This window comes from Heterodontus francisci, unplaced genomic scaffold, assembly GCF_036365525.1.
Source record: "Heterodontus francisci isolate sHetFra1 unplaced genomic scaffold, sHetFra1.hap1 HAP1_SCAFFOLD_537, whole genome shotgun sequence".
NCBI classification, from domain to species: domain Eukaryota; kingdom Metazoa; phylum Chordata; class Chondrichthyes; order Heterodontiformes; family Heterodontidae; genus Heterodontus; species Heterodontus francisci.
In genome coordinates this window covers 913,829-985,917 of record NW_027140574.1, presented here as the reverse complement: position 1 = coordinate 985,917, position 72,089 = coordinate 913,829, and positions in this window count along the sequence as shown.

The window sequence follows — 72,089 nt, the reverse complement described above, 5'->3', positions numbered from 1 at the left end:
GAAAATAGGAACAGGAGTAGGCCATTCGGCCTTTCCAGCCTGCTCCACCATTCATTATGATCATGCCTTGATCATCCAACTCAGTAGTCTGCTCCCGCTGTCGCCCCATCCCCTTTGATCCCTTTAGACCCAAGGGCTATATCTAACTCCTTCTTGAAAGCAAACAATGTTTTGGCCTCAACTGCTTTCTGTTGTAGTGAATTCCATAGGCTCACTACTCTCTGGGTGAAGAAAGTTATCCTCATTTCAGTGCTCTAAGGTTTATCCCGTATAGATAGAATATGACCCTTGGTTCTGGACCCCCCACCATCGGGAACCTCCGTATTGCATCTACCTTGTCAAGCCCTGTTAGAATTTTAGAGGTTTCTATGAGCCCCAGCCTGCTCACTAGTCTGAACTCCAGCGAATATAATTCTAACAGACTCAATCTCCACTCATACGTCAGTCCCGCCATCCCATGAATCAGTCCTGGTTCAGCTTTTTCAGTTTTAAAATGTGGAATCTCAAGTTTTTCTTTTTAACGAAACTCTTGTTCCAATTAGATATTGTCTCTCCTAGTCCTGTAACAAAATGCGTCACCTCACAGTTGCCAGTATTATATTCCACCTGCCACTTGTTGTCCATTTTGTCGCCTATCTGTGTCCTGTTGCAGGCGGTTTCAGTCATCGTCACTGTTTGCCATTCTTCCAAGCTTGATATCATCACAAAATATTGAAATTCGACTCTGTATTCCAAGATACAAGCCATTGCTACATAACAAACAAAGCAGTGGTCGCAGCACTAACACTTGTGAAAAACCCACTGTCGAACATCCTCAAATCTGAAAAACAACCATTTATCACGATTCGCAGTTATCTGTCCTTAAGCCAATATTTGATCCAGTTGGACACTGACCCTCCAATTCCAATTGACTCAATTTTATTATCCAACCTATTATGGGGTCCTTTTTCAACGCTTTCTTAAAATCCATGTATGGAAAGTCCAATGCATTTCATTCATCAGCCTTCTATTTTACTTCATGAACATTTTCAGTTAGCATAGTAATGCATGATCTGCATTTAACAAATCCCTCTGACTATCCTTAATTAATCAAACCTCTCCAAGTGACTGCTCATTCCACCCTTCCCTCACCCCTCCCCCCCCACCCCCCACGCATTCCCCCTGGCCCCGATGTTTGACACACCAAAGATGTTAAACTCACTGGCCTGCAGTTGCGTTTTCTGTCAATTTATCTGGGAGATGATTGTGGCCATCCATGAGGTGAGGCGATTACATCATTTTCACAGTCAGCAGAGAGAGGCAGGATGAGAGTTCCTGTAGCTTTGTCGTGATAGCGGGATTCCTGATGGTGCAGGTGATTCTGGGCGCCTTCCTATCAACGGGGAGCGAAACAGGACCTGAAAGAACTCTCACTCCATTAATGTACGTTGGTGTGTGAGCATGCCAGTGTGTGAGCACATCCCGATTAGACCCCGCGACTGTGTCACATTTCTCTGGTGTCTGGGGCACCATCGATGGGCTTGGCCCAGGCCTGGTGTAGTACTAGCAGTGGCCTTCGCTCTCTGACAGGCCATAGCTACCACAGTTCACTTACCTGGTGTCTGGGACTCCAGAGATGGACCTGCTTACAGCCCTGGAATAGTTCCAACAGGGGCCGCTGCTCCATCGACCCGATCAAGTGTTGTCACCACACTTACCTGGGGTATGGAGCTGCAGCACTCGTCTTTGTCCCAAATCTGGTGTGTTACTGGCAGTTCCACTGCTCCCGGTGGTGTTTCCATTTCTAATGAGCTACTGGCCCTCTGATTGTCCAGCAGCTTTGGCAAGCGGTATCCCCATCTTAAAAGGTATGGGGACCTTAGCATCGGGTAGTCAATTGCCCGAGCATCACTGAATTAGTGGGGTCTACGGATTGCCTAGGCGAGGTTCCCCTCACCTTCGCCACCCCCACTGGGTCCAGTAAATGTGGTTCCCTGTCCCCATTATAAATCCCTGTCACTGGTACAATAATTAGATCCATCACTGTATGCAGTAACGAACTTTAAAAATTCACCACAATCTCTTTCAAACTGTTGTTTTTACTCCGAGGCTGATAAATTCCCTTGTTTGCATTTAACTTAGTGACGATTGAGATTATTTGTTTCCTTGATTTTTCAGTGGACTCATTTCCAATTATTGTTTTGAAATAATTGAATTCCGTGTTGCCTGTCACAGGCGAGGGAATCTCTCTCTCAGTCCAACATTTAACTTTCTATACAAGAGCAAAGTGCTGCAGATGCTGGAAATCTGAAATAAAATAGAAAATGCTGCAGATATTCAGAGGGCCTGGCAGCATCTGTGGAGAGAGAAACAGAGTTAATGTTTCAGGGCAGTGACCCTTCATGAGAAATGGAAGAGATTAAAGATGGAATTTTTTTTTAACCTTGTCCGGGAAAGGAGATAAGGGGAGGATTATGATTAACATTCAGTTTAGCTATTTTTTTGTTATTTAATCTCTCCTGCCTACCACCCTATCACAGACCTTCCCATTTGTTCTTTCAGGTCCAATCATTTCAATACATCACTGGATACAGGAACATATTTGCAAAGCTCAATACTTCTTCAATCCAACTGGTAACTTTGCTCCCATTCTGATGTCTAATTTCCCAGTTTATTTCCCTTCCTCACAGTTAACTTGCTGACGATTGGGCTCCTGTCTCGGGGAAAGTGTGGTCTCTCCAAATGTGTCACTCGCTACCTGGTGGCCATGGCAGTGGCGGATCTAGTGGTTATTATCCTCGACCTGATATTGAGGCATATTCCTATTGTTTATCGTGAACAGTTTCAGTTCCTGCGGTATTCCATCCCTGTGTGTAATATCCACGCCATCCTGCTTTATGCAGCCACAGACTGTTCTGTCTGGTTCACCGTCACTTTCACCTTTGATCGATTTGTGGCCATTTGCTGCCAGAAGCTGAAAAGTAAATATTGCAGCAAGAAAACGGCGGCTGTGGTTCTGGGAACAGTGACTGTGCTGAGCTGTTTAAAGAACATCTTCTGGTATTTTATGTTAACAGGTTGGTATTGGCTGCTGAACCTCCACTGGTTTTGTGTTGTGGAAGGTCATATTCAAATATCTCTTGTCTGGGGAACAATCGAGTTCCTCCATCATATTCTAACTCCATGCGTTCCATTTGTGGTGATTCTGCTTCTCAATGCTTTCACCATCAGACACATTTTAGTGAGCAGCAGAGGACGCAGGAGACTCCGGGCTCACAGCAGTGGGGAGAGTTGCAGAGACCCAGAGATGGAGAGCCGTAGGAAATCCATCATTTTACTGTTAGTTATCTCGACCAATTTCATTCTGCTATGGGCAGTGTTTATGGTGTATTCGGTATGGTGGCGGATGTGGTATTTGGGGTATGAATCTGTATTTCTACCTGGTTTTTTGCAGGAACTGGGCTTCATGTTGCAGCTCCTGAGTAACTGCACAAACACTGCGATTTATGCCGTGACCCAGACTCAGTTCTGAGAGCAGTTGAAAAATGTGCTGCAAAATCCCTTTACTCCAATTATTAAATTCATTCAAAGATGAGAGGAACTGAATCACTGACTATTTACAACAGCCATGGAGGTGCGGGCGGGGCTATAATGTCGCTATGGTGACAGAGCGGGTCGAGACCTATCTCGGGAGCGCTGGAGCGGGGGCGGGGCCCGTCGCCAGGCAGCCAGAGCAGGGGCGGGGCCAGTCGCTATGGTAGAGCAGGGCGGGGCCTAACAGCATGGAGACAGAGCGGCTCCGGGTCCTGTCCATATTGTGTAGAGTAGGGGCCGGAGTCAGAGCGGGACGAGTCCTGTGGTGGCTCAGCGGGGTGCGAGTCCTGACGGTGTGATGATGGAGCGGGCGGGGTCCAGTCACGATACTGACTCAGTGTGGGGCGGGATTTTCGTTACTGTGACATTACGGGGCATCAATTGACGCTATAGTGAGATCGGGGCGGGGTCTGTCGCAATGGTGGCAAAGCGAAGGCGGGGCATGTTACGATGTTGCCAAAGCGGGACTGGGCTTGCTGCCAAAATGACAGAGCGGGGTCAAGGACAGTCCTATTGTGACAGCGTACAGCCATGTTATGATGGTTAAAGAGCAGCAGCTGGGCCTGTCGCTATGATGACGTGCCGTATGACGGAGCCTGTTCCTCATTATGACGGGGGAGCGATGCAGAGTGTATTCCCCAGCGTGGCGGAGGAGTGGCGTCAAAGCGAGTTCCGATGGTGGTGGGGGGGTGGGAGTGGTGGTGGGCGGAGCCTGTATTCATGGTTTGGGGCCTGGGGGCGAGGCCTGCTACAACGGTGACAGGGGAGTTGCAGCCAGAATTCTCCAAAATCAATTATAATCTTCATAATTCTGAGAATCGTTAATAATGGTTTCTAACCATTAATACTCCTTTCAAACACTTTACACCCATTCATTATCCTCTATAATACTTCATGACCACTCATGATGCATTATAATACTTTCCAGCCCTTTAACGCACATCGTTATCCTCCATATCCCTTTTTAACTGTTTATAATTCCTTACAATTATTTATAAATCTTTATAATCCTTTATGATCGAGTATAGAAATTTATAATGTTTCGGAATCCTCCATGATGCTTTTTAACTGTTTATAATTCCTTACAATTATTTATAAAGCTTTATAATCCTTTATGATCGAGTATAGAAATTTATAATGTTTCAGAATCCTCCATGATGCTTTTTAACTGTTTATAATTCTGTATAATAATTTATAAACTTTATAACTGTTTCTGATTTCGCACAACCCTGTGCAATCCTTTGAAAAAAATATATTTTCTTACTCTTTATAACCCTTTATTATCATTTATGAAGCGTTATACTATATTAATAACCCCGAAACATCTCATACATTCACTGCCATGGAAAGGCAGCATTTAAAATGACCACCGTGGATTGCTCTCATTGTTAGATCACTTAAAATGGCCGCAGTGCTTGTCACTTTAAATGGCCCCAGTGCATGCCACTTCAATGGGCCACACAACATGTGACATGATTTTCAGAAGGCTTTTGATAAGGCTTCACCGAAGGGTTTGGTGTAAAAAAATTAAAGTACATAGGATTGGGGGTAATATGCAGGCATGTAGTGAGAAATGGCTGACAGACATGGAACAGAGTGCAGAAATAAACGGGTCTTTTACACGGCGGCAGGCAGTGACTGGTGGGGTACTGCAGGGAGCAGTAATGAGCCCCAGCTATTCGCAAAATATATTAATGACTTAGGTAAGGGAACTAAATGTAATATTTCCAAGTTTGCAGACGACACAAAGCTGGGGGTGGTGGTGGTGATGTGAGATGTGAGGAGGATACAGAGAGGGTCCAATGTGATTTGGACAAGTTGGGTGAGTGGACAAATGCACGGCAAATGCAGTACAACGTTGATAAATGTGACGTTATCCACTTTGATTGTAAAAAGAGAAAATGAAGATTGTGAAGTGGGAGGTGCAACGAGATCTGGATGTCTTTGTACACTAGTCATTGAAAGCAAGCAAACAGGTGCAGCAATCAAATAGGAAAGCGAATGGTTTGTTGGCCTTCATTGCAGGAGGATTTGAATACAGGAGCAAGGATGTCTTACTGCATTTATGCAGTGCCTTGTTGAGACCATAGCTGGAGAATTGGATACAGTTTTGTGCTCATTTTCTGAGGAAGAATGTTATTACTAGAGAGGGGGTGCAACGAAAATTTGCTCGGCCGTTTCTTGGGCCAACAGTTGAGAAGAGGGGTCTCAGAGAAACCTATAAAATGCTAACAGGCCTAGACAGGTGAGATGCAAGGAGGATGTTCCCTATAGCTGGACAGTCCAGAACCATGGGTCACTGTCTCAGGATATGGGATCATGCAATTTAGAACGCAGATGAGGAGAAATGTCTTCACTCAGAGGGTGGTGAACCAATAAAATAGTCTACTGCAGAAGGCAGTGGAAGCCAAGTCATTAAATATATTCAAGAAGGAGATATATATACTTAAAATGACCACAATTCACGTCACTTAAAATGACCACAGTGCCTGTCACTTAAAATGGCCGAAAAGAATGTTACTTGCAATGATCATACTGCATATCAATTTCAATGCCCACATGGCATACCACATATAATGTCCGAACTTCTTGGCACTTAAAATGGCCACAATACATGTTCCTTCAAATCGGCACACGGATGTCAATTAAAATAGCAGCATTGCATGTCAGTCAAAACGACTGCAATGCATATCGCTTAAGATGGCGACCGCGTCTGTCACATAAAATGGTGGCATAGCATGTCACATAAAATCTTGGTAGTGCATGTCACTGTAAATCTGTAAATGGCCGCACTGCATAGCACTTAAAATGCAGCCATAGCATGCTATTTAAAATAGCCACACGGCATGGCACTTAAAATGGTAGCACTACACATCTCTTAAAATGGCCGCAGTGCATTTCATTGAAAATGACAGCTGTGTATGTCACTTGAAATGGCCGCAGTCCATGTCATATAAAATGGACACAGTTCAAGTCACTTTAACTGGTCGCAGTATACATCACTTAAAATAGCCACATGGTATGGCTCTTAAAATGGCCGAAGAACATATCAATTAAAATGGTCGCTCTGTAGTCGATTAAATTACATTGCATACCGCTTAAATTGGTCATGGTGCATATCACATAAAATTACTGCAGTGCATATCACTTAAAAAGTCGGCAGTGCATGTCAATTAAAACGGCGACACTGCATGTCAGTTTGACTGGCCGCACTGCATTTCCCTTAAAATGGCCTCATGTTAATTTACTTAAAATGGTCTCAAGGCCTGTCATTTGAAATGGCCAAATGGCATGCTACTTGTAATGGTTACAGTAGATATCACTTAAATTAGCGACAATTAATGTAATTGATGCACTGTATATCACTTAAAATGTTCACAGCGCATGTCATTTCAAACGGTCACATGGCATATCACTTAAAATGGTTTCAGTGCATGAAATTACAAATGGCTACATGGCGGGCTGGATTCTAAGAGTCCACGGTTCAAGTTGGCAGCGGACGTAAAAAAATGCACTTGACCGCAGGAGCACCAAGTCATGGCGCTGCCACAATTGCAAATGCAGTGACTCATTTTCGTTGGTGTGGCGCAATCAGATGGAGAGAGTAAGGTCTCACAATGTCATGAACGGTATCAGGTGATGAATGGAAAGGAGTTTGCGCCATATTTCAAGGGCATTCCACCCTGCATCAGTTGCAATGCTGCATTTTTAGACGTCTCTGTGGAGATTTATATAGCAGATTAAAAACAACCGTCAACAGGTGCATCCCTGCTGCCAACCATGTGCCATCCCAGGTAGACCCTCAGTTCAGCGATGCCTCCCTTCTCATTCTGCTCCAGACTGTGTGGACAAGGCAGGAGGTTTTTTCCCCAGCGAGAAAGCCTGGATGATGATTGCAGAGGAGGTACGCTCCCATGGGATCACCCATCGTGACTGGAACCAGAGAATGAACGATCACATTTGCTCGGCAAAGGTAAGTGACACTTTTCTGGGGGGCCCATCATAAAATGGCACGTTGGTGTCACTCCCATGTCAAACACAGGGATGTTGGGTGGGTATGATTGATGCCACATGGGGGTCTACATGTGTGAAAGACTCAATCCCTCATATGCACCCCAGAGCACTGCATCTACATGACAGGCTGAGTCAGTCTGACACGCTGACTGGAACCCACCTTTCGTTGTCGCGCTCCTATTGTGCCCAGCGTCATGTAGTTATATGCCAATTTTTAACACCTACATCCTTGCTGTTCCACGGAAAGAGAGCGTACAAAGTGAGGGTGTCATCCACGACTGGAGGACAGGTAACGGGCATTTATCCACTGACCCAAACTGAAGAACAGGTCCTCGAAATTCGTGGAGGGCATGTAGGATGGACCATGTCAGTAGTGTTGCTTAGCTTCTATGGCATTAATCTCTTTACCAAACGCAAAGATGATTCGAAACATTTCCTTTGTTGACATAACTCTGTAATTTTACTGATAGGTATACCAGTGAATCTAAAACTGTACTCTTCACATTGTTTCCTGCAGGGCGACACTATGAGGAGGCCCCAGAAGGCACCTCTGGGGAGGAGATGCCCTCATAGGAATCAGCGTCCCATGACACTCCCAAAGCTTCCACCAGCGTAGAGACACTCACCTCAGTGGGCATGCACTGGGCTCTGGAGTCAGGGTCACAAGCCTGTGACAGCACCACGCATGCAACCGAGAAGCTAGCTGAGGCTGAGACAGCCGAGGCCTCTGATGGTTGTAGGACTGTGGCAGCCATGCACATGCTGAGCCCAAGGTTGATGATGACCCTCTGTGTCGACAGCACAGGGCATGATGGAGTTTCAGATAGCGGTATAACAACATCTGGTGGAAATGCCATCGACCATGCGCAGCCATGAGCGGACTATTGGTGAGTGCATCAAAGCCAGGACAGCTGCCATGACCCGCGCAATTCAGCAGTGGCTGGGCGAGAGAGGGACCAGGTGCCTAGACATTATCTCTGCTCCTGGTCCTTTTCAGGACAGCAGTGAAGTTACCACGAGCCTTCAAAGGGAGGAGGAGAGCCAGTTGTGGCTTCATGGGCCCCCCTCTCAGGGCGGTTCTAATGTGGACACCGGTCCCTCAGCCTCATAGCTAGTGAGTGCAGCTTCAGCTGCCTCGACGTGTGAGGAGATCCCTGTGCTGGTGCAGGGGGCCGTCAGGCAGCCAAGGCCCTCCAGGCCTCGTGCACAGAAAGGCAACTGCCCAAGTCATGCAAAGCCAAAGGGAAATTTGATCAGCAGCCTGCCATCAGTCAAGCTGCTAGCGTACAGGATGCACAGATGAATACCACCCACAAGCGCCTAAAAATGCATGACGTTTATGGGTTATCACGGGTGCAACGTCTATGTTTAACTCATCATTAAATGTGTTTCTGTAACAGCTCTCTCCTTATTACTGTGTTAATGACGTACGACAGCATGTGCCGACTCTTTCTCCTCCCATGACATCATTTCCCTGGAGCAATGCCAATGTCTGGAACAACATCATCGCTGTGCCAGTATGCATGATGAACACACTGCACGGGTGTAGTGACATGGGCAACGGCTCAGTGCTCTGCTGCCAGTAATAGTGCTGTTAAAGATATCACAGATACAGGAGACTGTTTACCAGATACTTCAAAGTGATGTGTGAGATGGGGAGCATCTGCACACCTGATGGATTATGGAAGCGTTCTTTGCTCGCCCGGTCTGTAATGCCGCCATTATCCTAGCCCTCCTATGTGCATATGCTGCTGCACCTCCTCTGTGTCGTCATCATGTGAGCATGACTCCTTCTCGTGACTCTAAGTTTACTGCAAGAACTCCCCCCCTCTGGATTGAAAAGTAGTGAGTAGCACATCACACAGCAACGATGCGTGCTACCCTTTCTATTGAATATCTATTGAGGCCCCATATGGCCTGTGTCGGCAGCAGAAACTCATCTTGAGCAGGACAATGGCCTTCTCGATGGTAGCTCGTGTCGAGCCCTGGCAGATGTTAGTATGTCACCTCTGCATCGCTGGCGGTGTTTCTCACTGGTTTGAGGAGCTATGTCTGCAAGGGGTCGCCCTGCTCCCCAAGCCGCCACCCTCGGTCTTGAGATGGTGCAGTGAAAGCTGTGGCACCTGGGCACGACGCAACACGAATGAATCATGGCAGCTGTCTGGAAAGCGGTCACACATTTATATCAAGCGTTTACTCTGGTCACATACTAGCTGCATGTTAAGTGAATATATGCCCATTCCATTCAGAAAAAAGCGCCTGGTTGTCCGACTAGAGCCTCGATGGCCACAGGTGTGCAGTCGGTGAACTCTTGCACCTTGGGGACTCGCACGATGGCCCCAAATCTGACAGCCCCTTGGACCTGAATCTCAGGGTCTGTCCTGAAGCACAGCAGTCAATGGCTCTCTCGTATTAGGCGTCGCTGACCTCCCTAATACAGCTGTGCACTGGTGACTTCCACACAGTTTGCCAGTGGGACCCTGGAATGATATGGAGTTGCAGAACGTAAGAGACATCGTGACTATGAGGACCACATGCATGCGATTTCCATCAATCCCCATCATCTGCAGCTGATCATTCAGTAGTGTACAAAGATGTGTCACCGCGAATCTGGACATCTGCAGCCGCCTCTAACACTGATGCTCTGACATGTGCAGGTATGTCATGTGTTGCCTGTAGAGCCGCTGTCTTCTCTGACATCGAATGCATCTTGGTGACTGCTGCTGCTCTCTTCCAAGAGCTTTCACGTGGACCGAGCCTGCCTGTTAGTTCGACCTCTGGCAGATATAGCTTTTCATTGAATTTGAATCAGGAGATACAGGATGAACCAGCCCCATATGAACGCTGCAGGTGAACTCGGTGCATTCAGTAGATCAATGGCACTGATCGAGGAGACAGTGATATACATTGTTGCTTAGGCTGCGTTCTCCATCACCTATACAGTATGATATGATATCACCCATAGGAACATGGCATGTCAGCAGGGCAGCAGGAACACTGTCATGTTACTGTAGATGTGAGGATGCAACCAACCACCGCATGACATTTGACCCAAGATCATCACACAGGAGAGATTTTTGAGCCAGCATGTAGAAAGTCCGACAAGAGAAGAGGCAGTACTGGACCTCATCCTACTGAATGAAGCCAGACAAGTGGTAGAAGTGTAGGTGGGGGAGCATTTCGGGATAGTAAATGACAGTGTGACTTAAGGTAGTCATGGAAAAGGAAAAAGAGGGTCCTGAATTAAAAGTATTGGGCTGGTGGAATTTCAATAAGATAAATCAGGATACGGCCAAAGTGGACTGGGAGCAGCTACTTGGAGGAAAGTCTACATCAGACCAGTGGCAGTCATTCAAAAAGGAAATAGTGAGAGTTCAGGGCCAGCATGTACCCGTAAATATGAATGGTAGGGCCACACCTGGATTTCAAGTGATAGAGAGGATTGGATAGGGGGAAAAAGGAGGGTTATGACAGACTCAGAGCGCTGAAAACAGTGGAGGCCCGAGAGGAGTATAGAAAATGTAGGGGGTCATTTTAGAAAGTATTTAGGAGAGCGAAGAGGACATACAAAAAAAACACTGGTGGGAAAGATAGAGGAGACTCCCAAGGCATTTTATAATTACCCGAAGAGCTAGAGAATAACCAGGTAAAGAGAAGGGCCCGCCGGAATCAAGGTGGCTATTTATGTGTGGAGCTGGAGGACATAGGCGAGGTTTTAATTGATTACTTTTCATCGGTGTTCACTGTTGAGAAGGACAATGGCGGTGTAGAAATCAGGGAGGGGTATTGTGATATACTTGAACAAATTAGCATCGAAAGGGAGGAAGTATTAGCTGTTTCGCGGGCTTAAAAGTGGATAAATCCGCAGGCCCAGACGAGATGTATCCCAGTCTGTTATTTGAAGTAAGGGAGGAGACAGCAGGGGCTCTGACACAATTTTTCACATCCTCTCTGGCCACAGGAGAGATACCAGAGTACTGGAGGACAGCGAATGTGGTACCATCATTCAAGAAGGGTAGCAGGTAATTATAGACCAGTGAATCTAACATCAGTGGTAGGGAAACTATTGGACAACTTTCCGAGGGGTAGGATTAATCTCCACTTGGAGAGGCAGGGATCAATCAGAGATAATCAGTATGGCTGTGCCAGGGAGAGATCACATCTAAGCAACTTATTGAATTTTTTGAGGAGGTGACTCGATGTATAGATGAGGGTAAAGCAGTTGATGTACTCTAATAGACTTCAGTAAGGCTTTTGACAAGGTCCCGCATGGGGATTGGTCAAGAAAGCGAGAACCCATGGGATCCAGGACAATTTGTAAAACTGGAAACAGAAATTGGTTTAGTGGCAGGAGACAGAGGGTGATGGTCAGAAGCTGATTTTGCGAGTGGAAACCTGTCACTAGTGTTGTACCGCAGGGATCGGTGCTGGGGCCCTTGCTGTTGCAGTGTACATCAATGATTTAAACGTAAATATTATAGTTATGATCGGTAAGTTCGCAGATGACACAAAAATTGGTGGTGTTGTAAATAGTGAAGAGGAAAACTTTACATTACAGGACGATATAGATGGGCTGGTAAGATGGGTGGAGCAGTGGCAGATGCAATTTAATCCTGAGAATTGTGAGGTGATGCATTTTGGGAGGACTAATGGTAAGAGAATATACAATTGGTGGTAACACCCTAGTAAGTACAGAGGGTCAGAGGACCTTGGTGTACTTGCCCATAGATCACTGAAGGCAGCTGCACAGGTGGATACGTTAGTTCGGAAGGTATCTGGGCTTCTTGCATTTATTCGTCGTGGTATAGAATATAAGAGCAGGGACGTTATGGTGGACCTGTGTAAACTGCTAATTAGGCCACAGCTGGAGTATTATGTACAGTTCTGGCCACAACACTATAGGAAGGATGTGATTGCACTGGAGAGGGTGCAGAGCAGATTTACCAGGATGATGCCTAAGCTGGAACATTCTGCTATGAAGAGAAACTGGATAGGCTAGGGTTGTTTTGCTTCGAGCAGAGAAGGCTGAGGGGGGACCTGATTGAGGTATGGAGGGCGGCACAGTGGCGCAGTGGTTAGCACCGCAAGTCTCACACTCCAGGGATCCGGGTTCAATTCTGGGTACTTCCTGTGTGGAGTTTGCAAGTTTTCCCTGCGGCCGCGTTAGTTTTCGCTGCGTGCTCCGGTTTCCTCCCACCACCAAAGACTTGCAGGTGATAAGTAAATTGGCCATTTTAAATTGTCCCTAGCATAGGTAGGTGGTGGGGAATATGGGATTATTGCTGGGTTGGCATGAATGTGTGGTTCCTTGTCGGCCGGTTTCAGTGCTGTAACTCTAAATAAAATAAAATTATGAGGAGCATTGATAGGATAGGTAGGAAGAAACGTGTTTCCTCAGTGGAAAGGTCAATAACCAGGGGGCATATATTTAAGACAAGGGGCAGGAGGTTTAGACGGGATTTGAGGTGGAAAATATCACCCAAAAGGTGGTTGGAATCCAGATCGCACTGCTTGAAGAGGTGGTAGAGGCAGGAACGCTCACAACATTTAAGATGTATTTAGATGAACACTTGAAAGGCAATAGCATACAAGGATACAAGCCAAGTGCTGGAAAATGCAATGAGAATAGAAAGGATTTTGATGGTCCTGTTTCTGTGCTGTATAACTCGATGACTCAATTATCGCTCACACTGAAGGAGTAATGTAGTGCTACTTAACCACATTCCCACCAAACAATGTTGCTGAAAGCAGGGCCAACTCCTTTCACCGCCACTCCTCATGCTTGCGTGCGCAGACTCCTCCCCTTTATGACAGAAGGACACGGGGTCCATCCCTGATCTCGTGCAGAGTAACGTCCCATTTATTGGAGACACACACCCACCTCCCCGATCTCACGCAGAGTGAGGTCCCGCCCATCGGAGATCCCCACCCATTTCCCTGATCTCATTCAAAGTAAGGTCGCAGTCATTGGAGAGCCCCACCCACCTCCTTGATCTCACACAGAGTAAGACCCCACTCATCAGGGACACCCGACACCTCCCTGATCTCACACAGAGTAAGGTCCCATTCATTGTCGATCCCCACCCACTCCCTGATCTCACGCGGAGTAAATCCCATTCATTGGAGACCCCCACCTCCCTCCATGATCTCATGCAGAGTTAGGTCCCATTCATCGGAGACGCCCACCCACCCTTCGCCGGCTCCGAGGACAGATGTTTTGTTGTGGCCAGCTTTTCACAAACATAAACGTGATGGAACGTGAGTGCCGCACGTCTGAATTCAGATTGGAACCTGCTTCCTAGACCGCTGCGGCCTGCATGGTAATTGCCAGTTAGCATATTGCATTGTAGGTCCCTTCGCCGAATGGCGAGGCGACCGCCATGAGGCCTCGCTGCTGCCACCGAGATCAGCATGGGCCTATGTGCATTGATCAGTGCAGGTAGGTTTCAGTAGACTGTTGTAGAGAACTCCTTAGCAGATATTTCAACTAGTAAGTCAAGGAATGGAGCTCATTGCACTGATTTGAGAAATCTGCTAAGTGGTTCTTCATCATGGTCTGCTGCAAAGCTACCATCACTGGTTAATACAGGCTTCGGGATTCTTACAGTTCCACATGCTATAAGATTGGCCTTATCAGCAGCCCGCTGAATAGAGCCTGAGCATTTTCCTCACTATGCAAGCTTGGTGCTGAAATAGGGCGACTAAAAGATATCCTGCATGACAATGGCTACCCTAATCAGATCATTTTTCACTGTGTGGCTAAGGCCGTAATTTGCGGCTCTGGAAATTACCCGGTCTATCTCAAATTACTGCGGAAGTGTGATGTGCCCCAAAAATTTGAGCAACAGGTTAAGCTGGCTGTTTCACGCTGCTACTATGCAGGACCAACACTTGTGGTGTTCGTTGCTAACAGGATGCTGGCATCAAGCCCAAAAGACGTCCTCCCTATCACACAACTGAGAAATGTGTTATCCGAATTTCAATTCCAGTGCGATGTTAGGTACGTAGGCCGTATTTCCCAAGCAATGGTGCATTATATCAATCAACGTGTCCCTTCTGCTCTTTGCAATGGGCAAGGTGTAGACCGCACTCAACCAGCCTGTGATTGTAAATTTAGCTAGAGTTTAGACATGCCTTAATGACCACCTTGCAGGTTTCATTACATTCCTTTCCCCTTTATCAGTTCAGTTACACCACATTGCTGAATCAGCTCATCCTACTTCCCTCCTGTGGACATTATTTGCCACTTTTCGCCACGCACACTACTTTCCCCACATACCAGGTTACACAGAGGTCATAGGTTGGGTGGTGCTCGCCTTCAACTGATAAGGGAGATGGAGAAAAGAAAATTCAGTTGCGAGCCAGACCCAACCCGGTGCCATCAATAGAAGAAAGACACTGATAAATCCAAGGGGGGAATTCAGGAGAAACTTCTTTACCCAGACAGTGGGGAGAATGTTGAACAGGGAATGAGTGAGGAGAACAGTTTAGATGCTTTTAAGGAGCAGATAAACATTCATGAGTGAGTGAGCAATAGAAGGATATAGAGGTAGGATGAGATGAAGTAGAGTGGGATGAAGACCGTTTGGAAAATAAATACCAGCGCCCGGCAGTTGGTTCGAATGTTCTGTTTCTGTGCTGTAAATTCCATGCAATTATTTGTAGACCAACACTTTCCTCTTTCAAGATCACAGCATGTGCTCCATTGTTGCAGAGACAGTCAGAAGCTGAGTGCACAGACACACTCTGTGATACCCAAACACTGTTACATTGATGCAAATATGAATTTCTGTAAATGCCAAAGGATGTTGGACAGACATATTAACAATCACTGTTCCTCTTCGCTCACCTGCTATAGTGACCATCACAGATTCAATGAACTGGGATGCTAACCGCCTTCCATAGATGAAGGTTGTATACGTGAATTTGTACCGCCCTGCTTGGTTTGTGCTGGTCACTGGGAATATTCCAATGTTATCCTTTGTGATGAATTGAGGATAGTACTGGCTTTGGCTCTCTCTGTAAAAGTGGAAGGTTTTCCCGCAATCATCTCCAGTCACGGTGCAGATCATGGTGACATTCTCCACTGCTACTGGAGTGATGGTGACATACTGCACTACAGTCGATTGATCAAGAGATACCCCTGGCGCTGATGGCCGATCTGTTGGAGAACAATTGGACAGGACAGTTAGAAATGGATCTGTGGAATCTGTGCTCCCTTTCTCCAGGAAGTTACAAGCCTTCACAGCTTATGCTCTTTTTGCAGGTACTCACAATAAATTCAATGGATGGTTAAATGGAGTGGAGCATTAAATGTGTAATGGGCCTGGACCCAGACCAGTCCCATTCCATCAGGGCGAATTCACTTGCAAAATGTTCTCTGACTTGCTCTGAATTTGAGCTTGTTTGACGTCGCAATATTGTGAGACAACAATCCCCTTAGGTGGTCTAATGGTTTCGCATCTCATTTCCCAAATTAGGAATAACACTTCCACTGAAGTCTATACCAGGAAAATGGGGCGGGGGGTGTTATATGGTGGATTTCAATCCCTCCTGTTTTACCCTCCAGAATATCTACCCCATATAGTGTATTGGACATTAATGCACAGAAAATGTAAATGAAGTACATGCTTCCACCAGAATATTCGGGATGATATTTGCCTTGGACTGGAGTGGAAAATGGGAGATAGTGTATTTGTTGTCTACTTTACACACAGTGGGAAGGAATATTTGGCAGTGGCTAAGATGGGCGGGCGATTCATCAGCATCGAATTTCCACTACCGAGGATCCGTTTCACTCCATGGAGAGCCCACATGGGCTTCATGGGCTGAATGGCTATATTGCTGACTCTATGACTGTGTGGCTCACTCCCATATTATTCATGTCATGTGTCGAGATCGATCCGGAATTGATGCCCTTAGAGTGAAAGGTATTGAACCTTACCCACGACTGTTACCTTCACAGTATCACTTCTCTCTGAGGTGAGCTCCCGCGCTGACACTGTCTTTCTGTACACACAGGAATAATCTACTGACCCTGTGCCCAATAGATTTGTGACAGTAAAGGTGACTGTGTATTGCCTTGAACTTGCAGACTGGGTTTTGATTGGTTAATCTTGGCCTCCTCTGTACAAACAGAAACTGCTGCCAGAATACGGATACGGTGCTTCACAAGTAATCATGACCCGTTCATCTCTCAGAAATACATGATCCTCACGGTTAACATACATTGATGGATTTCTGGGGTAATCTATAGGGATAGGAAGGAAGCACATTCATGTCAAACCCACCTATACACATACTGGGCTCCATGTAACTGAATATAGAAAGCGGTAACAAGCTTATATCTGGTGGGCCTCACATTTTATGTCCGAGTCAATTTTCCCTCTCAGGGATTTGAATATTAGGTAATTCTTGCAATGGGCGACCGAGCTGAAACTGCCCGTTTTGGGCCACTGCCCTGGATGTATTTCTAGCCCATAAGGTCCTGGCGCTACATCAGTACCGTGTGGAGTTTTGTTAAGCAAATGTATAAAGGGAACTGGGGGAAAAGTGGGCATGTTTTGTTATGGCAGAAATCAGCCATGATCTCATTCAATGGCAAAACATGCTCTATATTCCTATGATCATAATATTACATGTAGGACAGTGAGCAAAGACTTTACATCCGGAGCACCAGAATGCGAAGGCGTGGACGTCATGCGACAACTATGCAAAGCCTTCGTGAGACCACACAAGGAGTTACTGTGAACAGTTTTGGGTACCACACCTTAGCAGGGAGAGATTCATAGATTCATGGAGTCGTACAGCATAGAAGCAGGCCCGTTGGCCCACTGCATCCATGCCGACCATAATGCCGATCTATACTAATCCGACCTGCCTGCATTCATTCATTATCCCTCTATGCCTTGCTCATTCAAGTCCCTGTCCAGATGCCTCTTAAATGATGCAACTGTTACTGCCTCCACCACCTCCTCAGCCAACTCATTCCAGATACCCACTATTCTTTGTGTGAAAAAGTTACCCCTTAGATCCCCTTTAAAACTCCTCCCTCTCACCTTAAATCTATGCCCTCGACGTTTATTCACCCCTAGCATGGGAAACAAACATCTACCCTACCTATGCCTCTCATAATTTTATATACCTCTATCATGTCCCCTTTCAGCCTTCTTCGCTCCAGGGAAAACAGACCCATCCTATTCAATCTCTCTTTCTAACTCAAGCCCTCCAAACTAGGCAACATCCTTGTGCATCTTTTCTGCACCGTCTCGAGTTTAATCACATATTTCCTGTAGTGCGGCGACCAGAACTGAACACAGAACTCCAAATGCGGCCTAGCCAACGTTATGTCCAAATGTAACATGACATCCCAACTCTTGTAATCAATGCTTTGGCCGATGAAGGCAAGCATGCCATATGCCTTCTTCACCACCCTGTCTACCTGTGTTGCCACTTTTAGGGAACTGTGTACCTGCACCCCAAGGTCTCTCTGCTCAACAACACTCCCCAGGGCCCTGCCACGCACTGTAAATTTCTTGCCCTGGTTTAACTTCCCAAAATGCATCACTTCACACTTGTCTGCGTTAAATTCCATTTGCAACGCCCTTGCCCACTTTCCCAATTGGTCTACATCCTGTTGTAACCTTAGACAACCTTCTTCACTGTCCACTATACCACCAATGTTGGTGTCATCTGCAAACTTACTAATCATGCCCGTTGCATTCACATCCAAGTCATTAATATATATGACAAACAACAGAGGGCCAAGCACCGATCCCTGTGGCACACCACTGGTCAACGGCCTCCAATCTGAAAAACAACCCTCCACTACCACCATCTGCCTCCTATCACCAAGTTAATTTTATATCTAATTGTTTAGCTCACCCTGGATCCCATGTGTTCGAATCGTCTGGACCAGCCTACCATGCGGGACCTTGTCAAAGGCCTTGCTAAAGTCCATGTAGACAATGTGCATCACCCTGCCCTCGTCAATCCTCTTGGCCACCTCCTCGAAAAACTCAATCAAATTCGTGCGACATGATTTCCCACACACAAAGCCATGCTCACATTCCCTAATCAGACCATGCCTTTCCAGATGCATATAAATCCTGTCTCCCAGAATCCCTTCCAATAACTTTCCCACCCTGATGTAAGGTTCACCGGCCTGTAGTTCCCTGGCTTATCCCTGCTGCCCTTCTTCAATAAAGGCAAAGCACTAGCTATCCTCCAGTCTTCTGGTACCTCACTCGTGGATAATGATGATACAAAACTCTCTGCCAGGGCCCCAGCTACCTCCCCCCTTGCTTCCCATAGCATTTAGGGTACACTTGGGCAGGCCCTGGGGATTTATCCACCTTAATGAGCTTGAGAACATCCAACACCTGCTCCTTTATAATGTTGATATGCTCCAGGGTATTGGTGTTCCTTCCGATGAACTCACGAGCTTCCATGACCTTCTCCACGGTAAATACGGACGAAATATATTCATTTAAGACCTAGCCCATTTCCCGTGGCTCCACACACAGATTGCCACACTGATCCTTAAGGGGACCTAATCTTTCGCTAGCTACCCTTTTACTCTTAAAATGCTTATAGAATCTTTTAGGATTCTCCTGTATCTTATCTGCCAGGAAAATCTCATGGCCCATTTGAGTCCTCCTAATTTCCTTCTAATTTGTACTCCTACATCCCCTATACTCCTCGAGGGACTCGCACGTCCCAGTTGCCTACACCTGACCTATGCCTCCTTCTTTGTCCTGACCAGGCCCTCAATATTCCTCGTCAACCAAGGTTCCCTAAACTTGCCAGCCTTGCCGTTCCATCTAGCAGGAACATGCCGTCCCTGAACTATTCCTATCTCACTTTTAAAAGATTCCCACTTGACAGACGTCCCTTTACCTGTAAACAGCCTCTCCCATTCAACGTTTGAGAGTTACTGTCTGATGCCATCGAAATTAGCCTTCCCCCAATTTAGGACTTCAACCTGCGGACCAGTTCTATCCTTTTTCATAACTATCTTGAAGCTAAAAGAGTTATGGTCATTGGTTCCACAGTGCTCCCCCACTGACACATCAACCACCTGACAAGCCTCATTTGCGAAGAGGAGTTCGAGTGGAGCCCCTTCTCCAGTACGGCTATCCACATACTGCTTCAGAAAACTATCCTGGACACACTTAACAAATTCTTCCCCATCTGATCCCTTGGCACTGAGGCAGTCCCAGTCAATATTAGGGCAGTTAAAACCACCTACTATTACAACCCCATAATACCTACACCGATCCGTGATTTCCCTACATATATGCTCTTCCACTTCCCTCTGACTATTGGGGGGGGGGGGGGGGCGAGAGTATAATCCCATCAAAGTGATTACTCCTTTTTTATTTCTAAGTTCTACCCATATGGCCTCGCTGGACGTTCCTCCTGGAATATCCTCTCTAAGTACTGACATGATGTCCTCCCTACTCAATCGTTCAACTCCCCCTCCTCTCTTACTTCCACCTCTGTCACCTTGGAAGCATCGGTATCCCGGAACATTGAGCTGACAGCCCTGCCCCTCCCTCAGCCACGTTTCTGTAATAGCTATAATATCAAAAACCCATGTACCGATCCATGCTTTGAGTTCATCTGCCTTAACTGTAAGTCTTCTTGCATTAAGGTAACTGCAGTTTAGCCTACCAGACCTTACAGGTTCCCAGTCCTGCCCCTGCCCCTTCCCGGCCTGCCTACTGGGCTTGCTTGCTTTAACGTCTACATTTGTCTCAACTGTCTCATCTGAGAGACTACGACTTTGGGTCCCACCCCATTGCAAGACCAGTTTAAACCCTCCTGAGTAGTATTAGCAAACCTCCCCGCAAGGCTATTGGTTCCCCTGGAGTTTAGGTGCAACCCGTCCTTCTTGTACAGGTCACCTTTACACCCGAAGAGATCCCAATGAACTAAGTCGCTGAAGCCCTCCCGCCTACACCAGCTCTTGAGCCATGGATTCATTTGCCTAATCCTCTATTCCTACCCTCACGAGCTCGTGGCCAGGAGTAATCCTGAGATTGCAACACTAGAGGTCCTGCTTTTCAATCTTCTGCCTATCTCCCTGCATTCACTTGGCAGGACCTCATCTCTCATCCTGCCTATGTCGTGATTACGAATATGGACCGCGACCTCTGGCTGATCACCCTCCTCTTTAAGAACGTCCTGCAGCCGCTCCGAGACATCCTTGACCCTCGCACCAGAGGGTCAACATACCACCTTGTAGTCTCGTTTGTAACCACAGAAACGCCTATCTGCACCCCGTATGATAGAATCCACTAGCACAATAGTTCTTCCACCTCTATTCCACCCCTGCTGTGCAGCAAAGCTCTGCGTGGTGCCACGAACTTAGCTGTTGTTCCTTTCCCCTGGGAGGTTATCCCCGCAACATTATCCAAAGCGGTATCTCTGTTTGAGAGGGAGATGGCCACAAGGGACTCCTGCACTACCTGTCTGCGCCTACTACTCCGTCTGGCGGTTACCCGTCTCTTTTCTGCCTGTGCAGCCATCACCTGCGGTGTGACCACCTCACTAAACGTGCTATCTGCGACGTCCTCAGCATCGCGGATGCTCCATAGTGAACCCACCCGCAGCTGCAGCATTGTTATGCGGGTAGCCAGTAGCTGCAGCTGGATACACTTCCTGCACACATGGTCACCAGAGACACTGGAAGCGTCTCTGATTTCCCATCTAGTGCAGGAGGTGCATGTCACTGGATTGAGCTCTCCCGCCATGACTTACCCTTAGGTTAATTAGTTACTCCCTTAATTAAAATATACTAATTATACTAGGGGCCTTGTTCTATCCACTTCAATCTACAGTCCTTAAAAAAACACTTTAGTAGTACTCACCTTATCATCAGAGACTTTTTCCAACAAAAAAAAAACAACTTTCCCCTCACTTTTTTGATGTTCGAACAGTTTCTGCTCACCAACCAATCACCTTGCAACTCTCCTCTGACGTCACTCTTTGCCTTCGTTTTTCAAAACTTGGGCGTGCTGAAAGATGTCTGACTGCTCTCCGCTCCCGGAAGATAAGAGTAACAATATGTTAATGGTGTGTTGAAGGACAAGGCATTAGTACAGACAGGGTGTTAACAGACTGAAAATTGAAAAGCAGCAAGTACAAACATGAAAGAAAAACGTTTCTCCCTGTCATGTCTGTCTCTCTCCATCTCTTTCTCTCTCTGCCTCTTCCCCTCTCTTGCCACTGTCTCTCCCACACCCTCTCCCCCTCTCGCTCTCCCTCTTTTTACATCTGTCCATGACCCAATCTGTGTCTCTCTTTCTCCATTTCTCCCTCCCTCTGTCCCTCGACAGCAATGCTTTGAGCCATTTCTTGGTTAATTTTGAATTTGTACACTCTTGTGCTTCTTTGGAATGTCACTGCAGTTTGAAAATATCAAACACTGGTCCAACCCTCAGCCCGAAAGCACTCACACTAAACCACCAATACCGGAGTCCGCAAACAATGGGGATTATTACTGAGGTTCTCTCAAGGTCTAATTTCACGATCTCTTCTGCATCAATGTCTTTCATTTCGTCCCTCCCTCCATTTCTCCATTTATATTCATTTCCCTCTCTCCTCTTTCCTTCATCTCCCTCCACTTTATACATTGAGGAGGAGCTCACTCCATTTTATACATTGAGAGAGTCCTCCCTCCAATTTATATGCAGAGGTGGAACGCCTTCCATTTTATACAGCTATCACTGTGGGAGGAGAATACCTGCTCCCAGGCAATAATTAGGCCTCTGGATACTTGACCAGTGATATTATCACTATGGAACTGCCTCAACAATGGATGTGGACAGTATCAGTCGCCGAATATCACTCACAGTAGTTTCTAGGCAGTAACCCTGAACATGGTCCTGAATCAGATCCTCAAAGATCACATTTCAACTGGGAAAAAGCAGAGACAGAGGGAAACGAGATCGCTTTTGTCCCTGGATTCAGTGTCTACTGCAGACAGATCATTTACATTGACAATTGAAACGCCAGTAATGAACAAAATCAATACAATAATATGGAAAATGTAAATGACGCCACTCATAATTGTTGCATCCGTCCAGCATGCGTATAATTTCAGGTTTATTCCGAGAGAGGTCTTACTCATAAAATGTCATTGACAGTGAAATGATTGCATTTTATCCACCGCATTATTTACATCAGTGTCAAAGCTGCTGATGTAATGTGTTTGTTCAGGTGCGTGAAACTAATAGAAATGATCAGGGGTATAACCGTGTCGGTGGAGACCTACCCCCTGTGCAAATCAGGACCCATTAGAATGGATCAGCTCAGAGTGCCTGCTGGAGCTGTGGATTCCAGGCCAACAGAAGAATCTGCTTCTCACAGAAATGGGATATCCAGTAATCTATCAGATCGAAGACATTTATTATCCTGCACTTGCGGCAATTGGAGTTCCTGGTAAGCAGGTATCTCAGCTGTTGATGGTGTAAATCCTTGTTAGCTGTGCTGCTGTACTTGGATTTACTTGCCACTGTGTGTGTTACATAGCCATTTGTTCTATTCCAGCAATTTAGTGACGGAATATCCACATTATCTTTTCTTTCAGTCTTGCAGAGTTGCGTTATGTCTTGAATGGTATTGGTTTCAATAAACATGGCATTGTTACTGGATTATTCTGTATATTGACTGCATTCAAATCAAGCGTCCCGATTAGGGTCAAGAAACAGACCAACAGGAGCTTTTAACAGTTTCATGATGTCGATCTACCCTGTCGATGGCCTGTTCCTGTGCTGTAATTATCTTTGTTCTTTTAGGCGGCATGTTTAGAGAGAGGATCTGGATCGGCGCAGGCTTGGAGGGCCGAAGGGCCTGTTCCTGTGCTGTAATTATCTTTGTTCTTTGTTCTTTGTACCCGGTCCTGGAACATTTTTATGAACGTTTTTTTTCACTGATTGATAATGAGACATCTCACAGTCTCAGTGTTACAAGGGGACAGCACAATGTCCTCCCTCCACAGTAAGATGGCTCTGTTCAACTGGGAGTGCAATGTATTTATTGGCTTTCACTATTATCAAATATTATTTCATACTGTCTGTGTCTGACGCTTCTTCAGAGATCAAGTAATCAGGTGCAGACTTGGCTTTTCTGTAGATACATTAAATTATTCACAGAGCTTTCACCATTGAACAAGCTGACTCTGAGAATAGAATCATTGGACCTGTGCTGGTGGAAAGAACACAGGCGCAGAATATTAGTAATACATTGTTTGTGAAAGGTAGCATTAAATAACAGTTTTCAGGTGTGAGTACTTGAGCCTCTGTGTTCATTTCTATTCGGTTCTCATTTTGTTTTGGAGAAAGTTCCTGTTCCTTACTCAGCGACTGAATAAATAGAATCAGTTCTTCGCTGATGGTAATTCATTATTTAAAAACTGAACCTTAAAGTCTCTCTGACTGCTGAATTCAATAAAGAACAAGTTTGATATCAGAAATATGTTTAAATTTATCTTTAATTGCCTATCCAAACTGAATATGTTGACTATATTGTACAAACAATGAACTGTTCTCCAACACCAATAACCACAGGGATTATTGTTTGAATGTATTAATTGAGCTGTATTACTGGGATCGATAGATTAGATTTCCTCTAACACTCTGCTGCAGTCTCTCCCTGTGAATCTCAGCCTCTCCTCTCACTGTATTGAATCCTCAGTCTCCTCATCCATTGCTTCAGTTTATCGACTGTCACAAACCATCTGCTCCAGTCTCCCCTCCTGCTTCAACATGTCCTTTTCCTTATCTCACTCCAAATCTCACTCACTGGCTCCACCTCCAGATGCCTCGTCCAACCTGATAGGAATACAGGAACACTGGAACAGGAGGCTGCCATTCAGCCCATCGAATCTTCTCCACCATTCTAGATCCTGGCTGATACTTAAACACATCGCTGCAGTTTTCAGCCTTTTCCCTTTTGGTAACATTCCCTGTCGGTTCCCTCAACCCAGCGAAACAAACCAGCTACACATCCCGCTCTCCCCAAATCTTCCCAACCAACTGTCTGGAGACACATTCCAAATTAACCCATTGGATTCCATCTCTGTAAAACCCCTTCTCATTTCCCCACCGGCACTGCATCCACACTCAGTACTTCCAGTAGATCAGGTGCTGACTTTATTCACTTTCTGTATCAATTTCCCAATTCATTATTAATAATTGTGTTTTCAAACATTTCACTGTGTCAAAGCACTGCGCAGGTCAATGAATCAGTTTTCACTGCTCGATGCAGCAAATCAGCTGGAAATTTCAGCCCAGATCCTGTCTATCTCCAGGTCTGATCAGTAATTTCTCTGCTTCCTTTTCTCTCTCTTCCAGTTAACTTGGTGGCGATTGCGATCCTGTCCCGAGGAAAGTGCGGTCTTGCCAAATGTATCACTGTCTACCTGGTGGGAATGGCAGTGTCTGATCTTCTGGTCGTTATATTGTACTGGATTGTTTCAATTTATTTCCCAGGTTCGTTACTGATAATTACCCCAGTGTGTTCTCTCATTCTCGTTCGGTTTTCTGCAGCCACAGTTGTTTCTGTCTGGCTCACAGTCACTTTCACCTTTGATCGATTTGTGGCCATTTGTTGTGAGAAGCTGAAAACAAAATACTGCAGCGTGCAAACGGCAGCTGTGGTTTCTAGGAATCGAGAGAGTGCTGGGCTGTTTAGAGTCTCTCCCCTGGTACTTTACACAGGAACAACTTTACATTATTGATAATGTTCCCATGGGTTGTGTTAATAAACTGAGTGTCTTTACTTCTCCCATATGGGGGAGCATTTGAATTGTTTGACCTCACTTTAACCCTTTGTGTCCAGGTATTTCTGATTTTGCTGCTCAATGTTCTGACTATCAGACGGATTTTATTCTCCGGTAAAGTCCGCAGAGGATTCCAGGGAAACAGCAATGGAGAGAATCACAAGGACCTAGAGATGGAGAATTGCAGGAAATCAATCATTTTACTCTTAAGTATATCCGGCAGTTTTATAATGCGATGGATGACTCGAGCTGTGTTCATGATTTATAGGCGTATTGCGGATATTCAGTGTTATTCCTCCTACACTGACCCTCCCTTTATCACAGATCAAACATCAAAGATGCAGCAGATTCTCAGTTCCTGCGCCAACACATGGATTTACACTGTGACCGAGAGTAAATTCAGACAAGAGCTGAAGAAGGCGCTGAAATATCCTCTCAATCTCATTGTTAAATCAGTGAAATCATAAAAAGAGCTGAAGGGTTTCAAACACTGGAACTAAATCTCATTCGCCCCGCACCCCCCCCCCCCCCCACCACCACCCGCTTTCTCTGGCCGCTCGCTCCACCGCCACCCCCACCCGCCTTTGTGATTATTTAACCGGCGCCATCTTTAGTCCTGCAGCTGGCTGAACGTGTCAACCTTGACGTTTAAGTGGAACAGGCTACATTTACGCATATACAGCGCTACCTCGTGATGGGATGTCAACAAATGAAGCTTGTGGACAAAGCTGCAAATCACAGTGATTGAGGAGGTGACAGGGGGCAGAAACTGAAGTGAGACAGGGACACCAGCAGATGGATATGGTGACAGGGGACAGTAACGGCAGTGAGACAGGGACTCCATCAGTTGGAGAATATGAGAGGGGGACAGGAAATGTAGTGAGCCAGGGAAACCAGTAGATGGAGATAGTGAGAGGGGGCAGGAACTGCAGTGAGACAGGGACACCAGCAGGTGCAGATGGTGAGAGGGGGAAAGTAACTGCAGTGAGACAGGGACACTAGCAGATGGAGATGGTGAGAGGGGATGAAACTGCAGTGAACCAGGGGCACAAGCAGATGGAGATCGTGAGAGGGGCAGAAACTGCAGTGAGACAGGGACACCAGCAGATGGAGATGGTGAGAGGGGCCAGTAAGTGCAGTGAGACAGGGACACCAGCAGATGGAGATGGTGAGAGGGGGGCACTAACTGCACGACTGAGACACCAGCAGATAGAGATGGTGAGAGCGGGGCAGTACCTGCACTGAGATGGAGAAACCAGCAGTGTCTGAGTGATGCTGAGCCATTGCTGATGGGAGATTCCATGCTACTGATAGTTTGAAATTTTCCACAAGTCTGAGGAATTTACTTTGTGTAAACTTGATTTGCTGAAGAAAATAATTTCAATACAATTTGTGTTAAATGGCCATTTTACTACAATGTAAGCACTTGTAGCATTAAAATGGTTCCAGTTTGGAAAAAGTATTTTGAGTTAATTAAGGTAATGGATAAATAAAACAACAGCATCAAATAAAACTGCAACAATCAATTATAAATAAAAACTCTCTACATATATTGTGCTGATTTGTTCATCACTAACGTTGTGACATCTCTCTCTCACTTCACTTCACTTTCTATGCTGGTATCTTCTCTGCTATAATTCAGAGTAATTGCAGTTTTCATCCAATTGTCTTTTGAAAGTTAATATTGAATGTGCTTTCAGAAACTAGTCAGACAGTGAATTCCAGACCATAACAACTCCTGCCTGTTTGTTTCACCCTCTGCTAGTGTAAACAGTCTCTCATCATTTCTCCAAACAGAAGGAAACATTTTGAATACAATTAATTTCTCCGGGACAGCAACTGCAGAGGAGCTGGAATCTCCTGAATGTGGACAAGTGATGAACAAAAATCATCTCTGAATCCCCCAGGAGAGCTGAGGAAAGAAACAGTCTGCAAGCAAAGGGAAACAAGTGACACTTTATTGCAGCAGCAAAAACTCTTTGTCAGAATGTGGAGGTCGTTATCGCTGAGCTTTATATATATTGGAGGTGAAACGTGCAAGATTTTTCATAAAATTTGCGTTAAATGGTCATTTCCCCGCTTGTAAACACGTGTAACATCAAACTGTTAAATGTTAAGAAGGTTTAATCGATTTATTACAGGCTAATGCATACATACAGCAGCATCAAAGAAAGTACAATATTTGACAAATATAACTGCAAATATGGGTCAGAACTGTTGTGTGAAATGTCACCAGTGGTAAAAGTACTCGGCTGCATCATTCACCTGGCTCCAGTTTCAGACTTTGTCACACAGTGGAATTGAAAACCCGAATAAAAACCTCCTTTGTATATAGCAGTCATACAGGCCTCTCCAGTAAAATAAAAAATTCTTCGCCAGAATTTCAAGGTAACTGCAGTGAGCCATTTTCAGTCATTATCTGATCTTCCTGTTAACTGGATGTGAAAAGTGAAAGACATTTAATACAATCTGTGTTCAATGGTCATCATTAGTTAGCACTGCAGCCTTGCAGCTCCAGCGACCCGGGTTCAATTCTGGGTACTGCCTGTGTGGAGTTTGCAAGTTCTCCCTGTGTCTGCGTGGGTTTCCTCCGGGTGCTCTGGTTTCCGCCCACATGCCAAAGACTTGCAGGTTGATAGGTAAATTGGCCATTATAAATTGCCCCTAGTGCAGGTAGGTGGGTAGGGAAAGATGGGAACTGATGGGGATGTGGTAGCAATATGGGATTAGTGTCGGATTAGTATAGATGGGTGGCTGATGCTCGGCACAGACTCAGTGGGTCGAAGGGCCTGTTTCAGTGCTGTATCTCTAAACTAAAATAAACTAAACTAAACAAACCTGCCCCTCCAGGTTTCAAATTACAGCAGCCTTTCTGCACTGTTAATGAGGTTTTGGTGCAGGGAGAGAGACAGGCAGACATGTTTCTGTCTGGACTGGTCCATTTGAGATACGGCTGGAATATCCCTCCCTCCCCATTCCCTGTTTACACAGAAACTGACCTTGGAATGTTCCGTACCTGGGAGGCAGTGTCCAGATAGAGGTAGCTGAGAGCTGGTTGGATGAGCTGTATTTTGGGTGGACTGGCTGTTTGAGTGGCAGGTTCTGGGATATATTAGGACAACATCAGCCTCCATTCCTTCTTTCCATGTGGCTGTTGTGTGAAGGTGAGTTTTTGTGTCTCAGTCTCTGTGTCTCTGTGCCCAGGTGAATTGGAGCTGATTACAATGTGCGTGTGAGAGACAGTCCATTCTGAATCCCCCTCTCTCTCTGTTTCGGTCCTGACCCTTTTCTAATGTTTGTCAAATTTTGATAATATTTTTTCAACAACAGTAAATGTCCCTGCGGTTTGGAAATATGAACCACTGATCCAACAGTTGCGTCGAAAACACTCACACTAAACCCCCCAACGTTTCCTTTCAAATTTAGTTCTTGCGCACAGCCGGTTTTTAATTTTATCACTTTTCAATCGTTATTACATGTAAAGTTTCCCCATAATCTCACCCTGCCTCTCCCTCAGTCTCTGTGTCACCCTCTGTCTTTCTCTCTCCTTCTCTCTGTCTGCCTCTCTCTGGATAGCAATGCTTCAAGCCATTCCGTGGTCTATGTTGAATCTGTAACGCTGGCACATGTTGGGAATGTCACTGCAGTTTGAAAATATCAAACACTGAGCTAACACACAGACCTAAAACACTCGTACTAAATCCCCAATGCCGCACTGGTCAGACAAAGGCGATTATGACTGGGGTTCTGTCAAGTTATCATTTCACTATCTGTTTTGTCTCTCACTGTCATTCATTTCGTCCCTCTCTCCATTTCTCCATTTGTTTACATTTCTCTCTCTCCGTTACCCTTACTCTCCCTCCACCTTATACAGAGAGAATGAGCTCTCTCTACTTTTCCAAAGAGAGGGAGCTCTCTCCACTTTCGACATAGAGGGGGAGCTCCCTCCTCTTTTTACATAGAGAGGGAACTCTCGCCACGTTATACATTGATAGGGAGCTCCCTCCACTTTATACATAGAGAGGGAGGTCACTTCACTTTCTCCACATAGAGGGAGCTTCCTGCACTTTATAATTAGAGAGGGTGCTCCCTCCACTTTATATGTAGAGAGGAACCTCCCTCCAACTTATACATAGAGAGCAAACCCCCTCCACTTTGAACATACAGAGTGGACTCCCTCCACTTTATACATAGAGAGGGAGCTCCCTCTACTTTATTCACAGAGAGGGAGCTCTCTCCACCTTATCCACAGAGAGGGAGCTCCCTCCACTTTATACTTCGAGAGGGTGCATCCGTCCACTTTATCCGTAGAGAGGCAACTCCCGCCAATTTATACACAGAGAGGGAGCCCCCTCCAATTTATACACAGAGTGGGAGCTCCCTCCACTTTATACATACAGAGGGTGTTCGCTCCACTTTATACATAGACAGTGTTCTCCCTCCACTTTAAACGTACAGAGGGGACTCCCTCCACCTTATATGCAGAGAAGGTGCTCCCTCCACTTTATACATGGACGGGGAGCTCCGTCCAGTTTATACGTTGAGGGGGAGCTCCCTCCACTTTGTACATAGAGAGGGTGCTCCCTATACTTTATACATACAGAGGGAGCTCCCTCCACTTTAATACATAGAGAGGGTGTTCCCTCCACTTTATACGTACAGAGGGAGCTCCGTCACGTTTATACATTGAGGGGGAGCTCCCACTATTTTATACGTCGAGTGGGAGCTCTCACCACTTTATACATAGCGAGGAATCTCCCTCCATTTTATACAGCTGCCATGATGGTATTTGAACCCCTTTCCCCAGGCCATTAGTTTGGGCCTCTGGATTACTTGACTAGTGATATTATCACGATGCGACTGCCTCCCTAACGGATATGTACAGTGTCTGTCTCTTAATATCACTCACAGTAGTTTTTAGGCTGTAACCCTGGACATGGTCCCGAATCGGAGACTCAAAGCTTACATTTTGACTGGAAAAAGGCAGGAACAGAGTGGAATGGGATTGCTTTTGTCCCTGGATTCAGTAGCCAGTGAACCCAGTAATATGGAAAATGTAAATGACACCAGTCATACTTGTCGCATCCGTCCAGTATGAGTACAGATTGTAGGTTTATTCCGAGAGAGGTCTCACTAAAAAAAAAAGTCATTGACATTGAAATTATTGTGTTTTATCCACCACATTATTTCCATCAGAGTCACAGCTGCTGATGTAATGTGTTTGTGTCAAGTGAGTATAACTAATAGCAATGATCAGGGGTATAACCATGAAAGTGGAGACTTATCTCCTGTATAAATCAGGACCCATTGGAATGAATCAGCTCAGAGTGCCAGCTGGAGCTATGGATTCCAGGCTAACAGAAGCTTCTGCTTCACACAGAAATGGGATACACAGTAATCTATCAGATACAAGACGTTTACTATCCGGCACTTGCAGCAATTGGAGTTCTTGGTAAGGCAGTATCTCAGCTGTTAATGTTGAAAGTCGATGTCAACTGTGCTGCTGTACTGAGTATTATTTCACAATGTGTGTGTTACACAGCTGCCTTTTCTTTACCAGCAATTTACTGATGGAATCTCCTCATTGTCTACACTTCCATTCTTGTAGTAGCTGCATTATGTATATTATGGTTTTGTGTTTTTTTATTTAGAGATACAGCACTGAAACAGGCCCTTCGGCCCACCGTGTCTGTGCCGATCAACAACCACCCATTTATACGAACCCTACAGTACGCCCATATTTCCTATCACTCCCTACACTAGGGGAAATTTACGACGGCCAATTTACCTATCACCTGCAAGTCTTTGGATGTGGGAGGAAACCTGAGCACCCGGTGAAATCCTACGCGGACACAGGGAGAACTGGAAACTCCACACAGGCAGTACCCAGAATGGAATCCAGGTCCCTGGAGGCTGCGGTGCTAACCATTGTGCCACTGTGCCGCCCAAAGTAACCGTGGCATTATTACTGGATTATTCTGTGTATTGAATGTATTTGAATGAGATGTTTTAGTTAGGATCAAGAATCAGAGCATTACAAGCTGTTGACAGTTAGCTGATGTGGATCTGACATGTACTGGAATATTTTTATGATGCCTTTTTCAGTGATTTGTAATGATACATCTCACGGTCTCGGTGTTACAATGGGACAGCACAATGCCCTCCCACCCCAATAACATGGCTCAGTTTAACTGGGATTTCAATGTATTTATTGGTTATCACAGTTATGAAATATTATTTCTCCATGTCTGTGTCTGACGCTGCTCTAGAGGTCTGGCTACTGAACTGAGTTTGCTGCTGACACTTTCACATCTCCTTCTCTGATTCACTGTAGAGCCTACACTGTCACTGGCCTACATTGTAAAATAGAAAGTATTGATGTGATGTTTTATTGGCTTTCACTCTATCAGTTGGAATCAGTTGGAGTCTTTCCATTTATCTGTAAATTATCAGCTGCAGCGCTGATGTTGATGTTTTATTAATTAAACAATCCCACATTCTAACGGATTACTTTATAATTCCAGGAGAAGAAATTTCAATGATCGTGAGGTTTATCTGGAAGAAGCTTTCGATCCTGTTTATTCCATGCATTGTAGATGAAGTGAAGAGTGTAGGTGAACAGGTGGAGGTTTGGGTGTTCTGTAGATACATTAAATTATTCACAGAGGTTTCACCACTGAACAAACTGATTCTGAGAATAGAATCATTGAACCTGGGGCTGGTGAACAGAACACAGGTGCAGAATATTAGGAATAAATCGTACGTCAACAGTAGCATGAAGTATCAGTTTGCGGGTGCGAATACTCCAGAGAAATACGGAAGGAGAAAAGGAGCAGGGAGAACGAAACCGAGGGAAAGAGATAATCAGAAGTAAAGAGAAAGAGAGAAAAGCGGCAGTGTGAATAATTCACTGTCATAAAGTGCTGGAATTTCCAGAACAATTAGTGAAAGAAACTGTGAGTTGAAGTTGTCTGTTGTCAGATTGTGTTCATTTTTCTGTTGGACTTGATCCTCTGTGTTCATTTCTGTCAGGTCCTCATTTTGTTTTGCAGAATGTTCCTATTCCTTACTTAGTGACTGATTAAACAGAATGGAATCAGTTCTTCACTGATGGTAATTCATGACTTAAATACTGCAATTTAAAAATTCTGTGACTGCTGAATTCAATAAAGAGCGCGTTTGATGTCAGAAATGTATTTAACTTTGTATTTAATAGCCTGTACTAACAAAATATTTTGACTAAATTCTATGAACAATGAACTGTTCTCCAAATCCAATAACCACAGGGATTATTGTTTGAATGTATTAATTGAGTTGTATTACTGGGATCTATGGATTAGATTTCCTCTAACACTCTGCTGCAGTCTCTCCCTGTGAATCTCAGCCTCTCCTCTCACTGTATTGAATCCATTGCTTCAGTTTATCCACTTTGGCAAACCATCTACTCCAGTCTCCCCTCCTGCTCCAACTTGTCGTTATCCTTCTCTCCCTCCCAGTCTCACTCACTGGCTCTACTTCCAACTACCTCGTCCAAACTGATAGGAATACAGGAAAATATGAGCAGGAGGAGGCCATTCAGCCCCTCGAGCCTGCTCCGACATTCGAGATCATGGCTTTGTCAAACTCAGCGCTGCAGTTTTCAGCCTTTTGCCATTTGGTAACAGTCCCTGTCGGTTCCCTGAACCCAGAGCAACTAGCCATCTACAAATACCACTCTCCACAAACCTTCCGAATCAACAGTCTGGAGGCAAATTCCCAGTCAGCCCATTGGATTCCATCTATGCAAAAGCCCTTCTCATTTTCCCACTGACACTGCATCCTCACTCAGTACTTCCAGTCGATCCAGTGTTGACTTTATTCACTTTCTGTATCAATTTCCCAAATCATTATTAATAATCGTGTTTTCAATCATTTCACTGTGGCAAAGCACTGCCCAGGTCAATGAATCAGTTTTCACTGCCCGATGCAGCAACAAAGCTGGAAATTTCATCCCAGATCCTGTCAAACTGCTGATTTGTCTCCAGGTCTGATCAGTAATTTCTCTGCTTCATTTTCTCTCTCTTCCAGTTACCTTGGAGGCGATTGTGATCCTGTCCCGAGGAAAGTGCGATTTCGCCAAATGTATCACCGTCTACCTGGTGGGAATGGCAGTGTCTGATCTCCTGGTCGTTTTCACTGATCCCATATTGACTTGGATTGTTTCAATTTATTTCCCAGATTCATTCCTGAGAATTACTCCTGTGTGTTCTCTCATTATCGTTCTGCTTTCTGCATCCACAGTTGTTTCTGTCTGGCTCACAGTCACTTTCACCTTTGATCGATTTGTGGCCATTTGTTGTGAGAAGCTGAGAACAAAATATTGCGGTGAGAAAACGGAGGCGTGTGGTTGCTGGAACAGTGAGTGTGCTGGGCTGTTTAGAGGCTCTCCCCTGGTACTTTACACTGGAAAAAGATTACATTATTGATAATATTCCCATGGGTTGTGTTAAAAGACTGAGTTCCATACGTCCCCCACATGGGGGCATTTGAATTGTTTGATCTCATTTTAACCCCTTATGTCTCGGTCTTTCTGCTTTTGCTGCTCAATGTTCTGACTGTTAGACGGATTTTATTCTTCAGTAAAGTCCGCCGGCGATTCCGGCGCCTAAGCCATGGAGAAAATCACAAGGAACCAGAGATGGAGAATCGCAGGAAATCAATTATTTTACTCTTCAGTTATCTGGCAGTTTTTTGCTGTGATGGATGCTCTGGTTGTGTTTATCATTTACAGGTGAATTGCAATTGCAGATATTAAGGATTATTTCTCCTACAGTGACCCTCTCCTTATCACACATTGCACACTAAAGACGCTGCAGCTTCTCAGTTCCTGCACCAACACATATATTTACACTGTGACCCAGACTAAATTCAGACAGGAGCTGAAGAAGGCGGTGAAATACTCTCTCAATCTCATTGTTAAACTAGTGAAATCATAGAAAGAGCTTAAGGATTTCAAACACTGTAATGGTGAGAGGGGCCATTAACTGTAGTGAGACAGGGGCACCAGCAGATAGAGATGGTGAGAGGGGGGAAGTCACTTCAGCAAGACAGGGGGACCAGCAGATGGAGATGGTGAGCGGGGGAGAGTAACTACAGTGAGACAGGGCACCAGCAGATGGAGATGCTGAGAGGACTCATTAACTGCAGTGAGACAGGGACACCAGTAGATGGAGATGGTGAGAGGGGGCAGTAACTGCGATGGCACAGGGAGGGCTTGAGCTACTTGAATCATTGGGATCTCTTCTGGTGCACAGGTGTCCTGCACAAGAAGGGGGGGTTGCATCTAAACTGGAGTGGGCCAGTACCCTTGTGGGGAGGTTTGCCTTTTCTGCTCGGGAGGGATGAAACTCGTCTTGCAGGGGGTGGGACCCAATGTAGTCTTCTCTGTAATGAGATAGTTCGGGTAAATGCAGAAGTTAAAGCAAGCAATTCCAGTAGGCAGGCCGGGCAGGGGCAGGACAGGGGGCATGGAAGGTCTTGTACTTTAAACTGCATTTACTTTAATGCACAATAAGTCTTGCAGGTAAAGCAGATGAACTCAGAGTATGGATCGGTACATTGTATTGTGATATTTTGGCTGTTACAGAAACGTTCCTGAGGGATAGGCAGGACTGGCAGCTCAGTGTTCTGGGATACCAATCTTTCCAGTGAGAATGTGGCGGCACAGTGGCACAGTGGTTAGCACCGCAGCCTCACAGCTCCAGTGACCCAGCTTCGATTCTGGGTACTGCCTGTGTGGAGTTTGCAAGTTCTCCCTGTGTCTGCATGGGTTTCCTCCGGGTGCTCCGGTTTCCTCCCAAAGCCAAAAGGACTTGCTTGTTGATAGGTAAAATTGGCCTTTATAAATTGCCCCTAGTATAGGCATGTTGTAGGGAAATATTGGGGCAGGTGGGAATGTGGTAGCAATATGGGATTAGTGTAGGATTCGTATAAATGGGTGGTTGATGGTCGGCACAGACTCGTGGGCCGAAGGGCCTGTTTCAATGCTGTATCTGTAAAACAAAAAACAAGACAGAGGTGGAGGTAAGCGAGGAGGACGGGTTGCAGAATTGATTAAAGAGGACATCACAGCAGTACTTCGAGAGGATATCCCAGGGGCAATGCCCAGCGAGGTCATATGGGTAGAACTTAATAATAAGAAAGGGGTGATCACCTTGATGGGATTATATTATCGGCTCCTCAATAGTCAGAGGAGCATATATGTAGGGAAATCACAGATAGGTGTAGGAATTATAGGGTTGTAATAGTAGGTGATTTTAACTTCCCTAATATTGACTGGGACTGCCTTAGTGCTCAGGGATCAGATGGGGAAGAATTTGTTAAGTGTGTCCAGGATAGTTTTCTGAAGGGGCTACACTCCAACTCCTCTTAGGAAATAAAGATGGGCAGGTGGTTGATGTGTCAGTGGGGGAGCACTTTGGGACCAGTTACCATAACTCTATTAGCTTCAAGATAGTCAGGGAAAAGGATAAAATGGTCATCAGGTTTAAGTCCTAAATTGGGGGAAGGCTAATTTCGATGGCATCAGGCAAGAACTCTCAAACGTTGAATGGGAGAGGCATGTTGAATGGGAGAGTTTACATGTAAAGGGACGTCTGGCAAGTAGGGGGCGCTCTTAAAAGTAAGATCGGAGGAATTCAGGGCCGGCATGTTCTGTTAGATGGAAGGGGAAGGCTGGCTTGTTTAGAGAACCTTGGCTGATGAGGGAAGTTTCGGGTCTGTTTAGGACAAAGAAGGAGGCATATGTCAGGTATAGGCAGCTGGGATCATGCGAATGGTTCGAGGAGTATAGGGGATGTAGGAGTACACTTAAGAAGGAGATTAGGAGTGCGAAAAAGGGCTGTGAGATTTTTCCCTGGCAGATAAGAAGAAGGAGAATTCTGAAAGAGTCTATGAGTATATTAAGAGTAAAAGGGTATCGAGGGAGAGAGTAGGTCCCCTTAAGGATCAGTGAGGCAATCAATGTGTGGAGTCACGGGAAATGGGCGAGATCTTAAATGAATATTTCTCGTCCATATTTAGCTTGAAGAAGGTCATGGAAGCTCGTGAGATCAAGGGATATTCCACAGCATATCAACATTACAAAGGGGGAGATGTTGGAGGTTTTGAAGCGCATTAAGGTGGATAAATCCCCAGGGCCAGACCAGGTATATCCTAGCATGCTCTGGGAAGCAAGAGAAGAAATTGCTGGAGCCCTGGCAGAGATTTTGGTATCATCGTTAACCCCGGGTGAGGTACTCGAAGACTGCAGGATAGCTAATGTTGTGCCTTTATTTAAGAAGGGCAGCAGGGATAAGCCAGGGAACTACAGGGCGGTGAGCCTTACATCAGTGGTGGGAAATTTATGGAAGGGATTCTGAAAGAAAGGATTTATATGCATTTGGAAAGGCATGGTCTGTTTAGGGACAGTGCGTGGGAAATCATATCTCACGAATTTGATTGAGTTTTTCGAGGAGATGACCAAGAGTATTGACGAGGGCAGGGTGATGGACTGTGTCTCCATGGAATTTAGCAAGGCCTTTGACAAGGTCCCACCTGGTAGGCTGGTCCAGAAGGTTCAAACACATGGGATCCAGGGTGAGCTAGCAAATTGGGTCCAAAATTTGCTTGGTGAAAGGAGGCAAACGGTGGTAGTGGAGAGTTGTTTTTCCGATTGGAGGCCGTTGACCATTGGTGTGCCCCAGGAATCGGATTTGGGCCCTCTGTTGTTTGTCATGGATATTAATAACTTGCATGTGAATGTAAGGGGCATGATTTGTAAGTTTGCAGATGACGCCAAAATTGGATGGTATAGTGGACAGTGAAGAAGGAAGTCTAATGTTACAACAGGATATAGATCAACTGGGAAAGTGGGCAAGGGAGTGGCAAATAGAATTTAACGCAGACAAGTGTGAAGTGATGCATTTTGGGAGGTTAAACCAGGGCAGGACATATACAATGAATGCCAGGGCCCTGGGGAGTGATTTTGAGCAGAAAGACCTTGGGGTGCAAGTACATAGTTCCCTGAAAGTGGCAACACAAGTAGACAGGGTGTCAAAAAAGCTGTATGGCATGCTTGCCTTCATCGGTCGAGGCAATGAGTACTCGAGTTTGGATGTCATGTAACAGTTGTACATAACGTTGGTTAGGCCGCATTTGGAGCACTGTGTGCAGTTCTGATCGCCGCACTACAGGAAATATGTGATTAAGCTGGAGAGGGTGCAGCAAAGATTCACAAGGATGTTGCCTGGTTTGGAGGGCTTGAGTTATAAAGAGAGATTGGATAGGCTGGGTATGTTTTCCCTGGAGCGATGAAGGCTGAGATGGGACATGACAGAGGTATATAAAATTATGAGAGGCAAAGATAGGGTAGATAGCCAGAGTCTGTTTCCCATGGTAGGGGTGACTAAAGCAAGACGGCATAGATTTCAGGTGAGAGGGAGGAGGTTTAAAGGGGATCAAATGGGTAATTTTTTCAGTCAAAGAATAGTGGGTATCTGGAATGAGCTGCCTGAGAAGGTGGTGGAGGAAGTAACAGTAGCGACACTTAGAGGCATCTGGACAGGTACTTGAATGAACAAGGCATAGAGGGATATGGAATTAATGCAGGCAGGTGGGATTAGTATAGATAGGCATTATGGTTAGCAAGGATGCGTTGGGCAGAAGGGACTGTTTCTATGCTCTCCGACTCCATGACTCTAAAATTGGAGTGAGGGAGGATTCTTCACGTTTAAAATGGGAGTAGTGGAGGATTCTCCAGTCTGTTCATTGGGGTTTTAGATGGGGTCCTGTTCACCGTGAGGGTGGGGGTCTAATTACATGGGGGTCTGTTCACAGGAGGGGCATTTGGATGATAGTTTGTTCACAGGAGTGGTATTTGGATGATAGTCTGTTCACAGGAGGGGTATTGGATGTGGTATGGGGGTCAGTCCACAGATGGATATCAGATAGGGGTCTGCAGCCGAAGCGTGTTTATATGGTGGTCTCTTCACGGGGTGGTGTTGGCGGGGGGGGAGAGGATTTTCCAGTGATGGAAATATTGCAGTGTAAACGAATTTCTGGGGGCAAATAATTAACCTGGGGAGAATTTTCTGAGGGGGGCGATATTTGCAGGGGGTGTGGGTGAGAAATATACTTGCCAGGTGAGGGGGGAGACAAAGAAAGAGAGAGAAAGCAGAGAAAGATAAAAAAGAGGAAAAGCAGAGAAAGAGAAAAAGAAAGACTGAGAAAGTCAGAAAGAAAGAAATTGAGAGAGTGAGAGAGAGATTGAATGAGTGAGACTGAGTCAGAAGGAGGGAGAAAGGCAGAGAGAAACAATAAAGACGTGATACTCACCTGTCACACGCTCTGAACTCCATCGTTGGACTCTAACATCTTCCCTCTGTCAGCTCACCCATGGAGAAAAGATCCTGGGCAGGGGCATTGGGGTGGGAATTGGAGAAAAGTATCAGGACTGGGACAGAGAGAGGGGGATTCAGACTGGACTCTCTCTCACACACATTGTAATCAGCTCCAATTCACCTGGGCACAGAGACACATAGACTGAGACACGGAAACTCACCTTCACAAACCAGCCACATGGAAAGAAAGAATGGACGCTGATGTTGTCCTAATATATCCCAGAACCTGTCACTCAAAATAGGCAGTCCACCCAAAATACAGCTCATCCAACCATCTCTCAGTATCCTCCACCTGGACACTCCCTCCCAGGTATGGGACAGTCCAAGGTGAGTCTCTGTGTAAACAAGGAATGGGGGAGAGAGGGATATTCCAGCCATATCCCAAATGGACCGTCCCCGACAGAAACCTGTGTGTGGGTCTCTATCTGTCTCCCCCTCCCCAAAAACTCATTCAGAGTGCATAAAAGCTGTTGTTATTTTAAAAACTGGAGCGGGCCGTTTTGGATAATGGCCATTGAACACAAATTGCATCAATGGTCTTTCACCTTTCAATTCCAGTTTACAGAAAATTCAGATAATGACTGATAATGTCTCACTGCAGTTACCTTGAAATTCTGGTAACGAGTTTTTGCTTGTGAGGCCGGTTTGACTGCAGTATAAACAGGCAGTTTTTATTCAGATGTTCAATTCCACTGTGTGACAAAGCCTGAAACTAGAGCCAGGTTAACATTTAACACAACACCACTGGGTTAGTAATCCAGAGGCCCAACCAAATGGTCTGGGGACAAGGTCTCAAACCCCAGCATAACAGCTGTATAAAATGAAGTGAGCTCCCACTCTATGTATAAAGTGGAGGGAGATTCCTCTCTATGTATAAAATAGAGGGAGCTCCCCCTCTACGTATAAAGTGGAGGGAGCTCCATCACAATGTATAAAGTGGATGTAGCACCGTTTCGATCTATAAAGTAGAACGAGCATCGTCTCTCTGTATAAAGTGCAGGGAGCTCCGTCTCTATGTATAAATGGAGCTAGCGAGAGAGCCAGGATGAGAGAGATAGTGAGAGAATTCGTGCCGGTGGGGGATGTGGGGAGGGGCGAGGGGTTCAATTGACGGGAAGTTTTTAAAAAATCAAAAGGAAATGAGAGATCAGAGGTGCAGGGTATTGAACAGGTGAACAGCAATGAAAGTGTGACAGGAAGGAGCAGAAAATATAAGCAGAAGATTGCAGCAGAAATTAGAACAAAAATGAGTAATAACGGTAAAAAAAGTCGAAGCTTCAGGCTATTTATCTGAATGGACGCAGCATCTATAACAAGATAGATGATTTGACAGCACAAATAGAAATAAATGAATATGATTTGACAGAAATCTAAGATGCATGATTGCAGAATGACCAAGACTGGGAACTCAGAATTCAAGGATATCTGACATTCTGGGAAAAAATGCAAAAATGGAATGGAGGTGAAGGAACTTTGTTAAAAAAGGAATGTATCAGTGCGATATCCTGGTCTCGTTGATGCTTATTCACACTGAACCAGCTCGGCATGATGATCAGTATCTTGGGATGGCTGACTCATATTCACACTGTACCAGCTCCACATGGTGATCAATATCCAAGGATGGTTGACCCATATTCACACCGTACCGGTTCAGCTTGGTGATCAGTATTCTGGGTTGGTAGTCCCATATTCACACTGTACCAGCTCGGCATGGTGATCACCTCCAGTCAGTCCATAAGAATGACCCCGAAGTTCCGGTTGCTGGTCATTTCAACACACCTCCCCCTGCTCTCATGCTCACACCTATCTCCTAGGTTTGCGGCAGTGTTCCAGCGAACATCAACACATGAACATCGCGGAACAACATCTCATTTACCCATTAGGCACACTACAACCTGACGGCTTGAACATTGAGTTCAATAATTTCAGAGCATGACGCCTCCCTTTTTATTTTTGGTTATCTTTTCTTTTCTTTTCTTTTTCCTTTTTTATTTGTTTATTTTATTTTAGGTTTTTCAGTTTGTTTCCACTGTGCTTACATGCTGTTTTTTTAATGTCAGTTATTGGAGTGCTTTCTGCTTAACAGTCAATTCTCACCCTCTCTGTCCTCACGATTTGTCTTTCAGCACACCATGAACACAGTATTTGTCTTTGTTCCATGACAATATGGTCAATTCTTCTCTGACCATGTCCTATCAACACCTTCTCCTTTGTTATCTCTTGCCCAACCCCCGTTTTAGTTGCTTAAAACCTTTTACATTTCTAATATCTGTCAGTTCTGAAGATCGGTCACTGACCTGCAACAATAACTCTGTCTGCTGTCAGACCCGCTGCGTATTTCCAGAATTTCTTGTTTTTATTTTACATTTCCAGCATCTGCTGTATTTTGCTTTTATTTTAGTGTTTAATTCACTGCCACATCTCTTCCAGGAATGCCTACATTGAAGATGTTCTGCCCTTCTCTCCGACGGGATTTTCATTTGTCTCTTTTACCTTGTTCACCTTCATTGCTTTCTATTTCCTTCGTGCTGCTTGCTACCAAAACATGTCTTCACAACCACATTTCCTTCCTCAGTGACTTTCTCCAACTCCGACTTATTCCACGTGGATTCCAACTGAATTTTCATCCTTTTTTTGAATCCACCAGGATTACAGGCATCTCTGAGAAATACAACGTTCAGCAGACAGCTGTTCTTGCCGCATCCTGAGATCCACACTCAGTGCCGTGCCCCGCCACATGTACACACTGGACCTCTCTATCCAGAAGCAGCGCCTCACGTTATCACAAAGCTGTTCTACTCCTCAGTTTCATTTCATCCTTCGTCTTATCCGACGCATTAACAAAAACCGTTTTTTCTTCCTTTCATCTGCTAAGGAACGCAAGTTCCAGCAGCTGATGGGATCTAATGCCCCTGCAGATCCTCCTTCCGTTTCACTTCCCTCTGACCAAACCCCTTCTGATCTGACCCCTTTCCATGTATTCACTCTACCCTCTGACATTCCCCTCTCTGGTGCTGAACTTTTGGTACTCAGCAAAAGACTCAGTTAAATCACCTTACGCCCTCACATCAATGAATTCTGGGCTTGGCACGACAATAAGCTATTCTTCCATCGCCTTGTCGTCCATACTCACTTCTTTGACCAGGAGTCTTTGACCAGGAGTCCACCACCGACCAGCAGTCCCATTCACCCGCCTCCAGCATGCACCCTCTACCTGGACCCCTCCCTCTGGCCTCTTTACCGCTCTTCATATTTTCATTGACAACTGTCAGCGAGACATCTTAATTTCTCTGCCTCCCACACTCACTCTAAACTATCCCTGCTCTGAACTTGCCGCTCTCAGTTCTAACCCCGACATTGTCATCAAACCTGCAGATAAGGGTGGTGCTGTTGTTGTCCGGTGTACCGACCTCTACCTTGCAGACACTCAGTGCCAACGCTCAGACACTTCTTCTGATTCCCCCGGAGCATGACACCACCACCGAAGATCCACAGGAGATCTTCCCTCTACAGCTTCCAACAGAGTCATGATTAATACAGAGTATAAAACATGCCAGCAAATTGTTAAACAACATGCACTCACCATTACACAGCTTATGGTCTGGTTAATTGTCAAATGGGAAAGACAACTAATATGGAGCATAAATTGTTCCAGTTAATTGATTGATTAAATGCCATCACTAATACACAGGCTATAATATTCTGATTAAGTGTTAAATTATGCATGATATCTAATATAGAGAGTAAAACGTCGCAGCTAATTGTTAAATTAGATATCATCCGGAAGACAGAGGGTGAATATCCTTGTTAATTGTAAAAGGAGGAACGTTAACCAATATGGGGCATGAATTGCTCCTGTTAATTGTTAGATTGGACACCATCCCTAATGCACAGGGTAGAATATTCTTTTTAACTGTTAAATTAGGCATGATAACAAATATAAAGTGAACAATGTTCCAGTTAATTGTTAAATTAGTTATCATTCCTAATTCACAAGTTGTAATATTCTGGTTAATTGTTAAATTGTACATGATAACTGGTGCAGATTGCTTAAAATTCTAATATATTGTCAAGTTTAATGACATCCCCAATACACAGGTGATGATATTCTTGCTCATTGTTAGATTAGACATGACAATGAATAGAGTGCGTAAAATGTTTCAGTTAATTGTTAAATTAGATGTCATCTCTGAGACACAGTCTAAAATATTCTGGTTATTTTTTAAATTAGAAATCATCCCTAATACATGGGGTATCATATTATGCTTAATTGTTAAATTAAACATGATACCTAACACAGAGTGTAAAACTTTCCAGTTAGTTGTTAAATTGGATGCCATCAATATTACACAGGGAATAATATTCTGGTTAATTGTTAAATCAGGCATCTCATCTATTGCAGAATGTAAAGTTAATTCCAATTAATTGTTAAATTCGATGTCATGCCTAATACACAGTGTAAAATATTCTGATTAATTGTTAACTTAGACAAGCTCACGAAAACAGAGTGTAAAACGTTCCCGTTCCTTGTTAAATTGGATGTCATCAATAATACACTGGGGATAATATTCTGGTTAATTGTTAAATTAGGCATAATGTCGAATGCAGTGTGTAAAATGTCCCAGGTAATTGTTAAATTAGATGCTATCTCTAATACACGGGGGATAATCTAGTTAATTGTTAAATTGGACATGATAACTAATATAGAGTGTTCAATGTTCCAGGTAATTGTAAAATTAGATCTCAGCCCTAATGCACAGTGTATAATATTCCAGTTAATTGTTAAATGAGGCACAATTACTAATATAGAGTGTTAAACATCCCAGTAAATTGTTAAACAACATTTAGTCACAAATACACAAGGGATAATATTCGGTTGATTGGTGAATTAGACATGATAGCTAATATAGAGTGCAAGAAATTCCAGTTAATAGTTAAATTAGATATTATCCATAATACACAGGGTATAATGCTCTGGTTAATTGTTACATTGGACAGGAAGACTAATATAGTGTTTAAAACATTCCAGTGAATTGTTAAACAACATGTAATCGCTAATACACAGGGGATAACATTCGGTTAATTGTTGAATCAAACATAATATTTCATGCAGTGTGTAAAAAAAAAGGTTATTGTTAAATTGGATGTCATCCCTAATGCAAAGTATATAATCTAGTTAATTGTTAATTTAGGCATGGCAATTCACATACAGTGCAAAACATTTCAGTGAATCTTTAAATGAGACAACATCACTACGACACAGGGTATAATATTCCAGTCAATTGCTAAATTAGACATGATAACTGATAGAGAGTGTAAGTGTTCCAATTAGTAGTTAAATTAAATGTCATCCACAATGCACAGGGGATAATATTCTGGTTAATTGTTAAAATGGACATGGCATTTAATATAGTGCGTAAAACGTTCCAGGCATTTGTTACATTAGATGTCATCCAAAACACACAGGGGATAATATTAAGGTTAATTGTTTGAAGGGACATATAAAATACAATCGAGACTAAAACGTTCCAGGTATTGTTAAATTAGATGTCATTCATATTAAGTAGGGCATAATATTTTGGTTGATTGTTAAATTAGACATCATATCTAATACAGAGTGCAAAATGTTCCCATTAGGTGTTGAATTAGATGTCATCCCGAATATAAAGGGTATAATATTCTGGTTAATTGCTAAATGGGGCGTGATAATTAGTACAGAGTATATAACGTTCCAGTCATTTGTTACATTAGTTGTCATCGCTAATACCGTGGGTATAATATTCTCGTTAATTGTTAAATTCGGCATGATAATACATTTAGAGTGTAAAATGTTTCAGTGAAATGTTAAATTAGCTGTCATCGTGAATACACAGGGTATAATATTCTGGGTAATTGTTAAATGGGTCATGGTAATTAATAAGAGTGTAAAAGGTTCCTGCTAATTGTTAAATTAGATATCATCCGTAATACACAGTGTAGCTTATTCAGGTTACTTGTTAAATTAGACATGCTAACTAATATAGAGTGTATAAAATTCCAATATAGTGTCAAGTTAGATGCCATCCCTAATATAAAAGGGATGATATTCTGGTTAATGGTTAAATTCGACAGTATAACTAATAAAGAGCGTAAATCGTTCCATTTGTTAAATCAGATGGCATCACTAAAACACAGGGTATAATATTCTTGCTAATTGTTAAATTAGACAAGCTAACTGATATAGTTTGTAAAATGTTCCAGTTAATAGTTAAATTAGATGTCATCCCTCGTACACAATTTATAATATTCTGGTTAATTGTTAAATTATACATGATAACTAGTATAGCGTGCTTGAAATTCTAATAAATTATCAAGTTATATGTCATCCCTAATGCACAGGGTATAATCTTCTGGTTAATTGCTTTTTTAGACATGGTATCTAATACGGAGTGTAAACCGCTCCAGTTGGTTGTTAAATTAGATGTCACCAATAATACGCAAAGTATAATATTCCGGTTAGTTGTTAAATTAGGCATGATATCTACCACACAACATGAATTGTTTCAGTTAATTGTTAAATAAGATCTGATCCCTAAAGCACAGGGAATAAAATTCTTGGTAATTGTAAAATTAGACTTGATAACTAATGTAGAGTGTAAAACGTTTCAGTTAATTGTTAAATAAGATGTTATCTCTAATACACAGGGTTTACTATTCTGGTTAATTGTTAAATTACGCTTGATAACTAATAAGGAGCGCCTTAGCACCTGTTTCCTGACAGCCGTCCGAGAAATACTCACCTGACGGTTGAAGAGTGGGGCTGCTGTCAATCTGGCAGCAAAGCAGAAAGTGCTGCAGAAATCCAGCAGGTCAGTCAGCATCTGTGGAGACAGAAGCTAACTTGTCCAAGTTCACAGGCCTGAAAGTTAACTCTGCTTCTCTCTGCTGCCTGACCTGCTCAGTTACCCTAGCACATTCCGCTTTCGTGTCACATACTTACTCTGCTGTGTCCCAGTGCCCTGTGAAGTTGTGATCCTCTTCTCCCACTCAAGTGGAAGATTCCCTCTTGTAGGCGTGCTGCACCTGGGTGAGTAATCTTAATTTTCAGTGCGTGAGACTTAAATAGACCATAAAAGGTATTACAGAGGTTGACAGTGAACACGTCGACACAAATGGGAATGCACGGGTGTCACAGCAATGCCAAGACTTCTTTCACGAACTGTTCCTCACCAACATGTGTGTACTTTTCTCTGTGGGAATGATATGTGCCAGCATGTAGCGGCAACGTCACATCCCTTTGCACCGTTGGTACTTCAGGAGAGACAACGTATGCAATAACATCATTGCCATGCCACGATTACGCATGAGCGTCTCCAGGGACTCAGTGACATGGACATTGCATCAGCGTGGCTTGCAGAGCACATGTTAGTTCCTATGGAGCAGACAGCCTTTGTCTGATATGACACCTCTGTCCGTCCCTCGCTCACTGCTAGCCCTGTATGCAGAGCCTGGGTGCCATATGCCCTCCCATGTATCTTTCATGTTGTAGGTCCTCAGCGTCCTCATAGTCCGAGGAGGAATCTGTTGACGTCTCTCCTTATCATGCCAGGCCTGGCCCCTATTGGGTGCATACTTGTGCAGACCAGCAAAGAAAAGAGTTGGCTTTTTTGGCCTGTAGTACAGGGCCTCACTCTAACCATACAGCCATTGAAGGCGTTCTTTCAGCATGCCGATATCCTGCTCAATGGTGGCTCTTGTAGCTCAGTGGCTGGCGTTTTACTTCTCCTCTGCAGCAGTGGTGGAGTCTCTCACTGGTGTTGGGAGCCATGTCTGCAATGGATAGCCCTTATCTTCAAGAAGCCACCCCTCCCTCTGGGCCAGTTTAGTGAACAGTGGCCGGCACTGGTGCAAGACCAGATGTCATGACAGTTTCCTGAGAGGTGGTTACACATTCGCTACAAGCATCTGTGGTGTTCACATACCTGCTTCACCGAGATTGAGTGGGCTCCTTTAATATAGACGTCTGCAAGTGGTAGCCTGGCAGTAGACCTGATGACCTCTTGAGTGCAGTCTCTGAACATGGCAAACTATGGTTCTCTGGTAATGATGCCAAAACCAATGGCCCTCTGGGTCTGGTTGTGAGAGTCCGGCCTGAAGCGGACATATTCACTGGCTTTTCGGTGCAGGGCATTGGTGACCTTCCTGATTCGGCGGTGCAACTCCAACTGTGTGACCCGACAAAGGTCTCTGGTGAGCCCCGAAAAGTCTTCAGAGGAATCAGGCTCGATAACCGCTGTAACTATGAGGAACAAAGGCATGGGATGTCATCCTTGAACAAGGCACAGAGACGTGCCACCACCCTCTCCATATGCACAATATCCTCTGGCACTGGCGCTCTGACGTCTGTTGGTATATCATGTGAGGCCTGGTAGATGAACGGCAAATGTAATGGCGAGCTCCCCTTGGTGGCTGCTGCTCACGACCAGGGGCCTCTACACGGATTGCGCCTGCCTGTTGGTATTGCCTCTGGCACATGCGGATCCTCACGTGCAGTGGATCACACAATGGCGGATGAGCCATATCTTTTGCCATGTGATAAATGAAGTTTGACTCTTCAGGTATTCGAAGGCTGCTAATAGGGCAAGGATTGGCGTTGATAGGCACATCCGCTGCTTTCCTGGATCAACTATGTGGTGTGCCATGGCATTTCCCAACTTGGCCAACACTGAGAGTGGCACAGCATGACAACATCAAGATCCTACCAGCTGAATCGATTGCCCCCACCATCCACATAACCTTACTTCTCCTGCCCTTTCTGGCACCCTACCCTCACACAGGGTACTTAGTGTGCCATTGGCCCCTCACAAACACAGAGCGTACACTGTTAACAGAGGACTGGTACACAATAATTCGCTTCATGCCGGCACAGCTTTACCTCCAGTAATCCCAGGCCGACTCCCATTCAGAATGCAAAGGAAGACCCCTGTGCATCGTCCTACCCTCCTCCCTTTAAGAATGCAGAGTTAGACCCCTGTATAGAACATAGAAACATAAAAAATAGAAGCGGTGAAGGCCATTCGGCCCTTCAGAGCATGGTTCACCATTCATTACGATCATGGCTGAAAATCCAACTCAGTAACCTGTTCCCACTTTCCCCCCATATAATGGTCAACCAACTTGTTTATAGATCGCCAGGCTGAGCTGGTACAGTGTGAATATAGGTCAACCAGCCCAGGATACTGATCGCCATGCTGAGCTGGTGCAGTGTGAATACGGGTCAACCAGTCCAAGATACTGATCGCCATGCCATACTGGCAATGTGTGAATATGGGTCAACCAGCCCGGGATACTGATCGCCTTGTCCAGCCAATTCAGTCCAAATATGTGTCTCCCAGCACAGGTTGCTGAACAGCATGCTGTGCTGCTAAAGTGTGAATGTGGGTCAACCAGCCCAGGATACTGATCGCCATGTCGAGCTGGTACAGTGTGAATATGGGTCAACCAGGCCAGGATAAAGATCACCATGCCGAGCTGGTACATTGTGAATATGGCACAACCAGCCCAGGAAAAGATCACCATGCCGAGCTGGTACATTGCGAATATGGGTCAACAATCCCAGGATACTGATCACCATGTTGAGCTATTGGAGTGTGAATTTGGGCCAACCAGGCGAGGATAGTGATCGCAATTCCGAGCTGGTGCAGTGTGAATATGGGTCAACGAGTCCTGGATATTGATCAACATGCCGAGCTGGTACAGTGTGAATATGGGTGGAACAGTCCAGGATATTGATCACCATGTCGAGCTGGTACAGTGTGAATATGGGTCAGCCAGCCCCAGATACTGATTGCAATGCTAAGCTGGTACAATCTGAATGTGGTTCAACCAGGCCAGGATGCTGATCACCATGCCGACCTTGTACAGTGTGAATAAGCGTCATCAAGCCCAACACATCGCACTGATACCGTCCTTTATTAACAAAGTTACCTCAACTCCTTTCCCTTTTTGCCTTTTTTATCTGGAATATCAGATAACTTGAATTTTGAGCTCCCAGTCTTTGTCATTCTGCAACCATGTCTCTGTAGTTGTTATTGAATCATATTCATTTCCTTCTATTTGTGTCGTCAAATCATCTATCTTGTTATAAATGCTGCGTCCATTCAGATAAAGAGCCTTAAGCTTAGATCATTTACCATTATTATTCATTTCATTCTAATTTCTGCTGCAATCCTCTCCTTATATTTTCTGCCCCTCCCTGTCACACTTGGATTACTGTTCACCTCTTCACTAGCCTGCATCTCTGATCTCTCATTTACTTTTGATTGTTTTAAACTTCCCTTCAATTGAAGCCTCCCCCCACTAATTAGTTTAAAGTCCTATCTAGGACCCTCGTTTTTCGACTTGGGCAGGACACTGGTCCCAGCTTGGTTCAAATGAAGCCCGTGCCAACGGAACAGCTCTCTCCTTCCCCAGTACTGGTGCCAGTGCCCCATGAATTGGAACCCATTTCTCCCACACCAATCTTTGAGCCACGCATTTACCTCTCGACCATTATTTACCATACGCCAATGTCCACGTGGCTCAGGTAGTAATGCGGAGATTATTATCTTTGTGGTCCTGCTTTTTAATTTAACCCCGAGCAGCTCATGGTCCCTCAGCAGAACCACTTTCCTAGTCCTACCTATGTCATTGGTACCTACGTGGAGGAAAACAACTGGAGCCTTCCCCTCCCACTTCATGTTTCTCTCCTGCACAGAAGAGATCTCCTCAACATTGGAACCAGGTAGGGAACCAAGTAGGAATCCCGGTCTTTGCTGCAGAGAACTGTATCTATTCCCCGAACTATGCTATCCCCTATTAGTACTGCATTTCTCCCCACACTTGCATGGCACTCTGAACCACGGTATTGTGGTCAGTTTGCTCATCCTCCCAGCAGTCTGTGCCCTCGGTCCACACTGGGAGCAAGAACCTCGTACCTATTGGATAAGGGCACTGTCTGAGGCTCCTCCAAAGATAAATTCTAGATCCCTATACCTGCCTCGCTCGCAGTCACACCCTGCTCTCCCTAATCATGGTCCATATTTAATGTAATTAATATAAGGGCTGTGACTGTCTCCTGAAACACCGTGTCCAGGTAACTCTCCCCCTCCCTGATGTGCCGCCCTGTCCGCAACTCGGACTCCAGCTCATCAACTCTGAGCCGAATGTCCTCGAGAAGCCAACACTTGCTGCAGATGTGGTCACCGTGGATCGCACTGGTGTACACCAACTCCCACAAACTACAGCTGCAACACATCGCCTGTCCAGCCATCTCTATTCGAATTAATGAATTAGTTTGGATGTTAAGTACTTTAAAAGTGAACTTCTTAACTGTACTTATCATCTCTAATAATAACTCATGATTTAAACCACTTGGCTAATCAAAACAGGCACGGCCGCGAAAGGATGGCTTGATGTTCGCTTGTTGGTCATGGTCCAGGGGGAAGTTGGAAGGTATGCCAGAGAGTTCGAGCTCATGTTACCAAAGTTCTCTTCAGAAAACAACAACAGAGCCGAGATTCCATTGTCAGCAGGTTTAATGACAATGTCAGGGTTGAGAGAATGAAGTGTTGCAGATCACAGGGACGTAGATCAGAGAGAGTAGCGGGGCAGGATTCATTTAATCACACCTGCTTCCATATTAACATAAACATTGACTCATTTACTCCCTCCATGCCTCCTTTGCCCTGGTTCTGTATTTGCTAAAACTGGTCAATCCCTAATACTATATATTTCTGAAGAAATCGTATTAACATGCAAAGCTACTTCTGTGTCTCTCTCCACAGATGATACCTGACCTGTTAAGTGTTTCCAGCGTTATCTGTTTCCAATTATAGTAATGGTCGCCCTCTGCTGGTGGATACGGGTATTTCAGTAAGCCTCTCAATCACAACAATCACAATCTGCTGGAGAGTGTCGTCGTTTTCCCGACTGAGTAAAAATTGCACTTCACTGATGACTAAGTGAAATATCTGGAATTAGTGTGCAAAAACATATTAATTTCTGATCAGATTTTCCTGCTGTCCCGCCATACTCCGGGATAGTGCAGCACAGTAAAATAACATTGTATTGTATCTAGCATTTGGCGTATATTTAGTACTTAAACCATAATGTAGGAATTAATATTGACAAAGGCACACATTCGAACTAAAACATGCAATAAATATTTTATTATTTTTACGTTATTTCCATTGTATATTATCATTTACATGAGAAACTGCAGTAAATTGTCCACATCGAGTTCATAGTGGTGGAGGAAGCAGTTACAATAACATCAGATAAAAGAGAGAGGCCATTTATTTGTCGCATGATGGATTCTAAACCTTCTTTAATAGGATATGAAAATGTGAAGCGGTTACAGAACGAACTTCGTACAAACTCTTTCTTGATAAGCAATGGTTTTAATCTCTGTGACAGTGTTGGTAATTACATGTGGAGTAATATACCTCAGTATTTGTACAGACAGAGAAATGGTCCGAAATCAATTCTGTTTGGTATTTTAATTAAACAGAATACACACACTTTCAGACAAAATGTGGAGAAAAGCCGAATCTAGTTATTTCAACATCAAGTAATCTGGTGATTGATGAACATGCAGTTATGTTTATATCGTGAAGGAAAGCACATTCAGCATGTTCACACTGTTGGAAAAGTTCATGCCATTCTCTCAGATTTAACACAGAATATTTTCCACCAGTCTGTGATCCACCTCCAGACATGATTTGCTGGATTTGAGGCTGACTTTTAGCTGAAAGGAAAGCAAAAACATCTTGAGAGGATGGAGCAATGCAAACCATCTAACAAGCTCATCAAATACAGTATATGATCTCCTCAGAATATTCCTGTTTCTCTCAGCCTCTTATTTCAATAGTAAGTACACAGAATGTTCTCTCTGATACTTAAGAATCACTGACTGTTGAAAACATCGCTCATTATCATATTAAAATCAGAAGCAGCCGGGACTGCACACTGTCAGCACAAATAAATGGAACAAATAATACAGCATTGGTCTTACCGGGTTGATGGAGATGTAAGATGTTGAAACACCAAGTCACTGCCCGTCGTTGGTAGAATGTCTGCTATTGTGAACGTGTCACAGTGAACATCCTCATTGTCTTCAGGATTGGAGGGAACCAGTAAAGCTGGTTCACTGCGGGTCTGAGAGCTGTATAATGTGGAGAGAAAGATTATGGATTAATGATTGGACTGAAAGCGGGATCGGTGCGTGTCTGAGAGCTGCATACTGTGGAAAGATTATGGATTGTTTATCGTGCTAAACGCGGGTTCAGTGCTGGCCATCTATATAAGTGTCAATGAGGTGAAGGGGACTGGAATTTGAATGTTTTCCAGCTCCCTTTCTTGAATAATGGTACCACATTTTCCCGCTGGGTGATAGCAGATGAAATGGATCTGCTGAGCCTGAATAAGGGTGTTCAGATTGAGTACCTGAAGGATTTCCCGTGGGACTGTTAATAAGAGTGATTTCACACACCGAATAACATCAGGATGTCTTTTGTAAAATAGGTCAAGCATTGATTAGACTAATTTCCTTTTATCACAACATGAATTTAAATCAACCAGGGGCTGTGAACGTACAGATTGGAATGAAATTCAAAGTAGTGACAGAGAGCTGGTGACTGGGTGTTTAACTCACCGAGAGTGCAGAAATCACCGCCGGCACTTGTCAGTGTGAAGAGATCATCAGGACCACTGTCCAGAAACAAGTGACCATCCTGAGTGTCAATGGCTCCAGTCTGAGTTTCATCATAATCACCCAGTACCAGACCTGAGAGGAAATAATGATTTTCACAAGAATCACATGGTAACACTGAATATTTAGAATGATACCTTTAGACGTCCGTCTACCCGGGCCTGCCAGGTTTGACTGTGATCTTCAGCTGTCGTGAGATTAGAGGCTGGTTAATGTTAGGAACATGTAGTGTCATGGTAGTTGAGTTTCCAGTGGCATTTTCCCTCCCAGTCAAAATTCTACCCTCCGTTTTAAAGTCACATGCTTCCCTTTGAATCACCCATCCAACATGCACACAAATTTCATATTTCACTGCCCAGACAACAGCGTCAGAAAACATAATGAAAGTTTCATTATGTTTAACTGTAGAAAATAATGTAGAAAGTTTCATTCCATTATACTGCTGGGTGCAATCGGTGTGATTTTGTAGAAATCCAAATTATTTCTCCATTTTCTAAACTAATATTACTCAGCAAATCTCCATGTCTTCAGCAGCCTCATTTTACAGCGAGTAAATTCTGATACATTTAATTCTTAATTTGAGATAGCAGACAGCATAATGGATTAAAACAATTGTGATGGAAACAAATAAAAATGTACCCACCCTGAATACTGGAGGAGTTCCCGTCAGGATTTTCTGATCCAGGATCCGTGTCACCCAAACCGTGACTGGTGTAATATTCAATCTGATTGAGGGACTCAATGGAATCAGTAACTGTTAAACACAAACATGGATGGTTATTGGAGAGATTGATTGGGACGTTCGAGTAAATAACATAATATCATCATCGTCTGGTGACAATGTCCTGGGATTTTGTATCTGACACGATTGTGGGACATTCATCACAGGGACTGCTGTGGTTCAAGAGTAACTAGGGATGGACCTGAAATGTTGGCCCATACAGCGAGCAGTTAAAACAATACACAGGAGAGCTGGTGGGTCAGATTTCAGACATCAGCGCAGAGACAATAATGTAGAAATAGTCAGTTAGCAAAGTTTCTTAAACGAGCATCCGTCCACCCTGTCCCTGTCTCTTTCCCTTTCAGAGCCACAAATGGCAGCATGGGTTCCAAAAGCGAACCACACCCCGGGAAATGGGGCAGAAAAGAGTGTAAGGAGTCTAATAACTGATTTGTTCTTAGAGTAATAGAATCATACAGCCCAAAAAACAGGCCCTTCGGCCCACCACGTACATGCCAACCATAATGCCTATCTATACTAATCCCACCTGCCTGCATTTTATCCATATCCCTCTATGTCTTGCTCATTCAAGGACCTGTCCAGATGCCTCTTAAATGCTAATACTGTTCCTGCCTCCACCACCTCCTCTGCCAGCTCATTCCAGATACCCACTGGTTTTTGTGTGAAATATTTACCCCTGTGATCCCTTTAAATCTCCTCCCTCTCACCTTAATACTATGTCCTCTAGTTTTAGTCACCCCTACCATGGGTAACAAACTCTGGCTATCTATCCTATCTATGCCTCTCATCATTTTATTTACCTCTATCATGTCCCCTCTCAGCCTCCTTCTCTCCAGGGAAAACAGACCCAGCCTATTCAATCTTTCTTTAGAACTCCAGCACTCAAAACCAGGTAACATTGTGAATCCTTTCTGCACCCTCTGTAGCTTAATCACATCTTTCCGCAGTGCAGCGACCAGAACTGCACACAGTACTCCTAGTCCGTCCTAACCAATGGTAATTACAACTGCAACATTGCATCCCAGTTCTTGTACTCACTGACTCAGCCAATGAAGGCAAGCATGCTACACGCCTTCTTCTCCAACCTGTCTACCAGTGTTGCTACTTTCTGGCAACTATGAACTTGCACACCAAGGTCTCTCTGCTCAGCAACACTCCCCAGGGCCCTGCCATTCATTGTGTATGGCCTGTCCTAGTTTAACTTCCAAAAATGCATTACTTCGCACTTGTCTGCGTTAAATTGCATTTTCCAATCCCTTTCCCACTTTTGCAGTTGATCTATATCCAGTTGTAACCTTAGACAACCTTCTTCACTTTTCAATATACCGCCAATTTTGGTGTCATCTGCAAAATTACTAATCATGCCCTACATTCTCATCCAAGTCATTAATATACATGACGAACAACAGAGGGACCATCACCGATCCCTGCGGCACACCAGTGGTAACCAGCCTCCAAACTGAAAAACAACCCTCCACCACTACACTCTGCCTCCTCTCACAAAGCCAATTTTGTATCCAATTGGCTACCTCACCCTGGATCCCATGTGTTCGAAATTTCCGGACCAACTTGCCCTGCGGGATCTTGTCAAAGGCCTTACTAAAGTCCATGTGCACAACGTCCACCACCCTACCCTCGTCAATCCTCTTCGTCCCCTCCGCAAAAAACTCAATCAAATCGTGAGACATGATTTCCCACGCACAAAGCTACGCAGACTATCCCTAATCAGATCCTACCCTTCCTGATGCATATAAATCCTGTCTCTCAGAATCCCTTCCAATAACTTTCCCACCAATGATGTAAGGCTCACCAGCCTGTAGTTCACTGGCTTATTCCTGCTTCCCTTCTTAAATGAAGGCACACTATTAGCTATCCACCAGTCTTCCAGTACCTTACCTGTGGTTAATGCTGATACAAAAATCTCTGCACGGGCCCGCAAACTCCTCCCTTGCTTTCCATAGCATCCGAGGATACTCCTGGTCAGGTCCTGGAGATTTATCCACCTTAATGGGCTTCAAAACCTCCAACACCTCCTCCCTTGAAATGCTGATATGCTCCAGGATATCACGATTCCCTCCCTTGAACTCACAAGCGTCCGTGACCTTCTGCACGGTAAATACAGACGAAAAGGATTCATTGAAGACCTCGCCCATTTCCCGTGGCTCCAAACATCGATTACCACACTGATCCGTAAGTGGATCTACTATCTCCCCAGTTACCCTGTTATTCATAATATACCGATGAAATATTTTAGGATTCTCCTTTATCTTATTTGCCAGGGAAATCGTCTTTCTGTGTTTTGTTGTAACAAAGAACAAAGAAAGTACAGCAGAGGAACAGGCCCTTCGGCCCTAAAAGCCTGCGCCGATCCAGATCCTCTATCTAAACCTGTCGCCTATTTTCTAAGGGTCTGTATCGCTTTACTTCCTGCCCATTCATGCATCTGTCTAGATACATCATAAAAGACGCTATCGTGCCCGCGTCTACCAACTCCGCTGGCAATGCACTCCAGGCACCCACCACCCTCTGCGTAACATTAGTAATTGGTCTCAATGGTTAAATCGCCCTTCAAATATACCGCAGGACAGAGCTTAAATCGGTTTGGGAGTGTTGCTGCCCCAATATCATGAAGCAGAATTTGTTGATTTCATGTTGAACTTTAGAAGACAGAGTGTTAGAAAAAGATTTTTTGCAGAAACCACCGATTTCAGGTAAGGAGTTCCTGATGGGAACGTGCTTTTGATCCACAAATCCAGTCACCTCGAGAAATAAAATCTGACTCACTGTGACTGTCTCCTCATGAGAGCAGTGATTATTTATGGTCCAGTTTAAATGGAATGAAATGACAGGATAGTTGCAAACAAACAGAAATCACGTTCTTCAAGCAGTAGCGAAGTGTGGGAGTCTTCCCAAACCCATTGCTCATCTTACTATACACACAGATATAGACACACTCGCACTGTGATTGGGCACCTTCACATGCTGATGGTGAGCGGATTTCTGACACTGTTCAGTCAGTCAACTGACAATTAAAATGGGGTATTTAAGTGGAAGTGACATTTGTCCAGTGAAAATTCGGTATGAAATATAAAACACAGACCTGAACGCCGGATCTGATTGGAATCCTTGCCAGGTGGAACATTCCCAATCTCTTCATAAATTGCTTGGTACAAACCAGCCGGTGAACCCTTGCCACTAGTGACAAAACCTGTCAGATGGATGGTGGGGAGATTAAAGTTTAGTTGCAACCCACGAGCGTTCAACAGCAAATTATCTGCGAACACATCCAAATCACAGAGATGGTGATAATAAAGTGACAACGCCAGGTACTGTAAATGTGGAGTAGTTTTGTTGTGTGTATTTCTGTATATGTCTATTTTTCTGCATACTCAAATGTTCACCTGCAGCAGACTGCGGACAAATTCAGTCAAGTTTGTTAGAAAAGATCTCCCCCTAAAACAAAGCCATGCAGACTATACCTGATTAATGCCTGCCTCTCCAAGTGGAGATTAATCCTGTTCCTCTTAATTTTCCCAGTAGTTTCCCTAACACTGATGTTAGATTCACCCACCTGTAATTACCTCATTTATCCTTGCTACACTTCTTGAATAATTGTACCACATTCACTGTCCTTCAGTCCTCAGATACATCTCCTGTACCAGAGAGGAATTGAAAATATGTGCCAAACCCCATGCTATCTCCTCCCTTAGCAGCTTGGGTCACAGCTCATCTTGGTCTGGGGATTTATCCATTTTAAGCCCACTAAAATAGCTAATACTTCCGACCTTTCAATGTTAATTTGTTCAAGTATATCACAATCTCCCTCCCTGCTCTCGACACCAATATCATCCGTCTCCATGCTGAACACAGATGAAAAGTAATCATTTAAAACATAATCTACGTCCTGTGGATCCGCACACAGATGGCCACTTTGATCCCTAATCGGCCCTACTCTTATCCTCTTGCCCTTAATATACTTAAAGATCCTTGGGATTGTCCTTTATCTTACTCCCCAGTGTTTCTGCATGTCCCCTCTTCGCTCTCCTAATGACTTTTTTAAGTAACCCCTGCAATTTCTGTACACCTCTAGGGCCTCAACTAGGGACTCCACTGTTTTCAGCGTTCGTAATTTGCCATAAACCTCCTTTCTGTTCCTTATCCAGTCCTTTATATCCCTTGACATCCAGGGTTCCCTGGACTTGTTGGTCCTACCCTTCAACTTTAGGGAAACATGTTGGCCCTGAGCTCTCACTGTTTCCTTTTTGAAGGTAAGAGAACATGGGATCCAGGGCAATTTGGCAAAGTGGATCCAAAATTGGCTTAGTTGCAGGAGGCAGAGGGTGATGGTCGAAGGTTGTTTTTGCGAATGGAAGCAAGTGACTAGTGGTGTACGACAGGGATCAAAGCTGGGACCGTTGCTGATTGCACTGTACCGCAATGGTTTAGATGTAAATATAGGAATATAGGATCAGTAAGTTTGCAGATGACACGAAAATTGTTGGTATTGTAAACATTGAGGAGGAAGGCCTTATATTACAGGATGAAATAGATGGGCTGGTAGGATGGGTGGGGGAGTAGCAAATGGATTTCAATCCTGAGAAGTGTGAGGTGATGCATTTTGGGAGTACGTGCACGGCAATGGAATATACAATGGATGGTCAGTCCCTAGGGAGTTCAGAGGGTCAGAGGGACCTTGGTGGACTTGTCGATAGATCCTTGAAGGCAGCAGCACAGGGTGATATGGTGGTGAGGAATGACATATGGGATACTTGCCTTTATTAGCCGAGGCATAGCATTTCAGAGCAGGGAGGTTATGATGGAGCTTTATAAAATTCTAGTACGGCCACAGCTGGCGTACTGTGTAAAGTTCTGTGTACCACACTATAGGAAGGATGTGATTGCACGGGAGAGGGTGCTGAGGAGATTCACCAGGATGTTGCCTGGGCTGGAGAATTTCAGCTATGTTGAGAAACAGGATCGGCTGAGGTTGTTTTCTTCAGAGCAAAAGGCTGAGGGGGGACCTGATTGAATGATACTAAATTATGAAGGGTATTAATAGCATAGATAGGAAGGAACGTGTTCCTTTAGCAGAGGGGACAGTTATGGGGGTACATGGATTTAACATCAGAGGCAGGCATTTTAGAGGGGATTTGAGGAAAACAACTGTTCACACAGAGGATGAGGAGTCTGGAACATACTTCCTGAACAGATGGTAGAGGCAGCCACCCTCACAACATATAAGGAATTTAGATGAGCATGCAAAACACCGTCGCATACAAGGCTAAGGGCCAAGTGTTGGAAAATGAGATTAGAATAAATAGGTGTTTGATGGCCGAAACAGACACGATGCGCTGAAGGGACTGTTTCTGTGCTGTATAACTATGACTCGATGACCTGATCTCCTGCTTGTGATCATTTGTAAATGACTGCCCGTCTCGTGAGGTTACAAAGCTTGATTTTATCAGCTTTCGGACTGTCTTGTTTCAGAGCCTGTTCTGGTCGGGTCCTTGGCTGAGATAACAGGCCTATGCTGTCCTAGCTATAGATGCTTTCTTAATAATAGAGAGAAATATTTATATAAGAACTCTATTATTATGAAAAGTGTTTTTTTTATCAAGAGACCCATTTCTTCGAATAAATCAGGAGTGAGTTGGATTGGTGAAATATGGGCAGCATAGTGGCGCAGTGGTTAGCACCGCAGCCTCACAGCTCCAGGGACCCGGGTTCGATTCTGGGTACTGCCTGTGTGGAGTTTGCAAGTTCTCCCTGTGTCTGCGTGGGTTTTCTCTGGGTGCTCCGGTTTCCTCCCACAAGCCAAAAGACTTGCAGGTTGGTAGGTAAATTGGCCATTATAAATTGTCGCTAGTATAGGTAGGTGGTAGGGAAATATAGGGACAGGTGGGGATGTTTGGTAGGAATATGGGATTAGTGTAGGATTAGTATAACTGGGTGGCTGATGGTCGGCACAGACTCGGTGGGCCGAAGGGCCTGTTTCAGTAATGTATATCTAATCTAGTCATGAGTGGAAGCGTTGTTTTGGAATGTAGAATCACCGCTGGTGAATGCAGAACGTCCTGCACAAGTATCACCTGTCAAAGTAACAGACAGACCCGGTTAGACAGCACGAGATTGGAAGTCCAGAGCCAGAATCTGAAGGGCAGGGATTGATACCCAATGGATGAAGGAAGATTAACAGTCAAATAAATAGCTGACTGCACAACCCAGAAATTCCAATTAAACTACCTGATCCATTGTTACAATAAGTAAATTATTCCAGAGTTTCATGTATTATGTGATGAACTCTCACAGTGAATAAAGACACTTCAAATCACTCTCCATTTTAAATGTCACCTTGCACTAATTCCGAAGAACATTGAATGGAGAAAATTATCAAAAAAAAATTACAACGTGTTTCCAACAAGGCCACTTGACAGCCCATAGAATGCTGTAATGAACGAGAGTTTTGCAAGGATATGACACAATATCTGGGATCTTCTGTTGGATCTGCGGTAAGATGCGAGCCTCACCTTTTCTGATTGACTTTTTCCGTATAACCACCATCAGTGTGATCAACAAACAGATTAGCAGGACTCCGAAGCAGACCGCAATTAGGATGGAAGGTGTTTTATATCCCTGTTCTTAAAGACAACAATATAGAAAGGTTTAACACAGACACAGTCAGTCTTGCATGATAAATTATTTACAATAAGTATTCAATAATTAAATCCACTGCTTCCGGCCAATGAGTCAGGCTGAACATTCCCCTGTATGTGTGGTGCACATTGCACCAGAGGAAAGTGTGAGCCAGTCTAACGTACAGAGACAGTGCCCCCATGTTTCTCATGAGTACAGGACAGTTCAGGCACAGCGAAAAACTGGGAATAGCAGAATTTCAACCGGACCATTTGAAATATGCAGTGAGGAAAAATGTTACAATGAGTGAGGAAGTGCTCATAGTATCTTCAGAAAATGACAACATTACCAATTCAAAGAATAGAAACACTAACACTAGCTGGAATACTAATAACGGTAAGTACCTGCAGATGTGGATGGGAAAACAATAGGAGGCACATCGAACCCTGTGGAATATATTGTACAAAAAGTTCAGGAAGATGAAATTTCAGCACTTTCCATTAAAACGAAAAATACTGTTCTTAATTTCCCGAACTAATCAGCCAAGTTAACAAAACAAGGAACCATAACCCCACTCTCCAAGCCCTGCCACCCTCACCGGAACAAATCACACTGGCATCTTCCTTGTGGTCGCTGTCAGACTGAGACAGTGATGAGAAAGGACAGTCGGCCAGAGCAGATTTGCTTCCAGTGCATTTCACCTCATCCAGCCAGATAACACCGTCACCATGGGAAGAATTAGCCCCTCCTGGGGCCAATAGAGCGTGACCACAATCCAGCTGTCTGCAGACAACATTGGCATCGGCCATATCCCAGGAGTCATCACACACTGTGCCCCAGCTGTGATTTCACAATATCTCCACTCTCCCGGAGCAGTTGGTGTTACCTCCAATCAGGCGCAACCAATGTCCAGAATCTGGCAAAGAGAATCAATGATTATTATTGATGTAGTATAATACAGGAGTACAAGTCAGATAGTTGGTATAACAAAGAGGAAGTAGCACCTGGTGAAAGCACACGTTGACAATCATATTCTCGAATGCAGTCTTTTGATCTGTGGGGCTGCTCCTCAGTTACTTTTGCTTCTGTTGAGAAGAGAAACATGCTGATGGTATCGGACACCAATGTTTGAATTGTCACTTTCATATTGAGAGGTTAGTTGCGTTACCTGAACAAGCAACACCAGCATCCTCTTTGTGTTTACAGTTGTGTATACCCCACGGTTCTGTTTGACATTGCCAAAGGAAAGATTCGTATGAAATACACTCCGTCCCATCGAGCTAAATGAGTCCGGATCCTTCTCCGAATGACTGAGCTAAATAATTGATAGAATTGAGGGGCCCACACTGTAACTGTTTACAGATCACTACTGCATCAGGTCCATCAAATGTATCCGAACACACAGTTCCCCAGGTGCCATTGTAGAACAATTCCACTCTCCACTCACAGCGATGCTTCCCATTCACCAGCCGCAGCTCTTTGTGCTCTGTCAATGACACAAGAAATATCCAGATGGTAAGATTGATAACTCGTTGTATGTTCATACTGCACAGCTCAACACATGCTGCACCGGTTGTGTTCACTGATTTCCAGTAATTATTTCAGAAAAGCGATAGAAATACACCGACAGCCCACAATGTAATAAAGAATAATCAACACGGATTTCACAACAAAAAGGCAAACAACGCTATTGAATTCTTTGAAGAAGTTACAGAAAGATAACGGGGATAATACTGTCGATGCAATGTGCATGTTTTTTTCTCATAACGTCTCTGACAAGGTACCACAAGCATCACGACTGGGTTCAGCGCACGTGGAGTCAAGAGATCAGTGGAAGAATGGTAGAAAACCAGCTGCAAAGCACAACGTCATTGTTAAAGCTGGTAACCCAGAATGGTGGAAGGTGGGAAGTGGTGTTACACAGGGCTGGGGTCACTGCTGCTCAACATTTGCATAAATGATTTGTATTTTGATAAGGGATCATAATTTCAAAATTTAAGATGACAGCAGTTTGGAGACATAGTTAACACTAAGAAAGACAGAGAAAAATACGGGAAGGCATTAATAAACGGGCCGAATGGATATACAACTGCCAAATGAGTTGAATACAGATAAGTCTAAGGTGGTCAGTGTTGATAGGAAGAATAAAGAGGCCAAGTACTTCTTGTAAAATAAGAGTGAAAAAGACATAGAACAAGAACGAGTTCTCGGGATACAGAGACATTAATCACTCATTAAGTGACAGAGACCGAAGCTAGAAGCTAAATATAAGATAATCATGAATAACTCTAATAATAAATTCAGGAGAATTTTTGTTTTACCCAGGGAGTGGTTTGAATTTGGAATTCCGAACACATGCAGTTGTTGAGGTGATTAGCACTGATACCTTTCAGGTAAAGCTATGAAGGTACATGAGGCAGAAAGAAGTAGGTGGATATGCAAAGAGGGTTAGATGCAGTATGTGGGGCGATACTCGTGGCCAACATAAACACCACATTGACCAGTTAGGTCGAATGGCCAGATTCTTTGCTGTCCATTGTATGTAATTTTATGTAATATCTTCCCTGTTAAACTACGTGTACAACACCACGGAAAATGGGTACATGGAAGCATCCTTACCTGAACACATGATCCTCACATCTTCTTTGTGAGAACAGTCGTGGTTACCCCACGATGCTGAGGGAAATTCCCGGAGAAATGATTCGTTGCCAGAACACATCAGTTCATCCAACCAAACTGGCCCTGAGCCTGGTCCACAAGATGCAGGAAGTTCCATGTCCAATGCCTTTCCACAACCCAACTGTTTGCAAACCACGTCAGCGTCCGCCAGATCCCAGGAATCATCACAAACTGAGCCCCATGTCCCATTGTAATAAATCTCCACTCGGCCAGTACATGGGCTTCCACCGTCAGACAGCTTTAACTGCACGTGGTCTGTTAGACAACAGTACATGAGGATTATATTTTCAATAAACATTCACCTCATCACTCAATACAACTCATTGTACCGTCACCAGCTAAAAAAGCATGTTAAATGCGCCTGTGACAGGTATATAAAACGATAAAACAGATTATCTGTTTTCACTTTTTACATAGAATGTGAAGAACAGAAATGTTTCTGATATCCTATTACTTCTGGCTTTGACAAATTATGGTCTCCAGTTCCCCTTTTATGTTTTGAACGCTGTGAACGGTGTTAAACAGGCAATCACACAGACGATGAACAGTCAATTTATACTCATGTAACCTAACTGTATCTGTTCCTTGCTCTTGTATGTTACCCTTATTTGTCATCTTCGTCAGACATTTACTGCCATCTCCTCTTTCCTTTATCTTGAATTACAAGTGACTTGTATTTATCTAGCGCTGTTAACAGAATGAAACATTCCAAGGCACGAAACAGAAGTGGTATCAAAGGAATTTTAACATGGAACACCCAAGAATATATTAGGTCAGTTGAACAAAAGCTAAGTCAAAGAGATAGTTTTTATGGAGCGTCTTAAAGCAGGAAAGAGAGATTGACAGGCAGAGAGATTTAACGAAGTAACTCTAGAGCCTGTGACCTCTGCAGCTAAAGGCACGGCCGCCAATGGTGCGCAATTAAAATCAGGAATGCTCAAGAAGCCAGAACTAGGAGCTGTCAGACTGGAGCCGATTGCAAAGTCAGGAGCTGAGAGGCCAGGAAGGGATCTGAAAACAGGAGTGAGAATTTCAACATCGCGCATTGCTGGGCAATGTAAATCAGTGAGCACAGAGCAGATCGCTGAGTGGCACTGGGTCAAGACACCAGAGTTTGCAGATGTTGTAATTAGGGAAGCCAGCCAGGAATGCATTGGAATTATCGAGTCTGGAGGAAACAAAGCAATGGATAACACTAGTTAAGGGCAATTTCAGGTGATGTTATGGAGGTGAAAATAGACAGTGTTATTGATGGTATGGATATTTGATAGGAAACTCACCTCGGGATCAAAAAAAAACACCAAGGTTACAAGCAGTCAGGCTGAGTCACAGACAGTTGGCATGGAGAGAAATGGAGTTGGTGGCAAAGGGACAGATGCGATGGGGACAGATGGCTTCTATCTTTTCAATACTGAGTTGGAGGTATTTTCTGCTGATGAAATACTCAATGCCAGACTTGAATTCTGACAGTGTACAGGCTGTGGAGAGCTCTAGAGGGTAGATTTGGTTCCTGTGAGATACATGTGGAAACTGATGCTGTGTTTGCAGATATCACTGAAAGGCAGCATGTAACTGAGAAATGAGGTGTGTAAGGAAAGATCCTTTGGTGACACGATAGGTGACTTTGCAGGGGCGGGAAGAGAAGTCATTGCAGGTAACTTTCTGACTATGACTGTGTAGATAAGACTAGAACCAGCTGAGTGCATTCCCACACAGCCGGGTGTTAATGGAGAGGACTGGGAGCAGAATTTCATGATTAATCATATCAAAAATTGTAAGTAAGTCAAGAAGGAGCAGGAGGAATTGTTTACATTTGTCACAATGACTTAGGATAGGATGTCATTTGTGACTTTGATAAGCGTTGTTTTGCTCTTGTGGTATGGCTAGAAATCTGATTTCAGGAATTGAAACATGCAGCTCCATAAAAAATAAGCATGAATTTTGGAGGTGACAACACATTCAAGGACTTTGGCGAGGTATGAACAGTTGGAGCCGGGGCAGTAATTTGCAAGGACAGGTTCCATTCTGAGGGTAGGTGTGATGATGGCTGATTTGAAGGAGAGGGGGCTGAAAATGAAGAGAGAAATACAGAATCGTTAATATTGTCAGCTTACCTGATGGGCCTGATGGGATCTACCCCAGAATGCTGAGGGAGGCAAGGGAAGAAATTGCTGGGGCCTTTACAGAAATCTTTGCATCCTCATTGGCTGTAGATCAGGTCCCAGAGGACTGGAGAATAGCCAATGATGTTCTTTTGTTTAAGAAGGGTAGCAAGGATAATCAAGGAAATTATCAGCCGGTGAACCTTACATCAGTGGTAGGGAAATTATTAGAAAGGATGCTTCGGGAAAGGATTTGCTCCAATTTGGAAACAAATTGACTCATTAGCAAGAGGCAGCATGGTTTTGTGAAGGGGAGGTCGTGTCTCACTAATTTGATTGAGTTTTTTGAGGAAGTGAACGAAGAAGATTGATGAAGGAAGGGCAGTGGATGTTATCTATATGGACTTCAGTAAAGCCTTTGACAAGGTCCCTCATGGCAGACTGATACAAAAGATGAAGTCACACGGGATCAGAGGTGAGCTGGCAAGAAGGATCCCGAACTGGCTTGGTCATAGAAGACAGAAGGTAGCAGTGGAAGGGTGCTTTGGTGAATGGAAGGATGTGACTAGTGGTGTTCCACAGGGATCAGTGCTGGGTCCTTTGCTGTTTATAGCGTATATAAATGATTTGGAGGAAACGTAGCTGGTCTGATTAGTAGGTTTGCGAGCGACACAAAGGTTGGTGGAGTTGTGGATAATGATGAGGATTGTCAGAGGATACAGCAGGATATCGATCGGTTGGAGACTTGGGCGGAGAAATGGCAGATGGAGTTTAATCCGGACAAATGTGAGGTTGGTAGGTCTGATGAAGGTGGGAAGTATACAGTAAATGGCATAACCCTTAGGATTATTGACAGGCAGAGAGATCTGGGCATACAGTTCCACAGATCACTGAAAGTGACAACGCAGGTGGAGAATGTAGTCAAGAAGGCATACGGCATGCTTGCCTTCATCGGTCGGAGCATAGAGTATAAAAACTGGCAAGTCATGCTGCAGCTGTACAGAACTTTAGTTAGGCCACACGTAGAATATTACGTGCAATTCTGATCACCACAATATTAGAAGGACGTGGAGGCTTTGGAGAGGGTTCAGAAAAGATTTACCAGGATGTTGCCTGGTCTGGAGGCATTAGCTATGAGTAGAGTTTGGATAGACTCGGATTGTTTTCACTGGAACGACGGAGGTGGAGGGGCGACATGATGGAGGTTTACAAAGTTGTAAATGGCATGGACAGAGTGGATAGTCAGAAGATTTTTTCCCAGGGTGGTAGAATCAGTTACTAGGGGACATAGGTTTATGGTGCGAGGCGCAATATTTAGCTAGGATGTCCGAGGCACGTTCTTTACACAGAGGGTGGTGAGTGCCTTGAACTTGTTGCCGTGGGAGGTGGTTGAAGCAGGTAACATAGAGAAGTTTAAGCGGCATCTTGACAAATACATGAATAGGATGGGAACAGAGGGAAACGGACCGTGGAAGTGCAGAAGGTTTTAGTTTAGGCAGGCATCAAGATCTGCGCAAGCTTGGAGGGCAGAATGGCCTGTTCCTGTGCTGCACTGTTCTTTGTTCTTTGTTCTAACATGGGACCCAGGAAAGGAATGTCTGTGCTCAGTAGTTTAGTAGAAATAAGGTGTAGCCAGCATCAACAGCACAGGTTCAGAGAGAGCGTGAAGGACTCAAAGAGAAACAAGAAATGTGAATTCAGGGTGATGGTATGGAGTGGGGTTGGGAACTAATAGTAAGTTAGGCCTGGTGGATTGGGGAAGAAAGGGAAGTAGTGGAGGCATATGAACAGATATTTTTGAAGTTTGTAGCAATAAATCCACGAGCTCCTCTCACTTCTTTTTGGAGTTGAGGGTGGACGAGGCAGTGGAGTGGTTCAGGAGGAAGATTTATGATGGAGAAGATATGCTATTCGTTTTCTTTGCCTTCCTGGATGATCTTTGTCTAATGGGTGGTTTTAATAAAGAAGAGCAGGACCCCATGATGCTTTATGTGATTCATCCATTCAGGATTATATTACCAGATAGTCCGCCAGATGTCACCGTGCCTTTCTGTTTTTATTTAAATTCTTTCAGGGGATGTGGGTGTTACTGGCAAGGCCAGCTTTGTTTAATTCACCTTATTTATTACTTCCACTTCATACTGGAGAATGTAACGGCCACAGGTTCTCTCCTTGAACATCAGCCTTGTAATATGCAGTATCTTCATGTCCAACTATGTTCTAGGGCTGTGTTGATTATAACATTATCATAAATCAATTTAATATTGATTGCTGAACAGAATCACTTACTTTTGTAACGATGGGTCTCTGACTTTGACAATGAAGATATTTGAGCAATTTTAGAGTTGCAAACTGCATGTCTGAACAGAGAATATGCAGACTTGTGAGGCACATTAGCAATTGCTATTGTCTGTAAAAGATCAATGAACTAAACTACTAATTATATCAATTATATCAATATATGACTGTTGGACCGGACCAGAGAGGACAGAAAACAGGATCTCTCTGCAAAATGTTGGACAGGGTCAGGAAGTGCCGATGAGCAATTGAACTCCAGATGTGTAGACCTCCTGGCTGAGCAGGAAACCAGTATTTAAACTGGACTGGACAAAAATGATTGGACTAATTGCGTCAGGCACTTTGGAGAATAAAAATCAGCAATGTGACCCATCAGATAGAGAAATAGAAGACAAGGAGAAGACACATGGCTTCCGTCGGCGGACATAAATGCTGAGTGGAGCTTAACATCTACCTAACTGAAGAACAAGATGACATACTTTATCTGTTCAGTGACTGAGTGTGTAATAACCATTCGGCACTGTAAACGTCTGACGTGAAACGCTGGAATGTATTGATTTCCGCTGTGTCCGAAGAAAATACTCACTGTAACCAATTGGTATCAAATCTGAATAATTAATTATATCATATGTTGTAAGTTCCACTCTGTCATATGTAAATAAAAGTTCGTTGGAACATCTCCAAAGCATATGTCCATACTTACATTCTGCATAATACAACATCTCCAGAACTTATGCCTGCATTGACATGCTGCACAACATTCAAGCGTATCGTCCAAAATATCTGTCTCCTATTACACACAGCTTAATGAAACTTACACCAGAACAACTCCCACACAGCTACCTCCACTTACGTTCTGTACAATGGAACTGATTGCAAGCTTGGCGTCGGATTTGATACCAGAGCTGAGATTCCAATTCCGTATTCTCTTGATCACAAGGCCGTTATCTTTCACCTCAATCATCCTTCACCTCCCTTCCTGCCTCAGCCCATTTGCTGCTGAAATGCTCACCCATGCTTTATTGCCTGCAGAATCGAATATTTTAATGTTCTCCTGGGCGATCATCCATCCTGAACCCTCCAGAAACATCAGCTCATCCAAAGATGTGTTGCCTGTCCTACATGAAGCCCCTCTCAGGAACTCCATGGCACTGGACGATCTATTGGTTTCCCTGCCGCCAATGCCTCGAGTTTTCAATTATGATCTTCGTGTTCAGGCACCTTCATGCTCTCCCCCTGCCATCATTATAACCGCCTCCAGCCTGAATCATTTCAAGAGCTCTGTTTTTCTCTGAATCCAGCTTGTTATGCTTCACCCACATCTGTTGCACACAACTTTCAGTCTTGCCTTTAACTATCTAACCCCCAGATCAGAATTTCCATCCGGAATATCTCTGTGTCTGCGGCTCTTCAAATCCAACCTTCTGACTAAGAATTTAATCACCCACTTTAACATCTCTTTCTTTGGCCCTGTGTCAGTTTTCTGTCCGATTACACTCCTGTTAATCTCTTTCTGACGAATGTGTTCATTGAAAGTTCTGTCATAAAAAGCTCTTGTTGTTTAATTGTGTCCGTGTCCTCTCTCTCTGCACACCACCCCCATCCAGCCCCAGCCACCACCGCCCAGCATCCACACTCCCCCCCCCCTCCCACACCCGCGAGTGAAATTACTGGTTTGAGACACCGAGGAACAAGTAACCGATATTATCACTTTTCTCAGCAGATTAGACATTTCACTTTCATGTTGTTGTCAAAGCAGTGAAGAATTTGTTTACCTGAACACAGGACCCCTATATCCATACTGTCAGTGAGAGACGAATTCAATGTGAATAAACTGCAGTTCTGGAGCTGCAATTCGTTTCCTTCACATGGGACATCATTCATCCAGACGGGTCCTTCACTCCTTCCGTCCTTTGAATAGTTGTAAGCGGCTGTTGCTTCACCACAGCCTAGCTGTGTATAGACCACGTTGGCTTCATTCAGGGTCCAGAGTCTGTCCTGCAATCTCCCCCAGCTGCCATTGCAGTAAATCTCCACTCGCCCATCACATTGGCTTCTGCCGTTAGTCAGCCTTAGTGACCAATTTTCATCTGTAAAATGAAACACATTGCAAATGGTGAAATTGAAGCAAAATATCTCATAATTCACTGCCACCAGAAAAGCTATAAACTTTAATGGTTACTATTTCTGTCTTCATTGTTCAGGCAGCTTGTCGGAAGATGTTTTTCACCATTACCTTTTCTCAGAAAATACATTTTAGTAACATGCCGAGTCGCTTCTGCTTACTAAACTGAGCAAAAAGTGTAAAATGAACTGGGGGTGAGCACGGCACATGCCACCTATTGATAAGTGATGAGACTGAAGTGTGGAGCAGGGGCATTAAATGGCTCCTGACAGATGGCAGTTCATTTTATCCCATATGGAGAGAAACAGACAAGTTTAACATGGGACAATGCTTCCGATGACGTCTCAAATCTCCTCACAGGCAATGAAGCACTTTTGATTTGTAGTCACTGATGCAATAGGTGACAGACCCGAGGGACTGAGGTCGTTCTCCTGCCCACATGCACTGATATTTCCAGCTCTCACCCTGTACTTGAAAATATCATCAAAGATTCTTCCAATTTCTCCTCATCTTCACATTGTCCATCTTCAACTCTTCCATTCTCTTCCTCAACATCTATGTCTCTGATTCTGGTGATAGGCTATTAACCAGTATAAAGAGTAAGCCCAGTGACTCTCACAGTTACCTTGTCTATGCTTCCTCACACCCTGATTCCTCTACTGACACTATCACATTCTTCCACTTTCTCCATCTAAATTGTATCTGTCTGGTGATGCAACCTTGCATACCAGGTATGTCTTCCTTTTTCCTCAACCGATGACTCTCCCCACCTCCTCATCCACCCACAATGGTTGACAGGGCCTCAAGCACGTCCATTCCATTCCCATGCTTCTACTTTCACCCTTACCCCCCTCCCAGAACCATTATAGGATTCTGCTTCTCCTCACTTTCCACTCCATCAGCTTTCATGTTCAAAAGATCATCTTCCACCATTTCCACCACCTTTATGTGATACCACTACCAAGCATAGCTTCCCCTTCACTCCACTTTTAACATTCTGAAGGGACCATTCTCTCTGTGACACCCTGATGCACTCTTCAATCATTCTCAGCACACCTTCCCACAGGACCTTCCCATGAATGCGCAGGCGATAAAACCACTGCCCTGTTACCTGCACCTTTCTCACCATCCAAGCCCCCAAATACTACCTCCATGTGAAACAGCGATTTACTTGTACTGCTTTCTCTTTAGTATACTGTATTTACTGCATTGACTGATTATAATGCGTCTCATTTACATAGGCAGACCAAACATTGTTGAGTGAATACTTTGCAGAACACCTTTGTTTAGTCTGCAAGCTTTACCTTTAGCTTCCAGTTGTCTGTCATTTTCATTGTACACTCCACTCCCACTCTGACCCCACCCTCCTCTTTCTCCTAGACTGTTCCAATGAAGGTTAACATAAGCTTGAGAAACAGCAAATTAAAAGCAAAATACTGCGGATGCTGGAAATCTGAAATAAAAACAATGAATGTTGGAAATACTCAGCAGGTCTGGCAGCATCTGTGGAGAGAGAAGCAGAGTTAACGTATCAGGTCAGTGACCCTTCTTCAGAATTGGCAAATATTAGAATTGTAAAAGGTTATAAGCAAGCAAAGTGTGGGGGGTGGGGGGAGAAGGCGGGGGTGGGTGTTGCAAGAGATAACAAAGGAGAAGGTGTAGATAGGACGAGGTTACAGAATAGCTGTCCAGAATGACATGGAGCAAAGATGTGTTAATAGTCAGTTGAAAGGCAAAGCATTAGTACAGTAAGGGTGTCAACGAACAGAAATTTGAAGAGCCACATGGACAAACATGAAAAAACAGTGGGTAAACAAACTGAACAAACTAAGATAAAATAAAATGACATAACATAAACACTAAAAAATTTAAAGAGGAAAAAGAAAAGGATAACTAAAAGTAAAAGAAAAATGGAGGGCCCGTCATGCTCTGAAATTATTGAACTCAATGTTCAGTCCGGCAGGCTGTAGTGTGCCGAATCGGTAAATGAGATGTTGTTCCTCGAGCTTGCGTTGATGTTCACTGGAACACTGCAGCAATCCCAGGACAGAGATTGAGCATGAGAGCAGGGGCTGTGATGAAATGGCAAGCAACCAGAAGCCCAGGGTCCTGCTTGCGGGCTGTGTGGAGGTGTTCCACAAATCAGTCACACAGGCTGCGTTTGGTCTCCCCAAGGTAGAGGAAACCACATTATGAGCAGCGAATACATTATAGTACGTTGGAACAAGTGCAATGAAATCGCTGTTTCACCTGCTAAGGGGTGTTTGGGGCCTGGAATAGTGACGAGAGAAGAGGTAAATGGGCAGGTATTACACCTCCTGCGATTGCAAGGGAAGGTGCCGTGGGAAGGGGATGAGGTAGTGGAGTAGTGGACCAGGGTGTCACGGAGGGAACGATCCCTTCAGAATGCTAACAGGGGAAGTGAGGGGAAGAAGCCTTTGGTAGTGGCATCACGCTGGAGGAAGCAGAAATGGCGGAGGATGATCCTTTGCGTATGGTGGCTGATGGGGTGGAAAGTGAGGACAACGGGAAACCTGTCACGGTTCTGGGAGGGATGGGAAGGTGAGAGGGTAGAGGTGCAGGAAATGGGCCGGACACGGTTGAGGGCCCTGTAAGCCACAGTGGGTGTAAGGACCTCCGAGAAGGACTCCATTCAATTCTCCCAGTTTCTCCGTCTCTGACGCAGCTGCTCTGATGATGCCACCTTCCATGACAGCGTTTCTGACATGTCTTCCTTTTTCCTCAACCGAGGATTCCCAGCACCCCGCCACCACCCCACAGCGATTTACTTGTATTTCTTTCAATGTAGTATACTGTATTCACAACAAAAACGACTTGAGAGGGTTACAGCAATGCTAACCATCAAACAAATACTCCAAATGTACGATCCCTTCAGAATATTCCTGCTCCAATAAGCCTCACATTTCTTTATTAAGTACAGAAAATGTACCCTGATACTCTCTTCAATCATTCTCAACACCCCTTCCT